At 35.9% G+C, this 72,089-nt stretch overlaps 3 pseudogenes across 2 annotated transcripts; all 3 read right to left on the reverse strand.

The window, feature by feature from the left end:
* Positions 1–3,018: 3,018 nt before the first annotated feature.
* Positions 3,019–3,740, reverse strand: LOC149218920 (NDR1/HIN1-like protein 1 pseudogene; annotated as a pseudogene).
* Positions 3,741–33,639: 29,899 nt separating this feature from the next.
* Positions 33,640–34,272, reverse strand: LOC149218921 (NDR1/HIN1-like protein 1 pseudogene; annotated as a pseudogene). Its single transcript, XR_016248666.1, has one exon. The product of XR_016248666.1 is annotated as an NDR1/HIN1-like protein 1 pseudogene (transcript).
* A 13,063-nt stretch (positions 34,273–47,335) lies between these two features.
* On the reverse strand, positions 47,336–48,450 carry LOC149218922 (NDR1/HIN1-like protein 12 pseudogene; annotated as a pseudogene). Its single transcript, XR_016248667.1, has one exon. The product of XR_016248667.1 is annotated as an NDR1/HIN1-like protein 12 pseudogene (transcript).
* Between the last annotated feature and the right edge of the window lie 23,639 nt (positions 48,451–72,089).

The following is a 72,089-nucleotide window of genomic DNA, read 5'->3' on the forward strand; positions in this document are numbered from 1 at the left end:
TGATCAATGGTAGAGGAGGTTATGTATTATGCATGCATTTCGAAAATAGTGTATAATCAGGATAATCTCTGTGAATAAGTGTTATATTATTCAAATTTCTACAGACCAAAGATTGCATACTTGGATGGGGATCACTGATTTTTGTGATGGGTCTTCTTAGTTGGACACCATAGGCAACTTAGTCATGGACATCAGGTCGGAGATATGGAGCATGGCAGTCTATGTAGGGACATTATGCAGGAGCACTTGTAGAGGTGTCACTTATGGGCATCCAATGAGGAGTGCCAAGGCATGGATGTTGTGCAAGTAGATTTGCTGGTGTGACATGGAGATGTTTATTTATGAGCCAATGAAGAGGTTGTGCACTCTTGTACAACAAGGCCATGGACTTAGATGGAGTTGTGAGCAGACTATGGAGCATTCCTACTACATGGAGAGCTGAGGCATCTTGCAGAGACCTTTGGGCCAAGACTTGTATGCTTGCTAGAGTGCTGGCTGGAGATGACTCATGGAGCTCATGATGACATGAGGTTGTGACTTGATGAGTTACAACGATGATGATGCCTTGGTGGCAACACTGGGCATGGGTTGAGCCGAGACTTAACCACTTTGACACATGGGAGCTGATTGATCTATGATCATGGGTAGCACATGGGAGACGAGACAGGTGTATACTTGTTAATATGACAGACTTGAGGGATGGCACATTGCAGATATGATGGATGTTGCTTCATGGACCTGGAGGTGAAACATCGAGCGTTGGAGTTTGATGATATGATCTCTTCACTTTGAGGAGATGGATGTTTTGCAGATGGATGATGATGTTGGACAGAAAACATCATGGACAGTGTGTTGCAGATGAGATGGAGATTACTTCATGGACCTGAGCATGACTTATACTTATATGGAGATGGATTCTTGATCGAGTTAAGGATGTGATGGGATGTTATGAGAAACGACTAATGGTGGTATGAGGATGTGCATTCTCATGGTTTGAGTGGACAGTTGGACTGATCACCCAACTAGTTCAAACATGAGGGGATCCAGTGTACAGAGATATGTTAGCATTTTTTGGAGTATCATGGTAGCAATTCACACGAGGATGACATATGATGAGGTCGACACGATATGTTGCAGGAAGCATGTAGCTTGAGAAGGAGAGGCCAGCCTTCCATGATGGGGAGCAGCATGTGGAGATTGTGACAGGGTGGTTGATGGTCATGGATTGAGATGATTTCCGATATATGACATACCGATGGGGTGTATACCTTGTTATGGTGATCTTGGTGACAGGTGGTTGCCGGGATGAAATATTTTCGAGGACGACAATGACTTCAAGTGGGGGAGAATGTATGGACCTGCGGTCCGGGCGACTCCACCGTGCGAAGTGCGTGCGAGGAGCTCATGTGAAATTTGAAATGAAATGAACCTTGGACGAGTTTATAAGGCATTGGGTGAGCGATGAGGGGTCGGTCCCATGATTTGGGCGGGTCGACCCACCTCATGGGCGAGCGTTCGCATTATGAACGAGTCGGCTGGGCGTTGGGCATGGGTCGGCCGGGTGACATAACTCGCCACCCACCTGTATATATTGAAGGGCGTTTGGAGGCAAATGAGCATTGTTCGATCAACACGAGTTCGAACAAGGAGTTCTGCGGTGCATGGATGAGCCCGCACGACGGGCGGAAGTCGGGTGGAAAACTCGTTCAGAAAAGTTGGTTGAAAAACTCCGGTGAGAAACTTGGGTGAAAAACTCATGCAGAAAACTCGGGCGAAAAAATCGTGCATAAAAACTCGTGTAGAAAACTCCGGCAAAAAACTCGTGCAGGAAACTCGTGCAGAAAACTCGGGCGAAAACTCGTGCAAGAAACTCGTGCAGAAAACTCTGGCGAGGTCGTCGGGCAGAACTCGGGCAAGGTCGTTCAGGAAAGACTCGGGCGAGGTCATTCAGGCAGGACTCGAGCGAGGTTATTCAAGCAGAACTCGGGCGAGGTTGTCAGGTAGGAAACTCGGGCGAGGTCATTTGGGCGAACTGGGTGAGGTCGTTCGGGCAAGTCGGGTGAGGTCGTCGAGCAACACGGGTGAAGTCATTCGGGCAAGCCGGGTGAAGTCGTGTGGTGACTCCGGTGAGGTCGTTCGGGCGAACCGGGTGAAGTCGTGTGGTGACCTGGGTGAAGTCATGTGGCGACTCAGGTGAAGTTGTTCGGGTGAACGAGTTTGGGTGGACGTGCGGACAGGCGGCCAGGTGAGGGCGCACCATGCACGACGAATCAATGGAAACGGTGAAGTGTTGAGGTTGTGAACGAAGGTGTGACTCGTGTGGAGACGCTTGTGTGTGGCGACTTGGTTACAACAAGGCGCGCCTAAGTTGGGAAAACAACATGATTGTGCGATGAGGCGAGCGAAGGGTTGGTGAGCCGTGTGGCGACCATACAGATGCGTTGACGAGCTCGGCAACCGAGTTTGCCGAAGTTGGAAATTTGGCCAAGTGTAAATTTGGGGTTTCCCAAGATTTAACTTGTACTTATAAAATAGGATTATATATTGATTCAGGCAGACTCATATTGTAGGGAGTTGCCCCTCCCTTTATACTGTTATGCATTTCTATTGTATAATGCTGTTTATGTGAATGTTATGGGCTTTTATTGTATAAAGGATAAAGATAATACTTGGTAATGAAAAATAAACTAAGTATGGAATGTTAGGCGTAGTCTACAATCGTAAGCATTGGTGAAAAGAAAATGGTTGGTAGTGCTGCACCTCGCTATAGTGCGGTTGGAAGAGTACCGCCAGTGTAGGGGCGTGACACAGAGCCTCACACAAACAACAGGGCAAACGACATGTCTTAGAGGAAAACTTATACATACAAAATCTCTCCCATCGCAATGTGGGACTAAAATACTTGGATTTATGAATTTATTTACCGATTTTCGGGGCTCAGTATCAGGACAACATTCCGGCGCACCAGATCCAGAGCCTCACACAAACAATAGGGCAGTCGAATGGGGAAGGAATTATTCAAATAAAACCAGAAGTAGATTGATTGAATACCAGGGAATTAAATTACCATGGAACTTTGATAGATTACAAAATCTCCTAACTGAAACCTAGACCTCCACATGGCATGTGGTGATGGGTTGCAGAGGAACTTGGCCTCCAATGCCATTATTTCTCAGGCACATGATGTCTTCGCAATTGACATACAAATGATAATGCCCGGATCTCCAGCTGCCCACCTTCTAGCGGACCCTTCTATTCATTCTCAGACTCAAGCTCAATGAACCTTTAAGGCTCTCGTAATTCAGCAGCTCAAAGATGACGGGAACCAAGGGAATGGAATTCCCATATAAAATGGGAGCCAAGACGCTGATATCCTTGGGGTCTTGGTAGAAAGGGGGCAACAGGAACTCGGCCGTGATCTGCTGATCCAGATACGAGGCGTAGGTGCTCAGGCTGTCGTAGATGACACTGATCCTATCATTCGGGTTGCGCGACACCATGGTGAACTGCAGGCTGGAAGTGAGCAATCTATCGCTCACATTCAGCACGCTAACCGTAGCAATCTGCAGGTAGAACCGTGGCTTGTGCGGATGCAGCACTAAGAAGATGATGAGGATCACAAACGACACGATGAAGAGCAATGCTAACAGAGACTGCAGGAATATCCTAAAAGGCATCTCTTCCCACCAGTGGCTATGGCAGCCACAATCCTTGTGAGTCACACATCCCTTGGCTGACATGGCTGGATTTTTCTGCTCGGTCCCTAATGCAAAATTCTGACCACAAATCACTGAAAAAGCCCCAATTAGCACTGTAATGATCAGAGTGTTACCACTTCTGATGCTTTGCGTCAATCCGGAAATAAGAATATTGAGTTTGAGGAAACACAGGAAAGACATGCTCTTAAAGGACGGATTGAACACAGGGTACGAGAAGATTCAGTGCGCTTACAAAAAAAATCCTAGGCAGGTCTACTCGAACCGACTAGGAAGGTGCATTGTTGCCAGAAAAGTATACATCAAAATTATTCTTTCATACTATGTATTTAATTATCCACTTGCGAATTCAATGTTAGGGTTTTGGGATTGAATGGACATTCAACAATATCATTCTTTTCTAATTTGACTATGTTAATGTCATGAACTAGAGTTTCGAGGGTTTCTCCTTGTCACATAAACATCTTCTATTTTTGGCTTTCTAGCCTGACTATAAACAATTTGAGAGTTTAGAAATGGCTCGAGTTATCTGAACCAACGCCATTCGTACTGAGATGCTTGTAGAATATGAAGAATGCGGAGATATTTTTCGTAATGTTGGCTAGTTCAGGTTTCTGCAACTCTTCCAAGGGTATAGTCTAGGTGTGGCTGAAACATTCACCTCTTCATTCAATGGCAAGAAGGCCAAAGTGGGAGACATAGAAATTGCTGTAGATGATGATTTTATAGCGGAAGCAACTAACCTCCGCATAATTCAGTGATATGTCCTGGAGGAGGTTGCTGGTAAAGAAGGATTACACTTATGACATAAAAGGTATGCCCATTACCTATCTCAAACCAAAGTGGCAAAATATGGTTTTATTTTTGCGCCATTATATGATCTACAAGGGATGTTGCAGTCTCGTCTTCCTTTATCGCATAAGGCTGCTGAGGGTGTTTTTAGGTTATAAGTTAAAATTTCCTTTCTTTCTACATAGGAGTTTGGCCAAAATGTCCTTTAGTTATTGGAAGTAACGCCAAAATGATAAGCACTCTCTCATTCACCATAGTTTTATCGCTATCCTAGTTAAACATCAACTGGTTAAATTCAGAGACAATTGGGGATATTTTCTTACCTAAAACCATTTCGATAGAAACATGCCTTTTTGGGAGGTTAACTCTCAAATGTTCTCAGAGCCTAACTCTATCCCTGAAAACCCTCCACACTCACCTTTGTGTGATGCCATGCACTATGATGACCAAGAGTTTTGTCAAGAGACTAGTCCTTTTCTCTCAGAAGAAGATAAGGCCTTGAAGCTCGAAATTGTTTGTATTTGTTGAAGCAAAAAAATTGCACAAAATATTCCTGTTGGTTAGGACGGGGAAGTGGGGGGGTGGGGATAAAACAAAAAATTAGATGCAAGGGTAAATCCAATTTATTTGAAATTAACCCCCAGTGTGAAATTTCATCCTTGGAACCTGCATGTCAACACACAGAGGGTCAGCAAAAATGAAATTTTGACTCTCATATTAAAGACAAACTAACAACCAGAAATATTTCTAGGCTACAACAGAAGAAACAAAGGGTTTCTCTTGATGAGAATTGTCTCAATCTTGAGACCAATATAGAGTGAGAGTCTAAAAAGACTAGGCCATAATCTCCAAGGAATTGTAGCATCCCTGATAATGTGAATGTCATACCAGAATTGGAATCATAATGATGTTGATAAAATTGCTTCAGAAGCCTTGTTAGATCTCTACTAGCGCCAAATTTTTTTATCCACAGTGCCATAACTCAACCGCTAGATTGGTTGGCTTACCAAGGAAACGAGCAACTCAGAGCCTCTTGTAGACTTAACAAAATACTCAGGCAATCCAATTCTACTAGTTCGCTCAATAAGTCATAAGTCTCTGATACTCATATTATAGTCAAATATTAAAAGCTTAAATCATGCTAAATAAAGGTCTTATTGTTAATACCTCTCAGTTGTAGGAAAAGATATGGTATGCTTATATTTTGGTTTCCAATTTTCAAAACTATAACGACATTAAAAAATATCAGATTATGTAACAACCCTCTTTCCATTGTTTATATCATTAATACTTGTGCAGAGATTGTTCAGGCTTGAACAAGCATTGTATTTCTTCTCTATATTTTGACTAATGCAATACAAATAGGAAGATATTTTGAGCAGTTTCTTTCCCCTTAGATAAATCTCTGAGCATATGTGATTGAATCCTATCTCATTTTTATGTTGTGATTTCTCGATCGATTAATTGTTTCCGTTGATAAGTAGAGTAGATTCAAGTATTTTGTTTTAGCATATTACATAAGTAGTTTGATCTACAAGGAATTTTTATAAAACGCTTTATCCCTAGCTTTTCATAAAATTAAAACCCCTTCAGGACTTAGTTGAAAATACTAATGTTTTTAGGAGGGGAGAGCCACAAAAACAAGCTTTCAATACTATTAAACATGCTATTGCAGAGACACCTACCTTCATCAGTACTGTTTTTTCTAAAGAGTTTCTTTTGTATACTTTTGCTTTAGATTCAACTTATGTTGTTGTGCTTACACAAAAAACTAATTTAAACATAGAAATCCCTGTTGCTTTTATCAACTCCACTTTCAAGGGAGCATAATTAAATTATGCACCAGTGGAAAAACAAGCATTTGTAGTATATAATGTGGTTAAACATTTTCATTTCTATCTGCTTAAATCTAAAATAAAAGTGATAGTCCCATACTCAGCAGTTAGAAACCTATTTATCCAAAAGGAACTTGACAAGAAAAGGGCTCATTGAAATTACACCAGAACAAATGATCAAAGGTCACAGTATTTTCAAGCTAGCCGTTGAGTCCGTTTCTCCTCCTGGTGATCACTCCACTTTTCTTGATGATTCCTCTCTAAACAATGAAGTATCTTATAAAAAATTAAATCTCGTGTCAAGCTTATGATTCTAATTGACTCAGTTAATTTAAGTCGAGGGCCTAAATTGAGTAATGTAGAGTGGTTCCTAAATTTTAGGAGCCTAGGTTGAGTTTAATTTGAGTTGTAACATTTTAATTTAGTTAAAATTAGTTAAAGTCAGTTAAACTAGTTCCAACCGTTGGAGGAAATAGTAGGATATATAGCAATGGGGTGCAACTTCAATGTTCAACCAATTAACTGATAAATCAACCATAATTAACTCATGTATGCATGAAATTTGAGTTACCCAGTTGAGATTGGAGTTCAAGGGTAGTGTAATATTAGTTGTATAATTTACTGAGTTGTACAGGTGGTGCGTGTAGTCAGAGAAGGGCCTATAGGGATCACACAATTCATGATGGGGATTTACCTAATTAATAGGGGGGCTAATTCCTTGAGAAAAAACGCAAGGAAATAGGAGCTTGGAAGGCATAAAAATTGGCTAAGTATTGGCCATAGTCATCTTGCGAGGCAGTGAGAAATATTATACTTGTGCAGAGATTGTCCAGGCTTGAACAAGCATTGTATTTATTCTCTATATTTTGACTAATGCAATACAAATAGGAAGACATTTTGAGCAGTTTCTTTCCCCCTAGATAAATCTCTGAGCATATGTGATTGAATCCTATCTCATTTTTATGTTGTGATTTCTTGATTGATTAATTGTTTCCGCTGATGAGTAGAGTAGATTCAAGTATTTTGTTTTAGCATATTACATAAGTAGTTTGATCTACGAGGAATTTTTATAAAACACTTTATCCCTAGCTTTTCATAAATTTAAAACCCCTTCAGGACTTAGTTGAAAATACTAATGTTTTCAGGTGGGGGGAGCCACAAAATCAAGCTTTCAACACTATTAAACATGCTATTGTAGAGACACCTACCTTCATCAGTACTGTTTTCTCTAAAGAGTTTCTTTTGTATACTTTTGCTTTAGATTCACTTATGTTGTTGTGCTTACACCAAAAACTGATTTAAACATAGAAATCCTTGTTGCTTTTATCAACTCCACTTTCAAGGGAGCATAATTAAATTATGCACCAATGGAAAAACAAGCATTTGTAGTATATAATGTGGTTAAACATTTTCATTTCTATCTGCTTAAATCTAAAATAAAAGTGATAGTCCCATACTTAGCAGTTAGAAACCTATTTATCCAAAAGGAACTTGACGAGAAAAGGGCTCATTGGATGACAACCTTGCAAGAATTTGACCTTGAAATTACACCAGCACAAATGATCAAAGGTCACGGTATTTACAAGTTAGCCATTGAGTCTGTTTCTCCTCCTGGTGATCACTCCACTTTTCTTGATGATTCTTCTCTTAACATTGAAGTATCTTATAAAAAATTAAATCTCGTGTCAAGCTTATGATTCTAATTCATGGTATTCAAACATTATATTTTATTTGAAAAATGGTATAACTCTCTCATCTCAATTCAACTCAGAGAAGGGAATTAATATTAAAATCAACTTCTTATCAACTCATAAATAATGTCATTTTCAGAAAGCATTATGATGGGGTGCTACTTCATTGTCTAGAGCAGGGAGATGCCATAAAAATACTCCATGAACTCCATTTTGGCCTTGCTAGCAGTCACTTTCGATATGTTACCACTGCTCACAAGGTGTTAAGGGAAATATATTATTAACCAAATTTATTTAGAGATGCCCATACCCTTGTAAGGAAATGTGAAACATGCCAAAAAGTCTTGGTAGGCTAAAGAAACTTACTTTTCCCTTATAGCCTGTTTTTGTTGAAGCTCCATTTCAACAATGGGGCTTGGACATAATTGGACCTATAAATCCTACCTCAACCAAACAACATAAATATATTATAACTAAAAATTATTTTACAAAATGGGTTGAGGAAACACCTTTGCGTGTAGTAACACAAATCAAGTTGTTAATTTCTTTGAATTTCACATCATCACATGTTTTGGTGTTCCTGAATCTCTTGTCTTTGATAATGTGTTATGATTTTCATCTCATGAATTGGGTGCATATGCTATAGAAAAAGGAATAAATATTGAAGGTCAAAGCATGGAGCTGGGTTACACTTTTTGGCGAAATGAGGGCACATTTTGCTGAAAAACAGATGCTTGATCAAGCAATTTTTAAGCGCTCGATTGAGTTGTTGAGGCACTTAAAAATAATTTTGTCAAGCGTTTAAAAAAATTCTCGATCGATCCTTTTTCTAACCCGAGTTAACGGCGCGATCGAGAGTTAATACCATTAATAAAAGTTGGTAAGGGCGCTGGCAAGTTAGCCTTTTAATGGCTCGATCGAGTTGTTGGTTAACCACATATGCTGCTCGAACGAGGGTTACTTTAACACTCGACCAAGCATTTTTATTTTAAATTTAAGCGATGATTGAGTGTTTAAAGCACTTGATTGAGTTCTTGAAGTTTTAAAAATTACAGTTTCGACACCTTTTCTGCAGATTTATCTGCAACCTCATTTTGTACCCTATCAGACTTAGGGCAGAATTTGTCCTTAAGTGGCGAGCTTGATCACGTTGGATTCGTGAAAGAATCCTCTATCTAATGGCATATGAATTTGACACTTTTGAATTCATATGATATTTTTCATCTAATTTCTTTTAAACATAACACTTGATTTTTTTTTGGGAAGTGTTAAAGGGGCTGAATAAAAAATCAATAACATAAAATATACACAATAAATTAAAAAAAAATACCACTATCTTTGTTTACGAGTCGTCTTAAAAAAGGTTCTCTTGATTTTTCAATTTATTTAAAAAGTTGAAAAAAAAATCTTATGTGAACACATGAGTCTCCAAAATGTAATTGAAATATTACTTTGCCAACTTTGAAAAATAATTAAAAAAATATTTTTTCATAAAAAAAATAAATTTTTTAATATGAAAAATTAGTTCTCTCTGTGTAGATCATGCTCATATATATATATATATATATATATATATATATATATATATATATATATATATATATATATATATATATTTTAAATTACGCATTTTAGACTAAGTTATGCTACATGAAAACACACATACCTCTTAAGTTTTGCGAAAATTTGTAAGGACATATATTGCATTTAATGGAAAATTAAGAGATTATATGACACTAATTCTTTTTTGCACAAAATATCATTAGGACAATAACATAATTATCCACATGTTATCTTTTTACTGCGAATCAAAATCCATAATTATTATATGAATTTTGAGGGGTGCAATTTGATAAAAGAGGACAAACTTGAAATTTCATCACCACATTTGGCCCAAAAGCGTAACCAATCTTCATGCTTTCAGCCTTAAAAATCTAGTAAATTATTATCCACAGAGAAATGACCTCGTTGAACCTTAAAATAAAAATTTACTAAAAATGCTTAAAAGAACAGTCTCAGAAGATAAACAAAATTGGCATATTCATTATTCAATGCATTATCGTTGGATAAGGTCACACCAAAAGATGCCATTGGAAAGTCACCATTTTTTCTCGTATATGGTAGAGAAGCTATCATGCCTCCTCACATATTTCTTCCTTCTCTGCAACTGTCTCAAATTGTTTAAGAAATAAAGTCATCAACCATGGAAAACAAAATTTATGACATCAGAATTGGAAGAATAGAGACAAAAAGCTTAAACCAAGTTTGATTGACATCACCAGATTGTCAAATGTACTTTGATGATAAGTATTCTTCTAATAGGAATTTTGAAGTTAGTGATTTGGTTCTAAAATGGGATAAGGCTCACGAGGACAAGGGAGAGCAGACCCAGTTGTAGAAGTTATGGTTGGGACCTCTCATTATTACAGAAAAGATTGGACCCAACACATTTCAAATGCAAAATTTGGAAGGTCAACTTGAGTCACTCTTAGTAAATGGCCAACTTTTAAAGAGAAATTTTGCATTATCTTTGATTGGAGATTTTTATACATATTTCTTTTATTTTTTAGTTTGATTTCCTTTTTCTTTTTTCTTTTTTAGTGTGTTAATTTATGTTTCATTCCATAGTAAGTATGTTTGGGAACATATTTAACATCTTTTCTTTATCAATTAAATTATTGGTTCATGTGTTAATTACGGAAATGTTTCTTTCAGTTAGATCTTAATATGCATGTCTTTTGTTCAAAGGTATCCTTTGCTTCGCTTTAAAAAAAATACAGGAATCCTTTCAGTTCACTTCTGTTAAGAGGAATTCATAGTAAACATGTTATATTTTAACAACATTATCTATATAAAGTTGGAGACTCAAACTGCTCATACCATCCCACCTCATAAGGAGCATATTTTCCTCCACATTCGTTAAGTTTCTAATAATATTTTTCAAAGTGTGATTCAAAAATATAAAATTATTAATTGGAAAATAGGATGTCTCATTACGAGAGAACCTACCATGATCATAAGTCCTTGTAGAGGTGACATTACCATTGTTAGTCACCAACCCAGGGTAATGGCCTTTAGTCACATGGTTGAAAGATAAGAGGTCTCATCATGAGCCGACTTGTTAACCCTTGTTAGTTCCTGTGAATGGCGTTGCTACTATTTGGTTACCAAGCCAGGGTAGTGGATTTTGATTAATAATAATAATAATTTTGTTTACTACTTTTAACTTTTAATTTGTTTCTAATGGATGGGAGACTGGCACATCTTGGGGCAAAAGGTAACCCTACCAAGGCTATGAACACCTGTTGGTAGTAGTTGCTCTACTTGTGGTATTGAAGTATTATTATTACGCCAATTTTCTTAATCATTGTTCATCATTTCAATCGGTTACATTTCTGGGTCCTTCTAAATACCTAGTAAATTATTTTAAAATCTATAAAATGTTTTTTTTTTATTATGAAAGTATTAATGGACATTTATGTTGACTTGCATAAAAAACTAGGAGAAAATAAAGTTTCAATACATAATATATGACTTTGATTCTACTGTAAATATTTCAGGAGAAGATAATTGGTTTGACCTAGTAAGCCGCCAATTGTTGGTAGGCCAACCACCTTCCCTCTCATTTCCCACCAATTGATATGGGCCCCTCTTTATTTTCACTTTTTGGTTTTCGTTTTGATTTGATTTGCCTACATAATGTACAATTTATTTTATTTTTTCTAAAGAGTTGTATGATATACCTTTGATTACTTCTCAAAGTTCTATATTTTTCTATTCTTGGTGATTGATGCGTTCACTTTCACTGGACTCTCACAAAGAGAAAAGAACTTTGGTTTTGGTCTCATAAAAAGAATAGTTACCAAAGGCCTATGACTTTATTTTGCATTTTAATATTTGAAAAATAAGGCCATTACAATATTTGCATTCTATAGCAACCTCAACCTATATTAGGGATTTTATATTTTAAAGTCTGTTTAAATGTTAATCCATTGACATCAAATGCATGAAATTATATTTATGGTTAGTCTTTATATTTATGGTTTATAAACTCGACTATCGAATGCTGAAAACCTTGCGCTTGATGCATATATTGACCTTGGCTTATATATTTTTAACATTATGTTGTTGACCATTAAACATGGTTTAATATCAAATGAAAAACCTATGCTTTTGATTATGGTATGGATATATTTATTTTCGAAGTTTCTTGATCCGCCTCTTTAATGATTTCAAGGTTATGGTGATTTTGGGTTATTGTTTGTGGTAATCTGTGTCAAGGACTGAACATCTTGATTCATTCCACCTATGTTAATCTAATGATTATCCACACCCTATACCTATCATCATGATATTCTTTCGTACTATGTATTTGATTATCCACTTGCGAATTCAATGTTAGGGTTTTGGGATTGAATGGACATTCCACAATATCATTCTTTTCTAATTTGACTATGTTAATGTCATGAACCAGGGTTTCGAGGGTTTGTCCTTGTCACATAACCATCTTCTATTTTTGGCTTTCTAGCCCGACTATAAACAATTTGAGAGTTTAGAAATGGCTCGAGTTATCTGAACCAACACCATTCGTATTGAGATGCTTGTAGTATACGAAGAATGCGGAGATATTTTTCGTAACGTTGGCTGGTTCAGGTTTGTGCAACTCTTCCAAGGGTATAGTCTAGGTGTGGCTGAAGCATTCACCTCTTCATTCAATGGCAAGAAGGCCAAAGTGGGAGACATAGAAATTGTTGTAGATGATGATTTTATAGCCGAAGAAACTAACCTCCGCATAATTCAGTGATATTTCCTGGAGGAGGTTGCTGGTAAAGAAGGATTACACTTATGACATAAAAGGTATGCCCATTACCCATCTCAAACCAAAGTGTCAAAATATGGTTTTATTTTTGGGCCATTATATGATCTACGAGGGACGTTGTAGTCTCGTCTTCCTTTATCGCATAAGGCTATTGAGGGTGTTTTTAGGTTATAAGTTAAAATTTCCTTTCTTTCTACATAGGAGTTTGGCCAAAATGTCCTTTAGTTACTAGAAGTAACGCCAAAATGATAAGCGCTCTCTCATTCACCATAGTTTTATCACTATCCTAGTTAAACATCAACTGGCTAAATTCAGAGACAATTGAGGATCTTTTCTTACCTGAAACCATTTCGATAGAAACATGCCTTTTTGGGAGGTTAACTCTCAAATGTTCTCAGAGCCTAACTCTATCCCTGAAAACCCTCCACACTCACCTTTGTGTGATGCCATGCACTATGACAACCAAGAGTTTTGTCAAGAGACTAGTCCTTTTCTCTCAGAAGAAGATAAGGCCTTGAAGCTTGAAACCGTTTGTATTCGCTGAAGCAAAAAAATTGCACAAAATATTCCTTTTGGTTAGGACGGGGAAGGGGGGGAGGGGGTAAAACAAAAAATTAGATGCAAGGGTAAATCCAATTTATTTGAAATTAACCCCTAGTGTGAAATTTCCTCCTTGGAACCTGCATGTCAACACATCGAGGGTCAACAAAAATCAAATTTTGACTCTCATATTAAAGAAAAACTAACAACCAGAAATATTTCTAGGCTACAACGGAAGAAACAAAGGGTTTCTCTTGATTAGAATTGTCTCGATCTTGAGACCAATATAGAGTGAGAGTCTAAAAAGACTAGGCCATAATATCCAAGGAATTGTAGCATCCCTGATAACGTGAATGTCATACCAGAATTGGAATCATAATGATGTTGATAAAATATCTTCGGAAGCCTTGTTAGATCTCTACTAGCACCAAAAATTTTTATCCACTGTGCCACGACTCAACCGTTAGATTGATCGGCTTACCAAGGAAACGAGCAACTCAAAGCCTCTTGTAGACTTAACAAAATACTCAGGCAATGCAATTCTACTAGTTCTCTCAATTAGTCATAAGTCTCTGATACTCATATTATAGTCAAATATTCAAAGCTTAAATCATGCTAAATAAAGGTCTTATTGTTATTACCTCTCAGCTGTTGGAAAAGATATGGTATGCTTATATTTTGGTTTCCAATTTTAAAAACTATAATGACATTACAAAATATCAGATTATGTTACAACCCTCTTTCCATTGTTTATATCATTAATAATTGATTTTTCTTTAATTTGTCACAAGTAATTGTGTTGGCTAGATTTCTGCTTTCATCCTTCATGGAGTGAGTACCTTTAAATTACCTCCAACTCTTGAGGTTGTTAGTTAAGGATTTCCTATTAGTTATTATGCTAATTCTCCGTTATCTCTTGAGATCGCTGAGAGGCCTAAACAAATAATTATGATTATTTTTGTAAAAAAATGGTTTTTATATTCTCTGTTTGTTATGTACACATTAGATAGGATAATAGTTATATAAACCCCTCATTTTGTGATTGTGGGAGAGAGATCTCTAGTATGAGCGAGGAGTTTTTGGAACAAAGAAATGTTGTTCAATTGTGACCGCAGATGAAAATTAATGCAAATAGATAGACTTGGTTTGATTCAATCTACTTCTTGAATTATTACCTTCCATAAACATGTTATTATCAGCTATTAAATAGTTTGATTTACCAAGTTTAAGTGCTGTTTTGTTGGATGATTTGATTCTCTAATGAGAAATTGGTTTAATTGCATTTATTTGTCAGTTACAACATTAGTTTAAATTTGTGATGACTTTAAACTCATCAATTCCTCTTCTTTAGTAAATTGTGTTCTGAGAAGGAACAATGAATTTATGACGTTGGTTTACTTGAATTATTTTTGGATTATTAAGTTAATTGAAATGTAAGTGTTTATTTATAAATTTGTCACAATGTTGTTATAATAGATGGTAATTTTACTTTTTTATTTTTAGTGTATTTGATGATTGATTTTTTTGTATTCATTGATCAACTATGAGAATATAATAACTTTAAAATATATTGTTTACTGTTGTTCCTCTTTTTCTTAGTCTTGGCTAAGCGAAAATTACAAGTATTAGATTAGGTAATATTTTCATTTTTTCTTAATGTAAAAAATATGAAAAGTGAACAAAGTTGAATATGCTTTTATTTTGCGGGATAAGTTAATTGTATTTTTATAGTCTCTTGTTTTGTTGTCATTTACATTAAGGAATAATTATCAATCATTTAGGAATAGAATTTAACTTCCATCCTTAATACATTTTGCATTTTGTTTAAGTTATTCTCATTCTTCCCTTGAACTAGTTGCATTACGTTTTAGCTTGATTGATCTACTATACCATAATATTGTACATGTTGTATCATACTTCGACCTGTAACAATAGTGACTTAATCATTTTCTTTAATTCTAATTTATAAACCAAATATATAAATTAAGCTTCTATAATATGCTCTAGTGTATTAACAGTGAATTGTTAAGCCTCTCATTACCATACTCATATGATATTTAGGTTGTTTCATTTCATTTGTTTAAATCTAACTTAATCGTAGCTTAGTTGAAATATAACTTAAAATATATGTAATTTAGACTAGTGTAATACAATTATAGTTTAGGTTAGGATTACTTTTTTGCATTCAATCCTTCTTAGGAAGAAAGGATCCCGAGCTAATGGAGTTGTTGATTTTGTCGAGGATATCTATACTAAATGGCTTGGGCTATTAAAGAGCCTCGGGTCTGGGCTACTCCTCCTTTGTTGACTTAGGTGTGCCAACGCTTGTGTCAACATGTCCTTAAGGAAAAACACGAGGATTGCAATGATATTATAGCTTGTATTAACAAGTCTTAATAAGTCCAACGCCACCAACGCTCTTGTCTTATTATCTTAGATGCTCGCTTGACCCACATAGAGGGTCATCTTTAATATGGAATCAAACCCCCAACTCTAGGAGACATAACGCCCAATATTCGACCCCGGTCACTACATCACCAACGCTCTTGTCTTGTTAGCTTAGATGCTCGCTTGACCCACATAGAAGGTCATCTTTAATATGACATCAAACCCGCAGCTCCAGCAGGCATAATGCCCAAGATTCGACCCTAGTCATTTCCTCAGATAATTGATGCTTCTCTTAGCCTCTTGGCTAATGTTTTTTACTTCTAGTAGAATAGTTTCTTCATGCATTTGCGTAGCTAGCAGTAACTGGTAGAAATTTTGTATATCCAGCCAAAAACAACTTGAAATACAAACCAATTTCTTTTAGGATGGTGTTGACTAATAAAAAATAGACAATTATTAACACTACTAAAGACATGGATGCTATTTTAAAACAATAAAAAATTTAATTTAAAAAAACTATATTATTAATTTATATTTATTCCTTTTTAAATTACAAAATAAATTTCTAAAAAATTAATTGTAAATATCTATCCTATATGAAATTGTAAATATAATTTTAACACAAGCTATTTATACAATAAAATAAAATAGATTAAATATTTATATAAAACAAATTTAACCTGGAATATATATAATGTATCATACAACAATATTATACTTTTTACATATATGAAGTCATGACAAATCTATTTATATAATAAAATCAACTAAATTAAATATTTATATAAAACAAATTTAGCATGAAATTATTTATATATATACTCAATAAAGATTATAAAAAAGTGTTGTCCTTTTTTCGTATATAAAGTCAAAATTTCAGTGTTAAAAATAAAATGTTAAATTACATCCTATAATAAAAGTATGGGAAGTTCAAATTTATTTTGTTTGATGATCATCGTTTGTATCTATATTCTCCTTATTAGTCCCTGCCCGCAGGACCGCAGGGACTATAGCAATCGGTTTCACCGATAAGCATTAGTCTGACACTCAAACCAATGCTTGTTTTCCCATTTTAAGCAAAGTTCGTTTATATTAATGAAATACTTTTTATTTTTTAAAACGGAACGAAATCAAATATTTATTTTTAACCAATCAAAGGATTCAAAAGATTCATCGTCTTATTTGGCCTCAAACCGAGGCATACAGACTCAAAAGTTAGGAAAAAGTTGGGAGAGGTACAAGTAATTAAAACAACTTGACACCTGCATGAAGTAATGCTATGTTTCCCTTAGCATTAATTTGCAACATTTAATGTTATCTTCTTTGAGTGCGGATTACGGTTGATACACTATGGTTTAAATATTATTCTTGGTGATTTGTGTTGAGCTATCTAATGCCGTCAGCTGCCAGGCGTTCACCCTTCCAGTTGCTAAGTGGTCTCTCCCACGACCGTTGATCTGAGAGGCGTGATCCAGCGGTCCACCATGGAACTATGGCTAACCACCCGGTGACCTACGTTCCTCGTTTGGTCATTCTGCTCGGAGATGCCCCCCGAATATCGCTCTGCAAAACCCTAACTCCGTTGGGGTTGCATTCTGGCAATTGGACTTTGTTTCTTCGGTTCTACTTGGCAGGAAATACGTCTCTCCGACTATGTCTAGCGGTGAACCTGACCAACGCATCGAGCCCAACTGCTATTGCAGCGATATGTTCCCCATTATTACCAGATTACTGCCTTCCAGACACAGGTGAGATTTATTGTTTACAGTGAGTTAATTGAAACTGCTCAGGTTAAATTTCCATGGGCCTCATACATCTAATTTGTTTACTTAACTAATTTTTGGCTTCTTACATCTGCCTGCAGGCATTGTGATTGTTGCGACATCAAATGCCTCTGTACTTGGATTCTGGTTTTCTCATCTTTGGTGCTGGATCGAAAAAAAAGAGCGAGGTCCTAGCCAGTGAAGAGCGAAGCCCTAGCCAGTTAAGTGTGAAGCCCTATCCAGCCTGCGATTCCCACAGCTTCCGCTATGTGCGAACTCCGTCAAAGTTTGTCAATCTTGAAACCCTTAACGACAGGGTTGGCCCTGGCGATCGCTTCACGACCAGCGGTGTTTCTCGGCATATCCGCCTTCTTATGGTGGCTTGGACTTCATTTCTGCATATAGTATTCAGTTTAACTCTGGGTAATGCATGATGTTAGCCTTGCCATTTGTTTTACCTCTCAAAACTCTTCTTGAAAAATTTGGACTGGGTTTATTCTGTTTGCTGATCTGACTTTATTTTTATCACAGGTGGCAAGCTGCAAATAAATCTTTTTGCCAAAAATATTCTTAATTCCTTTGTCTGGCCACTTTTCTCAGCCAAACCATCGGTTACTGATGGAAAGCGAGAAGTTCATGGATTGGTAGTGTGAGTTAGGCAGGTGAATATATTTATGTTTTGGCACTATTTTTTTTAATAGAGTTTTCCATAACGTGAATTGTAGATTTATAGTACCTGGAAAACTCATTTTCACCTGGTGCTAATTTCAAATCGAAAGTCAAGTATTTGGGGCTAGCAATAAAGATTTTATTTTCTTGGTAATGTATTAGGTTTAGTACATTGGCATATGTATCTTTCTAACATCACAAACGCTGCAGAACTTCCTATGGGGTCAGAAAGCATTTTGACGATGCAGAAGGCACCGAAGCCAGTAGCATCAAACTGACATATTGTAAAAGGTAATGAACTGACAAAACTGCTATATGTATTCCATTTCAAGCAACCGAGAATATCATCATTGAGTTACCATTTGTTTTGATCAAATTCAGTCTGATCCCTTATAGGGTTTTAATAGGAAACTTCTTGTACCCTGCTGGGTACTTAAAAGTCACCAGTTAGGTTGCTATTCTAAGTAAACAAGTTGAATTCACTTAATAACATAAAAACATGTATCAATTAGCAATTTAGCCCTTGTTTTTCCTGTGGATGCATGTTAAACATGGTTTACGTACATGATCCTAACAATGTCTAAGTTGCAGGAATTGCAGTAATGGTGATGCGGCCAAGCCACACACCCATGAATTTTCTGAGGACACAAAAACTAATGGCACAGAGCCTATAGAATTAGTGGATGTTGAATTCTTCCCATCCAATCAAGCTAATAAAGAGAATAATTCTCTGCAACCTCGACCAAAGTCTTTTACAAAAAAGTTCAAAGAAGATAAACCTGAACAAAAAAGAGGAGCAACTGGCCATGGCAATGGCAGACAAAGACGAAGGCAAGCTCCTAAAGCTGCTTCTGAAAAGGGCAGGGTAAATCAATGTCCAAGGACCCCAAAACGGTAAATCTCAAACCCCAAAACGGTAAATCTCAAACTTCTTCCTGGGAAAATGTCAACTTAACAATTTCTTTTAGGGTAAGCTTATTTTGTTAAACTTATGTTTCGGCTCTCCTGTGGCATGCTAGTGTATTCTATGACTTTAAATGTTAGAAATTAAAATGAACCAAAGCATTAAAATAAATATGGACTAAGAATCTTCTCTCCAAATATGAGCTTCCACAAAACTATAACCGTGCAGATCATTTTCTTTCACAAGTTGATTGTACATTTGGTCAAGGGATATATGGTTTTATATAGGCAAACTACTTTAGTCCCCTGAACTAAAAAAAAAAACTATAATGTTAGGCCCTCAAAGGTTTCGTTTTTATTGAAAATTGAATCTCTTTGGACTTCTAACGTCTCTTTATCTTCCTGAAATTGAACTAAATTTGCAGTAATGGTGATGCGGCCAAGCCACACACCCATGAATTTTCTGAGGACACAAAAACTAATGGCACGGAGCCTATAGAATCAGTGGATGCTTAATTCTTCCCATCCAATCAAGCTAATAAAGAGAATAATTCTCTGCAACCTCGACCAAAGTCTTTTACAAAAAAGTTCAAAGAAGATAAACCTGAACAAAAAAGAGGAGCAACTGGCCATGGCAATGGCACATGGCAATGGCAGACAAAGACGAAGGCAAGCTCCTAAAGCTGCTTCTGAAAAGGGCAGGGTAAATCAATGTCCAAGGACCCCAAAATGGTAAATCTCAAACCCCAAAACGGTAAATCTCAAACTTCTTCCTGGGAAAATGTCAACTTAACAATTTCTTTTAGGGTAAGCTTATTTTGTTAAACTTATGTTTCGGCTCTCCTGTGGCATGCTAGTGTATTCTATGACTTTAAATGTTAGAAATTAAAATGAACCAAAGCATTAAAATAAATATAGACTAAGAATCTTCTCTCCAAATATGAGCTTCTACAAAACTATAACCATGCAGATCATTTTCTTTCACAAGTTGATTGTACATTTGGTCAAGGGATATATGGTTTTATATAAGCAAACTACTTTAGTCCCCTGAAATAAAAAAAAAACTATAATGTTAGGCCCTCAAAGGTTTCGTTTTTATTAAAAATTGAATCTCTTTAGGCTTCTGACGTCTCTTTATCTTCCTGAAATTGAACTAAATTTGCAGTAATGGTGATGCGGCCAAGCCACACACCCATGAATTTTATGAGGACACAAAAACTAATGGCACGGAGCCTATAGAATCAGTGGATGCTTAATTCTTCCCATCCAATCAAGCTAATAAAGAGAATAATTCTCTGCAACCTCGACCAAATTCTTTTACAAAAAAGTTCAAAGAAGATAAACCTGAACAAAAAAGAGGAGCAACTGGCCATGGCAATGGCACATGGCAATGGCAGACAAAGACGAAGGCAAGCTCCTAAAGTTGCTTCTGAAAAGGGCAGAGTAAGTCCAAGGACCCCAAAATGGTAAATCTCAAACCCCAAAATGGTAAATCTCAAACTTCTTCCTGGGAAAATGTCAACTTAACAATTTCTTTTAGGGCGAGCTTATTTTGTTAAACTTATGTTTCGGCTCTCCTGTGGCATGCTAGAGTATTCTATGACTTTAAATGTTAGAAATTAAAATGAACCAAAGCATTAAAATAAATATAGACTAAGAATCTTCTCTCCAAATATGAGCTTCTACAAAACTATAAGCGTGCAGATCATTTTCTTTCACAAGTTGATTGTACATTTGGTCAAGGGATATATGGTTTTATATAGGCAAACTACTTTAGTCCCCTGAACTAAAAAAAAAACTATAATGTTAGGCCCTCAAAGGTTTCGTTTTTATTGAAAATTGAATCTCTTTGGGCTTCTGACGTCTCTTTATCTTCCTGAAATTGAACGATCCCAACGTTTGTTGTTAAACTTAGGTTTCTTTAAAGGTCAGAAAACTGAAATGAACCAAAACATTAAAATAAATATAGGCTAAGATTTTTCTCTTTAAATGTGAGCCTCAACAAAACTATAAATGTGCAGATCATTTTCTTCTTTGTGTCTATTTCTTGAGTATGATTTTCTTCTTTGTGTCCATTTCTTGAATACTTCGTTTCTATGTAAAAGGCAATAAACCTTACATGAAAGTCCCTTAAGATTTGGTACAGAAATTCCCTGCCAACTACAACTTCCTTTTTTTGTAGCTTATATGTGTGCATCTGCTAAAATATTTTTATGAAGAGGCTGCTTCAATTAAGGTTGCCAGCTCTGTGCTGTATATTTTATACAGCAAAGTTCTCTTTCTGTTGACACAATTGGCAAATCTGCAAGAGTGGAATCCATCACCAACATTTTATAGTAATACAAATGTCATTTAAGGTGAAATCTAGCATCATTCTTGGTAGTACTGGTTCTGTAGCTCAGCCGGTAGAAGGGCAATATAGAATTGAAAAGCACAAGTTTTTTATGAATCCATATCTATTGCAAGGGTCCCAATATGATAGACAGAGAGGTTAATAAAGGACATCAAAATGCTCTTGTGGTTATTGGCTACTTGAGGAGTTAGTAGCACGTTACACTTATCAGGGGTTATTAAACTGTGATTTCAATCTCTGGCTAGGGTTAGGGGTAGGTAGTCAATTATTTTTCATGACTAACAGCATATTTTTGTATATAATCAGCATTTTGGATTTGTGATAACCCGATATATCACTGATCAGTTGATTAGATTTTTTATTCATTACAGATTAGTATCGTGTTTGCAAAGGCTCTTGTTGGTCAGATTTTAAGGCTTAACTTTTGATTAGGTAGTAGAATTGGTAGGCTTAACTCAGTGCATTGGTGTGGGTTTATAAACATGGGATTAATTACGATATCCCTTTGGAGTCTATTTTAGTATTGAAGAATTTCCTTCACTGTTGAAAGGCAGGAAAAGATTGGCCAATTTTGTAATCAATCCCTGAAAGGTCGGCGTGTTTAAAAATGAGGCAGCCAAAGGTAACTAGGCAATGCTGTAGTGGGGACAATTAGGAAGGAGGAGATAAGTGAATTTACCATTATGCTTTAGGAATCGGTTAGGCAACTAACTATGAAGCAAAGATTATAGTGATGCAAGGACCATCTGTAGGCTGAATGCTAGAAAGCTGTCAAGTTCGAGCGATTTTATTAATGGCTGGAAACTGTATTAAAATTGAAAGCTCCAAGATTTTCTTGAGGAAGTAGGGAGCTTGTATCACTATTCACATAATTAAAACGGGATGATTTCAGAAGGGGCAAGATAGGTTGGCAGGTAAAATGGCAAGTGTGGGGATTAAATTAGGGCCAATTTATCCAAAATAATGACCTTTTAGTATGGGATAAACTACCAGGACTAGAGTATTAAGGTGTATTTAAAAATTATTTGTGGAATGACATGTGATTATGGGCTACATATATATAATGACTATGTTCATGAGGATCATTACCTTATATATTCTCATTATAATTGAATTGAGACGTTGATGGAATGCAAATAGCTACAAGGTCTCTTTGGAAGCTTAAATTTTACTCTTTATAAAGGAATCACAATGTCACGAAAGTCATTATAGTTTTATTTGTAGAAATGAGCAAATTACAAGTATCAATCTGTCTCTTAGCTTGCCAGTGCTCAGAGAGCAGTTGCAAAAATGACCATCTGTATATTAGAAACCATGATACCTGCATAAGTAAGTAGTTCAGTCATCTGCATTAGAGTCTTATACATGGAGGCACAATAAAATAGAATATAGCTAGTATTACGTAGTGTGCTTTATAAGAAAGGGCTTTAATTATACCTGTTCTCTGAACATGTCTTTCATACACTCATTACTTGTCCTGTCTAGCCAATTGACTTGTCCTGTCTACCAATTGTTTATTAGAATAGCTTGGACCCAATCTAACACTAAGATTTCATTTGAGATCTGCCCTTGATGTCAGATACATCACCTAATTTCCCATTTACTTTTGCCGTCACATACATCATTTCATATGCCATCTGCTTCCGATGTCAGATAGATCGCTTAATTGCACCGATTGCTCACTTAACGTAAGTTTTTTGTTTTATGGCGATCATTAAATACTGGCCTCCTCCAATAAATGCTCCTCATATTGGATTATATCCCCTCCGATTTGATCTTCAAGTATTTCAGCTCCATTCCAAATCAATCCGTATATGTACTTACTTCTGCACGTGTCAGGAATTTATCCCGCATTCAACTCTTGCGATCTTGCATGGCTTTCCTTATTTGGTTGTACAGTAAAATATTCTCAAAACCCAGTTCCATTCACACTTAAAACCAGCTTGCAAACACATTGAACTCTTTTATAAATTGGCAAAAGCAATGCCTAATTTCTCGCTTACAAAAGAAAACCACCTTCTGCACCTAGATATTGACATACATCTCTCTGCTTCACATTACATGGAATCCATTAGCATAAGCCAACTTACTCAACTGGCGGCATTGTTTCTCTTAGCACTTGTTCTCATGACTCTTCTGATTATCGACATCGTAAAAGTAGAAACACAAAGAAAAAAGAAACCAAGAAAACAATAACATCTCGAACGAGGAGCATATGATTCTACAACAAGTACTTGGCATGATTATGGAGTATGTTTGAGTTACAGCTCACATCTTTGTGGAGAGATAGTCAAAATTCTGAATCTCACGCCTATTTTTGCATTATTTTACGCGTTGTCTTAATTCCCCGCTTCCTTGTCTGTTACAGGTCTACGACGGATGCTTCAAATATGCATTTGGATCTACCATGGTGCTGAAACTCTCATTTTTTATGCTTTTATCATCTCTGTTGGGATGCCGATGATTACAAAACTAGCATATCAAGCTGACAAAGGAGAGGCACTGCAGACTGCCCTGATTGGAAATAACAACGCTCCTTGAATCTAAAGAATCTAAACTCAGGACTGATAAATGTATCATTGATGCCAGTATTCCAGTTTCGTTTTTCCTATATATATGAAAACTTTCTGAAAAGAGTATCAGTCTGCTTCATAGGCATAATGTCTTAATTGTTAGCATTCGTGCTTGTCTTGTATTCTTCACATGTTACAGTCTCTCATAAGAAATGCTTATTTTCAAGGTTTTGCATCCCATCAGATGGTGTTCTCGTCATTTCAAATTATACAAGTATTTTAATGTGCCGAAACCAGTGAGAATGATCTTCTTTTTGTCTTACGTGTACTCAGCCGGAATTGATATTGAATCACTAGTTTTAACTTGATGCAGGGACTTGCTGCCTCGCAGCTTCCCTTGTTTTTATTGTTATTTATAAGAATCTCATTTGCAACCGGTCAGCCAAAGAATGGTGATGAACTTGGTATGTGTCTAAAGGTTTAATCAGAATTTATAACCAGCAAATTTAATATTTAAACGTTAATTTTTTTTTTATAAATATTTTTACTTTATAAAATTTAAAACTCTATAATGATGATGGTTAATGTTTATTAAGGTCAAATTTTGGTCTATCGACCTAAAGAAACGAATTATTTAGTCTGATTTAAGATTTTATTCCTATATTCAAAAAGTTTGGAGAGAAGCTTCTAGAGCTCACTATAATTTTGACATCGTAAAAGGCTAGGAAGGTCAGTGTTGCAACAAAGATTATGAAACTGAGATCTAATGTGGTTGTACTCGGGGTACTCTAAGAGGAAGTGATTTTCATCCTCGATGTTCATATTGTTATAGAGATGGCAGATCCTTTCCATCCATGGTGTTTTGGGAATTGCCCAACGACCTGTTTCACTATGGAGCTCATGAGAATTTGTTCTAATCTTGGCTATATTAATTTTCTTCTTTGAGCTAGTTAAAACAGAGATACTTTTGATCTTCTAGGGTGGAGTTGATGACCTCCTTATAATATCTTAATTTTCTTTTAGCTGTTAAATCTTTCTCACAACATATTTTTTCTTTGAACTTAGAAGTAACATTATTTTTATTGTTAATAATGTTTTGTAATGCAACATTCTCTATATGGAACGCCAAATTCCATATATCTCTACCCATTAATAACTTTTCTTTCTCACACCACGTTCTTTTTTTGAACTTAGAAGTAACAATATTTTTAATGTTATTAATGTTTTGTAATGCAACATTCTCTATATGGAACGTCAAATTCCATATATCTCTACACATTAATAACTTTTCTTTCTCACACCACATTTTTTCTTTGAACTTAGAAGTAATCACATTTTTTCTTTGAACTTAGAAGTAACAATATTTTTAATGTTATTAATGTTTTGTAATGCAACATTATCTATACGAAACGTCAAATCCCATATATCTCTACCCATTAATAACTTTTAATTATAACTGTCTTTGGATTATTATAAAGTTGAATCAACTACATTACCTCTAACCATTAATAACCTTTAATTATAACTGTCCTTGGTTTATAATAAAGTTCAACAACCACATTAATAGCAATTTAAATCATGATCAGTGAAACAACATTCACATAATAGCAATTTAAATCATGATTAGTAAAATAACATTTGTAAAATAATATAATTTGCTATGCTATTGATCTATAAATAATGATCAGTAAAATAACATTCATATCATGAACACGGCACAAACTAGCTTTATTTGTTATGCTATCAATTTATATTTACTTACCTATAGATCCATAAACATGCAAAATAAACAATATAAACAAATAGCGATAAACATATGCTACCCCACATATTTATATATCAATTATGAATCCATAGCATAACTTGCCCACAATAATAAATGCTATTATTAAAAATGCCATCCCTAACATAAGGGCATGTCTTAGAGGAAAAATTATACAGAAAAAGGGCTCTCCCATCATAATGTGGGACTAAAATACTCAGGTTTATGAATTTATTTTCCGATTTGAGGGGCTTAGTGTTAGGAAAACATTCCTGTGCACCAAACCCATAGTGTATGGACCTGCGATCCAGGCGACTCCACCGTGCGAAGTGCGTGCGAGGAGCTCGTGCGAAATGTGAAACGAAATGAACCTTGGATGAGTTTATAAGGCATTGGGTGAGCGATGAGGGGGCGGTCCCATGAGTTGGGCGAGCCGACCCACCTCATGGGCGAGAGTTCGCATTATGAACGAGTCGGCTGGGCGTTGGGCATGGGTTGGTCGGGTGACATAACCCGCCACCTGCCCATATATATTGAAGGGCGTTTGGAGGCAAACGAGCATCATTCGATCAACACGAGTTCGAACAAGGAGTTTTGCGGTGCGTGGATGAGCCTGCATGATGGACGGAACTCGGGTGGAAAACTCGTTCAGAAAAGTCGGGTGAAAAACTTGGGTGAGAAACTCAGGTGAAAAACTCGTGCAGAAAACTCGGGCAAAAAACTCGTGCAGAAAAACTCATGCAGGAAACTAGTGCAGAAAACTCGGGCGAAAAACTCGTGCAAGAAACTTGTGTAGAAAACTCGGGCGAGGTCGTCGGGCAGAACTCGGGCGAGGTCATTCAAGCAGGACTCGGGCGAGGTCGTTCAGGAAGGACTCGAGCGAGGTCGTTCAGGCAGGACTCAGGCGAGGTCGTCAGGCAGGAAACTCAGGTGAGGTCGTTCGGGCGAGTCGGGTGAGGTCGTTGGGCAACACGAGTGAAGTCGTTCGGGCAAGCCGGGTGAAGTCATGTGGCGACCCAAGTGAGGTCGTTCGGGCGAACCGGGTGAAGTCGTGTGGCAACCCGGGTGAAGTCATGTGGCGACTCGGGTGAAGTTGTTCGGGTGAACGAGTTTGGGTGGATGTGCGGACGGGCGGCCGAGTGAGGGCGCGCCGTGCACGACGAAACAATGGCAACGGTGAAGTGTTGAGGTTGTGAACGAAGGTGTGACTCGTGCGGAGGCGCCCATGTGTGGCGACTTGGTTACGACAAGGCGCGCCTAAGTTGGGAAAACAACACAATTGGCGACGAGGCAAACGAAGGGTTGGTGAGTCATGCGGTGACCGTGTGGAGGTGCCGACGAGTTGAGCAACCAAGTTTGCCAAAGTTGGAAATTTGGCTAAGTGTAAATTTGAGGTTTCCCAAGATTTAACTTGTACTTATAAAAGAAGATTATATATTGATTCATGCAGACTCATATTGTAGGGAGTTTCCCCTCCCTTTATACTGTTGTGCATTTCTATTGTATAATGTTGTTTATGTGAATGTTATGGGATTTTACTGTATAAAGGATAAAGATAATACTTGGTAATGAAAAATAAACTAAGTATGGAATGTTAGGCATAGTCTACAATCGTAAGTATTAGTGAAAAGAAAATGGTTGGTAGTGCCGCACCTCGCTATAGTGCGGTTGGAAGAGTACCGCCAGTGTAGGGGCGTGATAGGTGGTATCAGAGCTGATTCTGGTGAAGTGCAGATGAAGGAAGATGATTCTACAAAGGCCGAAGACTTGAAAGGGAGTTCAAGTTTTACAGGTGACAGGTGGAATCAAGAGCTGGTTCAGTTTTGCAGGGGGAACCTGGTGAATGGTGAAGAGTCAAGAATGATGTCTATCTTGTAGGAAATGGGTTTTGCAACCTTCAAGGAATTTGAAGGAAGTCTACTTGAAGAATCAAGGAAGGTTGAAAAAAGATTTGCAAAATGGGGCAAAGGCTTGTTCAAAGCAAAGGATGCTCTTCGTGCTTTAGTCAAGGAAGGGATTTCTGACGGGAATAGGGACGAAGCCTATCGACTTGCAAAGGAAGTGGACTTTTTTGATGCAGAAATCAAGGAATTGGAGATGAGGCAGGACTTGATTCGAGAGAAGTGGAAATGGCTAACTCTTGAGAAGAAGCATTCCATAGCTTTGGCTCATAAGGAGAAAGCTGCAGAATGCGATGATAAGAAAGAAGAAGCTGTGATGATTGAATGTTAGGGTCCCACCCTAACCCCCTTATTTATGTAATGGGATCACGTCATAGTCAAGAGTCAATAAAGCCCATATTAATAATTGTAAGTGGTTAATCCGCAATTAATGACGGAACCACAGTTAGTTGCAAATGGACCGTAGTATTAGATAGATGGTATTAATAAAACCCACGGTATTGGCCCGTGGTATTGCATGTATGAGTCATATATAAAGGATAGAGACTCCTTGCGAGGAGCATCGTGTCTTATTTTGTAGTCGAGCTCTGCTCTATTGGAGGTTGCCCCCTCAAAGAGGCAAGTGAACATTACTCTCTGAATAATAAAATCATTGCTATTCTGTGTTCTGGGTATCTTTTCTTCGCATATTCTGTATTTGGGTATCATTTTGCAGGTTAAGAGCATAACATTGAAGATGTTGCAGATGTGACAACGATGGAGGATGAACTTGAGATTGATCAAGTTGGACCAGGATCGTGCAATTTGCAGACATGGACGTGTTATCACCCCAAGAAACTCTCCTAGGTTATATCTTAGAGATGCTCAGGAACATTACAAACTCAACAAAAATGTCAGAAATAGGTGGATGAATGGAAGGAATGATGCATATTCAAGCCAGATAACCACTTCTACTATGCTTAACCCCAGACATGGGTGAACACCCCCAAACTACAAGTCTTTAGACCACCAATTACTCACAGTTTTAGGAATAAGTGAACGTGGAGAATACTGATCACACCAGCAGATGCATAAGACCATGTGATGGCCAACTGCAACCAGTAAAAGAGGTCTGCCAATCTATTTCCTAATGCACAGACAAGATGATAGCTCTTTGGCATTAAAACAACAGAAACTACTTGCTAGATTCTAACACAGAGGTGGGATGACAGCCCCTCTAATGCTAAACATCAAAAGCACAATAAAATGCATAACAGGCATAGCCTGGAACAAAGAAGAAGTGGAAAGTGAGCAATTAACAGCAAAAGAAGCTTGTTTTAGCTGAAAATGAAGACCAGATGCTACAGGTATCACAGTAGTTACAGTCTCCAGAAGTTGAACTTTACATCAAAACAATATCCATCAACCCTCATTACATATGTTTTCTCGGTATATATAGAGTTTGATTGCAAAAACACTCTGCTATGCTATACGAGGAGGGGTCATAATGGACCACCACCCACATTAACTGTTTGATATGGATCTCTACTACAATCTGCTGCTTTAATGAACAAATCGACCTTTCTGCTGCTCGGTCGTCCTTCTATGAGTAGATGGAGTGTAATGTGTATAAGGCTCCATGACTGATTAATGCCTTTAACTACTCTTTCTTGTACTTTTCTTCCTCGACCATGCTGCTTGTTGAACGCGGTTGTTGAGAATTTAATGCGCAGAGTACTGGATCATGGCCTCCCTCCTCCTTTGGGTACACTGGACAGGCTATGGACACGGACATCATGGTGGAAGTAGACTGAACAGAGGAACGAAGCTCAACCGTTGGATGACGTGGATCGACGGCGGGGATATATCGGAGGGAAAAATTGGGCAGAAGTGGGTCAAACAGGTGTGGGCCATCGGATCGTGATTCGAGCAGATCCGACGATGATCGGGAGGCGAAAGAGCACGGGGTTTAACGAGCGAGGGAGGGTGGTATTCCCCGCACCATCCACGGAAATGTGGTGGTTTCCATATAAACTCGCGCGATGCAATAGAACGGCGACGCGTGGCCTTTGCGACAGGCGGGAAACCGCTTTCCCCGCGCGTTAATGAGTGGGCAGGTCGCGCGAGTGGGGCCTGCGACTATCGTTGGATGGCAATGAAAGTGCATGAGGTTTAACGTGCGAGAAAAACAATGGATATCGTTAGATTTGGATGCGGTAGATCAGCGGCTACAATGGGGGACGAAAGCGCCAAGGTTATATGGTCAGATCATATGGTGGATAAAGCTTAGCGCTCGGGACTCAGAGGAAATACGGGATTAAACAGGGTTTCCAAAGGTAAAATGGAGGTGAAATAGAGTGTTTAAACGGAGAACAGAGAGGTTTCAGGAGAAAAACAAAAATGGCGGGGCTGGGAGAGTATGAGGAAATTGAAGGAGGAGAAGGTAGAAAACACTGCTGCAAGCTTTCTTTTTGGCATAAACCCACCACCAGACTTGAATTTGACCTCTAAACGCTGAAGTTTATAGCAGAGCTAACAGGACAGATGGGGTTACTCACATGGAGGAGCCTCATGATGATGATGTAAGTACTATTGATACTTGTGTTTCATTTGAACATTTGGTAAATGGACCGTATGCAGGGAAGAGCAACACCAGTTTGTCGATGCAAGGGGGCATCTTACCATGGATGTCTATGATGAGACCTTGTATGGAGAAGCAAGGATTGTTGACTGTTGCAAGACTTTTTGGGGTTGTTTGTGACCTTATGGTAGAAGGTAAAAAGGCCCGTGACAAGGGAGGAACATGATGATCATTATGAAGGATTGGGTCATGCTTTAGCCACATGGAGAACTGGCTAAGTGCCTAACATGACTCATGGACAGATTGAAGCGCACACATTTGGGTATGATGATGCTTGGGTGGACTTCTCATGGCCGAGACCAAGAGCAAGTCTTGGTGGAACCTTCAGTGGGGGAGCTATGATGGAAGAGACTCATGATGTGATGATGATATGATTGGGTGATTGAGTTCACTAGACTGAAGATTGCAGACTTGGATGGGGATGACCGATTGTTGTGATGGGTCTTCTTAGTTGGACAACATAGGCAACTTAGTCATTGACATCAGGTCGGAGATATGGAGCATGGCAGTCTATGCAGGGACATTATGCAGGAGCACTTGTAGAGGTGTCACTTATGGGCATCCAATGAGGAGTGCCAAGGCAGGGATGTTGTGCAAGTAGATTTGCTGGTGTGACATGGAGATGTTTATTTATGAGTTGATGGAGAGGTTGTGCACTCTTGTACAACAAGGCCATGGATTTGGATGGAGTTGTGAGTAGACTATGGAGCATTCCTACTACATGGAGAGCTGAGGCATCTTGCAGAGACCTCTGGGCTAAGACTTGTATGCTTGCTAGTGCTGGTTGGAGATGACTCATGGAGCTCATGATGACATGAGGTTGTGACTTGATGAGTTACAATGATGATGATGCCTTGGTGGCAACACTGGGCATGGGTTGAGCCGAGACTTAACCACTTTGACACATGGGAGCTAATTGATCTATGATCATGGGCAACACATGGGAGACGAGACAGGTGTATACTTGTTGCTGTGACAGACTTGAGGGATGGCACATTGCAGATATGATGGAGGTTGCTTCATGGACTTGGATGTGACACATCGAGAGTTGGAGTTTGATGAGATGATCTCTTCACTTTGAGGAGATGGATGTTTTGCAGATGGATGATGATGTTGGACAGAAAACATCATGGACAACGTGTTGCAGATGAGATGGAGATTACTTCATGGACCTGAGCATGACTTATACTTATATGGAGATGGATTCTTGATCGAGTTAAGGATGTGACAGGATGTTATGAGAAACGACTTATGGTGGCATGAGGATGTGCATTCTCATGGTTTGAGCAGACAATTGGACTGATCACCCGACTAGTTCAAACATGAGGGGATCCAGTGTATAGAGATGTGTTAGCATTTATTGGAGTATCATGGTAGCAGTTCACACGAGGACGACACATGATGAGGTCGACACGATATGTTGCAAGAAGCATGTAGCTTGAGATGGAGAGGCCAGCCTTCCATGATGGGGAGCAGCATTTGGAGATTGTGACAGGGTGGTTGATGGTCATGGATTGAGATGATTTCCGATATATGACATAACAATGGGGTGTATACCTTGGTATGGTGATCTTGGTGACAGGTGGTTGCCGGGATGAGATATTGTTGAGGACGACAATGACTTCAAGTGGGGGAGGATGTATGGACCTGCAGTCCGGGCGACTCCACCGCGCGAAGTGTGTGTGAGGAGCTCATGCAAAATGTGAAATGAAATGAACCTTGGACGAGTTTATAAGGTGTTGGGCGAGCGATGAGGGGGTGGTCCCATGAGTTGGGCGGGCCGACCCACCTCAAGGGCGAGCGTTCGCATTATGAACGAGTCAGCTAGGCGTTGGGCGTGGGTTGGCCGGGTGACATAACTCGTCACCTGCCCGTATATATTGAAGGGCGTTTGGAGGCAAATGAGCATCATTCGATCAACACGAGTTCGAACAAGGAGTTATACGATGCGTGGATGAGGCCGCACGACGGGCGGAACTCGGGTGGAAAACTCGTTCAGAAAACTCGGGTCAAAAACTCGGGTGAGAAACTTGGGTGAAAAACTCGTGCAGAAAACTCGGGCAAAAAACTCATGCAGAAAACTCATGCAGGAAACTCGTGCAGAAAACTCGGGCGAAAAACTCATGCAGGAAACTTAGGCGAGGTCGTTGGGCAGAACTCGAGCAAGGTCGTTCAGGCAAGACTCAGGTGAGGTCGTTCAGGCAGGACTCGGGCGAGGTCGTTCAGGCAGGACTCGGGCGAGGTCGTTTAGGCAGAACTCGGGCGAGGTCGTCGGGTAGGAAACTCGGGCGAGGTCGTTCGGGCGAACTGGTTGAGGTCGTTCGGGCGAGCCAGGTGAGGTCATCGAGCAACATAGGTGAAGTCGTTCGGGCAAGCCGGGTGAAGTCGTGTGGCGACTCGGGTGAGGTCGTTTGGGCGAACCGGGTGAAGTCGTGTGGCGACCTGAGTGAAGTCGTGTGGCGACTTGGGTGAAGTTGTTTGGGTGAACGAGTTTGGGTGGACGTGCGGCCGGGCGAGGGTGCACCGTGCACGACAAAACGATGGAAATGGTGAAGTGTTGAGGTTGTGAACGGAGGTGTGACTCGTGTGGAGGCGCCTGTGTGTGGCAACTTGGTTACGACAAGGCATGCCTAAGTTGGGAATACAACACGATTGTGCGATGAGGCGAATGAAGGGTTGGTGAGTTGTGCAGCGATCGTGCGGAGGTGCCGACGAGTTGGGCAACCGAGTTTGCAGAAGTTGGAAATTTGGCTAAGTGTAAATTTGGGGTTTCCCAAGATTTAACTTGTACTTATAAAAAAAGATTATATATTGATTCAGGCAGACTCATATTGTAGGGAGTTGCCCCTCCCTTTATATTGTTGTGCATTTCTATTGTATAATGTTGTTTATGTGAATGTTATGGGCTTTTATTGTATAAAGGATAAAGATAATACTTGGTAATGAAAAATAAACTAAGTATGGAATGTTAAGCGTAGTCGACAATCGTAAGTATTGGTGAAAAGAAAACGGTTGGTAGTGCCGCACCTCGCTATAGTGTGGTTGGAAGAGTACCGCCAGTGTAGGGGCATGACACAGAGCCTCACACAAACAACAGGGAAAACGACATGTCTTAGAGGAAAACTTATACATAGAAAATCTCTCCCATCGCAATGTGGGACTAGAATACTCGGATTTATGAATTTATTTACCGATTTTAGGGGCTCAGTATCAGGACAACATTCCCGCGCACCAGATCTAGAGCCTCACACAAACAACAAGTTAGGCGAATGGGGAAGGAATTATTCAAATAAAACCAGAAGCAGACTGACTGAATACCAGGCAATTAAATTACCATGGAACTCTCATAGATTACAAAATCTCCTAACTGAAACCTAGACCTCCACATGGCATGTGGTGATGGGTTGTAGAGGAACTTGGCCTCCAATAACTTTATTGCTCAGCCGCACGATGGCTTTGAAATTGACATACAAATGATAATGCCCAGATCTCCAGCTGCCCACCTTCCAGCGGACCCTTCCGTTCATTCTCAAACTCAATCTTAACGAACCTTTCAGGCTCTCGTAATTCAGCAGCTCAAAGACGAGGGGAGCCAAGGGAACGGAATTCCCATATAAAATGGGAGCCAAGACGCTGATATCCTTGGGGTACTGGTAGAAAGGGGGCAACGAGAACTTGGCCGTGATCTGCTGATCCAGATACAAGGCGTAGGTGCTCAAGCTATCGTAGATGACACCAATCCTGTCATTCGGGTTGCGTGACACCACGGTGAACTGCAGGCTGGAAGTGAGCAATATGTCGCTCACATTCAGCACGCTGACCGTAGCGTTCTGCAGGTAGAACCCTGGCTTGTGCGGATGCAACGCTAAGAAGATGATGAGGATCACAAATGGCACGATGAAGAGCAACATCAATAGAGACTGCAGGAATCTCCTGAAAGGCATCTCTTCCCACCAGTGGCCATGGCAGCCGCAATCCTTGTGAGTCACACATCCCTTGGCTGACATCGCTAGATTTTTCTGCTCGGTCCCCAATGCAAAATTTTGACCAAAAATCACTGGAAAAGCCCCAATTAGGACTGTAATGCTCAGAGCGTTACCACTTCTAATGCTTGGCGTCAATATAGAAATAAGAATATTGAGTTTGAGGAAACACAGGAAAGACAGGCTCTTAAAGGACGGATTGAACACAGGGTACGAGAAGCTTCAGTGCGCTTACAAAGAAAATCCTAGGTAGGTCTACTCGAACCGACTAGGAAGGTGCATTGCTTTCAGAAAAGTATACATCAAAATTATTCTTTCATACTATGTATTTGATTATCCACTTGCGAATTCAATGTTAGGGTTTTGGGATCGAATGGACATTCGACAATATCATTCTTTTCTAATTTGACTATGCTAATGTCATGAACCAGGGTTTCGAGGGTTTCTCCTTGTCACATAACCATATTCTATTTTTGGCTTTCTAACTCGAATATAAACAATTTGAGAGTTTAGAAATGGCTCGAGTTATCTGAACCAACGCCATTCGTACTGAGATTCTTGCAGTATATGAAGAATGCAGAGATATTTTTCGTAATGTTGGCTGGTTCAGGTTTCTGCAACTCTTCCAAGGTTATAGTCTAGGTGTGGCTAAAACATTCACCTCTTCATTCAATGGCAAGAAGGTCAAAGTGGGAGACATAGAAATTGTTGTAGATGATGATTTTATAGCGGAAGCAACTAACCTCCGCATAATTCAGTGATATTTCCTGGAGGAGGTTGCTGGTAAAGAAGGATTACACTTATGACATAAAAGGTATGCCCATTACCTATCTCAAACCAAAGTGGAAAAATATGGTTTTATTTTTGCGCCATTATATGATCTACGAGGGATGTTGCAGTCTCGTCTTCCTTTATCGCATAAGGTTGCTAAGGGTGTTTTAAGGTTATAAGTTAAAATTTCCTTTCTTTCTACATAGGAGTTTGGCCAAAATGTCCTTTAGTTATTGGAAGTAACGCAAAAATGATAAGTGCTCCCTCATTCACCATAGTTTTATCGCTATCCTAGTTAAACATCAACTCGTTAAATTCAGAGACAATTGGGGATATCTTACCTAAATCCATTTCGATAGAAACATGCCTTTTTGGGAGGTTAACTCTCAAATTTTCTTAGAGCCTAACTCTATCCGTGAAAACCCTCCACACTCACCTTTGTGTGATGCCATGCACTATGACGACCAAGAGTTTTGTCAAGAGACTAGTCCTTTTCTCTCAGAAGAAGATAAGGCCTTGAAGCTCGAAACTGTTTGTATTCGCTGAAGCAAAAAAATTGCACAAAATATTCCTGTTGGTTAGGACGGGGAAGGGGGGGTGGGGGTAAAACAAAAAATCAGATGCAAGGGTAAATCCAATTTATTTGAAATTAACCCCCAGTGTGAAATTTCATCCTTGGAACCTGCATGTCAACACACCGAGGGTCAGCAAAAATGAAATTTTGACTCTCATATTAAAGACAAACTAACAACTTGAAATATTTCTAGGCTACAACGGAAGAAACAAAGGGTTTCTCTTGATGAGAATTGTCTCGATCTTGAGACCAATATAGAGTGAGAGTCTAAAAAGACTAGGCCATAATCTCCAAGGAATTGTAGCATCCCTCATAATGTGAATGTCATACCAGAATTGGAATCATAATGATGTTGATAAAATTCTTCAGAAGCCTTGCTAGATCTCTACTAGCGCCAAATTTTTTTATCCACTGTGCCATAACTCAACCGCTAGATTGATCGGCTTACCAAGGAAACGAGCAACTCAGAGCCTCTTGTAGACTTAACAAAATACTCAGGCAATGCAATTCTACTAGTTTGCTCAATAAGTCATAAGTCTCTGATACTCATATTATAGTCAAATATTCAAAGCTTAAATCATGCTAAATAAAGGTCTTATTGTTAATACCTCTCAGCTGTTGGAAAAGATATGGTATGCTTATATTTTGGTTCCCAATTTTCGAAACTATAACGGCATTACAAAATATCAGATTATGTAACAACCCTCTTTCCATTGTTTATATCATTAATACTTGTGCACAGATTGTTCAGGCTTGAACAAGCATTATATTTCTTCTCTATATTTTGACTAATGTAATACAAATAGGAAGACATTTTGAGCAGTTTCTTTCCCCTTAGATAAATCTCTGAGCATATGTGATTAAATCTTGTCTCATTTTTATGTTGTGATTTCTCGATTGATTAATTGTTTCCGTTGATAAGTAGAGTAGATTCAAGTATTTTGTTTTAGCATATTACATAAGTAGTTTGATCTACAAGGAATTTTTATAAAATGCTTTATCCCTAGCTTTTCATAAATTTAAAACACCTTCAAGACTTAGTTGAAAATACTAATGTTTTTAGGTGGGGAGAGCCACAAAAACAAGCTTTCAACACTATTAAACATGTTATTGCAGAGACACCTACCTTCATCAGTACTGTTTTCTCTAAAGAGTTTCTTTTGTATACTTTTGCTTTAGATTCAACCTATGTTGTTTTGCTTACACAAAAAAACTGATTTAAACATAGAAATCCCTGTTGCTTTTATCAACTCCACTTTCAAGGGAGCATAATTAAATTATGCACCAGTGGAAAAACAAGCATTTGTAGTATATAATGTGGTTAAACATTTTCATTTCTATCTGCTTAAATCTAAAATAAAAGTGATATTCCCATACTCAGCAGTTAGAAACCTATTTATCCAAAAGGAACTTGACAAGAAAAGGGCTCATTGGATGAAAACCTTGCAAGAATTTGACATTGAAATTACACCAGAACAAATGATCAAAGGTCACGGTATTTGCAAGTTAGCCGTTGAGTCTGTTTCTTCTCCTGTTGATCACTCCACTTTTCCTGATGATCCCTCTCTTAACAATGAAGTATCTTATAAAAAATTAAATCTCATGTCAAGCTTATGATTCTAATTCATGGTATTCAAACATTAGATTTTATTTGAAAAATGGTTTAACTCTCTCTCATCTCAATTCAACTCAGAGAAGGGAATTAATATTAAAATCAACTTCTTATCAACTCATAAATAATTTAATTTTGAGAGAGCATTATGATGGGGTGCTACTTCATTGTCTAGAGCAGGGAGATGCCACAAAAATACTCCATGAACTCCATTTTGGCCTTGCTAGCGGTCACTTTCGCTATGTTACCACTGCTCACAAGGTGTTAAGGGAAATATATTATTAACCAACTTTATTTAGAGATGCCCATAGCCTTGTAAGGAAATGTGAAACATGCCAAAAAGTCTTGGTAGGCTAAAGAAACTTACTTTTCCCTTATAACCTGTTTTTGTTGAAGCTCCATTTCAACAATGGGGCTTGGACATAATTGGACGTGTAAATCCTTCCTCAACCAAACAAAATAAATATATTATAACTACAAATTATTTTAGAAGATGGATTGAGGAAACACCTTTGCGTATAGTAACACAAATCAAGTTGTTAATTTCTTTGAATTTCACATCATCACATGTTTTGGTGTTCCTAAATCTCTTGTCTTTGATAATGCATTATAATTTTCATCTCATGAATTGGGTGCATATGCTATAGAAAAAGGAATAAATATTGAAGGTCAAAGCATGGAGTTGGGTTACGCTTTTTGACGAAATGAGGGCACATTTTGCTGAAAAACAGATGCTTGATCAAGCATTTTTAAGTGCTTGATCAAGCAATTTTTAAGTGCTCGATTGAGTTGTTGAGGCGCTTAAAAATAATTTTATCAAGCGTTTAAAAAAATTCTCGATCGATCCTTTTTCTAACCTGACTTAATGGCGCGATCAAGAGTTAATACCATTAATAAAAGTTGGTAAGGGCGCTGGCAAGTTAGCCTTTTAATGGCTCGATCGAGTTGTTGGTTAACCACATATGCTGCTCGACCAAGGGTTACTTTAACACTCGATCGAGCATTTTTATTTTAAATTTCAGCAATGATCGAGTGTTTAAAGAACTTGATCGAGTTCTTGAAGTTTTAAAAATTACAGTTTCGACACCTCTTCTACAGATTTATCTGCAACCTCATTTTGTACCCTATCAGACTTAGGGCAGAATTTGTCCTTAAGTGGCGAGGTTGATCACGTTGGATTCGTGAAAGAATCCTCTATCTAATGGCGTATGAATTTGACACTTTTGAATTCATATGATATTTTTCATCTAATTTCTTTTAAAAATAACACTTGATTTTTTTTTTGGGCAATGTTAAAGGGGTTGAATAAAAAATCAATAACATAAAATATACACAATAAATTAAAAAAAAATACCACTATCTTTGTTTACAAGTCGTCTTCAAAATGGTTCTCTTGATTTTTCAATTTATTTAAAAAGTTGAAAAAAAATCTTATGTGAACACATGCGTCTCCAAAACGTAATTGAAATATTACTTTGCCAACTTTGAAAAATAATAAAAAAAATATTTTTTCATAAAAAAAATAATTTTTTAATATGAAAATTAGTTCTCTCTGTGTAGATCATGCTCATCTATATATATATATATATATATATATATATATATATATATATATATATATATATATATATATATATATATATTTTAAATTATGCATTATATATATATATATATATATATATATATATATATATTTTAAATTATGCATTTTAGACTAAGTTATGCTACATGAAAACACACATACCTCTTAAGTTTTGCGAAAATTTGTAAGGACATATATTGCATTTAATGGAAAATTAAGAGATTATATGACACTAATTCTTTTTTGCAAAAAATATCATTAGGACAATAACATAATTATCCACATGTTATCTTTTTACTCCGAATCAAAATCCATAATTATTATATGAATTTTGAGGGGTGCAATTCGATAAAAGAAGACAAACTTGAAATTTCATCGCCACATTTGGCCCAAAAGCGTAACCAATCTTCATGCTTTCAGCCTTAAAAATCTAGTAAATTATTATCCACAGAGAAATGACCTTGTTGAACCTTAAAATAAAAATTTACTAAAAATTCTTAAAAGAACAGTCTCAGAAGATAAACAGAATTGGCATATTCATTATTCAATGCATTATCGTTGGATAAGGTCACACCAAAAGATGCCATTGGAAAGTCACCATTTTTTCTTGTATATGGTAGAGAAGCTATCATGCCTCCTCACATCTTTCTCTTCCTTCTCTGCAACTGTCTCAAATTGTTTAAGAAATTAAGTCATCAACCATGGAAAACAAAATTTATGACATCAAAATTGGAAGAATAGAGACAAAAAGCTTAAACCAAGTTTGATTGACATCACCAGATTGTCAAACGTTGCTTTGATGATAAGTATTCTTCTAATAGGAATTTTGAAGTTAGTGATTTGGTTCTAAAATGGGATAGGGCTCACAAGGACAAGGGAGAGCAGACCAAGTTCCAGAAGTTATGGTTGGGACCTTTCATTATTATAGAAAATATTGGACCCAACACATTTCAAATGCAAAATTTGGAAGGTCAACTTGAGTCACTCTCAGTAAATGGCCAACTTTTAAAGAGAAATTTTGCATTATCTTTGATTGGAGATTTTTGTACATATTTCCTTTATTTTTTAGTTTGATTTCCTTTTTCTTTTTATTTTAGTGTGTTAATTTATGTTTCATTCCACAGTAAGTCTGATTGCGAACATATTTAACATCTTTTCTTTATCAATAAATTATTGATTAATGTGTTAATTACTTAAATGTTTCTTTCAGTTTGATCTTAATATGCATTTCTTCTGTTCAAAGGTATCCTTTGCTTTGCTTTAAAAAAAAATACAGGAATCCTTTCAGTTCACTTCTGTTAAGAGGAATTCATAGTAAACATGTTATATTTTAACAACATCATCTATATAAAGTTGGAGACTCAAACTGCTCATACCATCCCACCTCATAAGGAGCATATTTTCCTCCGCATTCGTTAAGTTTCTAATAATATTTTTCAGAGTGTGATTCAAAAATATAAAATTATTATTTGGAAAATAGGATGTCTCATTACGAGAGAACCTATCATGATCATAAGTCCTTGTAGAGGTGACATTACCATTGTTAGTTACCAACCCAGGGTAATGGCCGTTAGTCACATGGTTGAAAGATAAGAGGTCTCATCATGAGCCTACTTCTTAACCCCTATTAGTTCCTGTGAATGGAATTGCCAGTATTTGGTTACCAAGCCAGGGTATTGGATTTTGATTAATAATAATAATAATTTTATTTACTATTTTTAACTTTGAATTTGTTTCTAATGGATGGGATACTGGCACATCTTGGAGTAAAAGGTAACCCTGCCAAGGCTATGAACACCTGTTGGTAGCAGTTGCTCTACTTGTGGTATTGAAGTATTATTATTACGCCAATTTTCTTCATCATTGTTCATCATTTCAATCGGTTATATTTCTGGGTCCTTCTAAATACCTAGTAAATTATTTTAAAATCTATAAAATGTTTTTTTTTTTTTTTTTTGTTATGAAAGTATTAATGGACATTTATGTTGACTTGCATAAAAAACTAGGAGAAAATAAAGTTTCAGTACATAATATGTGACTTTGATTCTACTGTAAATATTCCAGGAGAAGATAATTGGTTCGACCTAGTAAGCCGCCAATTGTTGGTAGGCCAACCACCTTCCCTCTCATTTCCCACCAAATGATATGGGCCCCTCTTGATTTTCACTTTTTGGTTTTCGTTTTGATTTACTTCGGCTACATAATGTACAATTTATTTTATTTTTTCTAAAGAGTTGTATGATATACCTTTGATTACTTCTCAAAGTTATATATTTTTCTATGCTTGGTGATTGATGCGTTCACTTTCACTGGACTATCACAAAGAGAAAAGAACTTTGGTTTTGGTCTCACAAAAAGAATAGTTACCAAAGGCCTATGACTTTATTTTGCATTTTAATATTTGAAAAATAAGGCCATTACAATATTTGCATTCTATAGCAACCTCAACCTATATTAGGGATTTTATATTTTAAAGTCTGTTTAAATGTTAATCCTTTGAGATCAAATGCATGAAATTATATTTATGGTTAGTCTTTATAACCTTGGTTAAACAATGTATGCATGGTTTATAAACTCGACTCTCAAATGCTGAAAACCTTGTGCTTGATGCATATATTGAACTTGGATTATATATTTTTAACATTATGTTGTTGACCATTAAACATGGTTTAATATCAAATGAAAAACCTATGCTTCTGATTATGGTATGGATATATTTATTTTCGAAGTTTATTGATCCGCCTCTTTAATGATTTCAAGGTTATGGTGATTTTGGGTTATTGTTTGTGGTAATCTGTGTCAAGGAATGAACATCTTGATTCATTCCACCTATGTTAATATAATGATTATCCACACCCTATACCTATCATCATGATATTCTTTCGTACTATGTATTTGATTATCCACTTGCGAATTCAATGTTAGGGTTTTGGGTTTGAATGGACATTCGACAATATCATTCTTTTCTAATTTGACTATGTTAATGTCATGAACCAGGGTTTCTCCTTGTCACATAACCATCTTCTATTTTTGGCTTTCTAGCCTGACTATAAACAATTTGAGAGTTTAGAAATGGCTCGAGTTATCTGAACCAACGCCATTCATATTGAGATGCTTGCAGTATACGAAGAATGTGGAGATATTTTTCGTAATGTTGGCTGGTTCAGGTTTCTACAACTCTTCCAAGGGTATAGTCTAGGTGTGGCTGAAGCATTCACCTCTTCATTCAATGGCAAGAAGGTCAAAGTGGGAGACATAGAAATTGCTGTAGATGATGATTTTATAGCCAAAGCAACTAACTCTGCATAATTCAGTGATATTTCCTGGAGGAGGTTGCTGGTAAAGAAGGATTACACTTATGACATAAAAGGTATGCCCATTACCTATCTCAAACCAAAGTGGCAAAATATGGTTTTATTTTTGGGCCATTATATGACCTACGAGGGATGTTGCAGTCTCGTCTTCCTTTATCGCATGAGGCTGCTGAGGGTGTTTTTAGGTTATAAGTTAAAATTTCCTTTCTTTCCACATAGGAGTTTGGCCAAAATGTCCTTTAGTTACTAGAAGTAACGCCAAAATGATAAGCGTTCTCTCATTCACCATAGTTTTATCGCTATCCTAGTTAAACATCAACTGGCTAAATTAAGAGAGAATTGGGGATCTTTTCTTACCTGAAACCATTTCGATAGAAACATGCCTTTTTGGGAGGTTAACTCTCAAATGTTCTTAGACCCTAACTCTATCCCTGAAAACCCTCCACACTCACCTTTGTGTGATGCCATGCACTATGACGACCAAGAGTGTTGTCAAGAGACTAGTCCTTTTCTCTCAGAAGAAGATAAGGCCTTGAAGCTCGAAACTGTTTGTATTAGCTAAAGCAAAAAAATTGCACAAAATATTCATGTTGGTTAGGACGGGGGGGGGGGGGGGGGGGGGGGGGTAGGGGTAAAACAAAAAATTAGATGCAAGGGTAAATCCAATTTATTTGAAATTAACCCCCAGTGTGAAATTTCCTCCTTGGAACCTGCATGTCAACACACCGAGGGTTAGCAAAAATGAAATTTTGACTCTCATATTAAAGACAAACTAGCAACCAGAAATATTTCTAGGCTACAACGGAAGAAGCAAAGGGTTTCTCTTCATGAGAATTGTCTCGATCTTGAGACCAATATAGAGTGAGAGTCCAAAAAGACTAGGCCATAATATCCAAGGAATTGTAGCATCCCTGATAATGTGAACGTCATACCAGAATTGGAATCATAATGATGTTGATAAAATTGCTTCGAAAGCCTTGTTAGATCTCTACTAGCGCCAAATTTTTTTATTGACTGTGCCACGGCTCAACTGCTAGATTGATCGACTTACCAAGGAAACGAGCAACTCAGAGCCTCTTGTAGACTTAACAAAATACTCAGGCAATGCAATTCTATTAGTTCGCTCAATAAGTCATAAGTCTTTGATACTCATATTATAGTCAAATATTCAAAGCTTAAATCATGCTAAATAAAGGTCTTATTGTTAATACCTCTCAGCTGTTGGAAAAGATATGGTATGCTTATATTTTGGTTTCCAATTTTCAAAACTATAAGGACATTACAAAATATCAGATTATGTAACAACCCTCTTTCCATTGTTTATATCATTAATAATTGATTTTTCTTTAATTTGTCACAAGTAATTGTGTTGGCTAGATTTCTGCTTTCGTCTTTCATGGAGTGAGTACCTTTGAGTTACCTCTTGAGGTTGTTAGTTAAGGATTTCTTATTAGTTATTCTGCTAATTCTTCGTTATCTCTTGAGATCGCTGAGAGGCCTAAACAAATAATTATGATTATTTTTGTAGGAAAATGGATTTTATATTCTCTGTTTGTTATGTACACATTAGATAGGATAATAGTTATATAAACCCCTCATTTTGTGACTGTGGGAGAGAGATCTCTAGTATGAGCGAGGAGTTTTTGGAACAAAGAAATGTTGTTCAATTGTGACCGCAGATGAAAATTAATGCAAATAGATAGACTTGGTTTGATTCAATCTGCTTCTTGAATTATTACCTTCCGTAAACATGTTACTATGAGCTATTAAATAGTTTGATTTACCAAGTTTAAGTGTTGTTTGTTGGATGATTTAATTCTCTAATGAGAAATTGGTTTAATTGCATTTCTTTGTCAGTTACAACATTAGTTTAAATTTGTGATGACTTTAAACTCATCAATTCTTCTTCTTTAGTAAATTGTGTTCTGAGAAGGAACAATGAATTTATGACATTGGTTTACTTGAATTATTTTTGGATTATTAAGTTAATTGAAATGTAAGTGTTTATTTATAAATTTGTCACAATGTTGTTATAATAGATGGTAATCTTACTTTTTTATCTTTAGTGTATTTGATGATTGATTTATTGTATTCATTGATCAACGATGAGAATATAGTAACTTTAAAAGATATTGTTTACTGTTGTTCCTCTTTTGCTTAGTCTTGGCTAAGCGAAAATTACAAGTATTAGATTAGGTAATAATTTCATTGTTTCTTAATGTAAAAAATCTGAAAAGTGAACAAAGTTGAATATGCTTTTATTTTGAGGGATAAGTTAACTGTATTTTTATAGTCTCTTGTTCTGTTGTCATTTACATTAAGGAATAATTATCAATCATTTAGGAATAGAATTTAACTTCCATCCTTAATACATTTTGCATTTTGTTTAAGTTATTGTCATTCTTCCCTTGAACTAGTTGCATTACGTTTTAGCTTGATTGATCTACTGTACCATAATATTGTACATGTTGTATCATACTTCGACCTGTAACAATAGTGACTTAATCATTTTCTTTAATTCTAATTTATAAACCAAATATATAAATTAAGCTTCTATAATATGCTCTAGTGTATTAACAGTGAAGTGTTAAGCCTCTCATTACCACACTCATATCATATTTAGGTTGTTTCATTTGATTTGTTTAAATCTAACTTAAATGTAGCTTAGTTGAAATATAACTTAAAATATAAATAATTTAGACTAGTGTAATACAATTATAGTTTAGATTAGGATTAGGATTAGGATTACTTTTTTGCATTCAATCCTTCTTAGGAAGAAAGGATCCTGAGCTAATGGAGTTGTTGATTGTGTCGAGTATACCTATACTAAATAGCTTGGGCTATTAAAGAGCCTCGGGTCTGGGCTACTCCTCCTTTGTTGACTTAGGTGTGCCAACGCTTGTGTCAACATGTCCTTAAGGAAAAACACGAGGATTGCAATGATATTATAGCTTGTCTTAACAAGTCTTAATAAGTCCAATGCCACCGACGCTCTTGTCTTATTAGCTTAGATGCTTGCTTGACCCACATAGAGGGTCGCCTTTAATATGGAATCAAACCCCCAACTCTAGGAGGCATAATGCCCAATATTCGACCCCAATCACTACACCACCAACGCTCTTGTCTTATTAGCTTAGATCCTCGCTTGACCCACATAGAGGGTCATCTTTAATATGACATCAAACCCACAGCTCCAGCAGGCATAACGCCGAAGATTCGACCCTAGTCACTTCCTTAGATAATTGATGCTTCTCTTAGCCTCTTGGCTAATGTTTTTTACTTCTAGTAGAACAGTTTCTTTATGCATTTGCGTAGCTAGCAGTAACTGGTAGAAATTTTGTATATCTAACCGAAAACAACTTGAAATGCAAATCAATTTCTTTTAGGATGGACTGTTATTAACACTACTAAAAAAAGATGCTATTTTAAAACAATAAAAAATTTAATTTAAAAAAACTATATTATTAATTTATATTTATTCCTTTTTAAATTAAAAAATAAATTTCTATCCCATATGAAATTGTAAATATAATTTTAACACAAACTATTTATACAATAAAATAAAATAGATTAAATATTTATATAAAACAAATTTAACATGAAATATATATAATGTATCATACAACAATATTATACCTTTTTACATATATAAAGTCATGACAAATCTATTTATATAATAAAATAAACTAAATTAAATATTTATATAAAACAAATTTAGCATGAAATTATAATTATATATATATTCAATAAAGATTATAAAGCAGTATTGTCCTTTTTACGTATATAAAGTTAAAATTTCAGTAGTAAAAATAAAATGTTAAATTACCTTCTATAATAAAAGTATGGGAATTTCAAATTTATTTTGTTTGATGATCATCGTTTGTATCTATATTCTCCTTATTCTTCTTGGTATTTATAAGAATCTCATTTGCAACCGGTCAGCCAAGAATAGTGACGAACTTGGTATGTGTCTAAATGTTTAATCAAAATTTATAACCAGAAAATTTAATATTTAAATGTTATTTATTTATTTATTTATATTTTTACTTTATAAAATTTAAAATTTTATAATGATGATGGTTAATGTTTATTAAGGTTAAATTTTGGTCTATCCACCTAAAGAAACGAATTATTTAGTTTGATTTAAGATTTTATTCCTATGCTCAAAGATTATGAAATTGAGATCTAATGTGGTTGTACTCTAGGTATTCTAAGAGGAAGTGATTTCATCTTCGATGTTCATATTGTCACAAAGATGGCATATCCTTTCCATCCATGGTGTTTTGGGAACTGCCCAACAACCCGTTTCACTATGGAGTTCATGAGAGTTTGTTCTAATCTTAGCTATATTAATTTTCTTCTTTGAGCTAGGTAATATCTTAATTTTCTTTTAGCTGCTAAATCTTTCTCACACCACATTTTTTCTTTGAACTTAGAAGTAACAATATTTTTAATGTTATTAATGTTTTGTAATGCAACATTCTCTATATGCAACGTCAAATTCCATATATCTCTACCCATTAATAACTTTTCTTTCTCACACCACATTTTTTTTTGAACTTAGAAGTAACAATATTTTTAATGTTTTGTAATGCAACATTCTCTATACGGAACGTCAAATTCAACTACATTACCTCTAACCATTAATAACATTTAATTATAACTGTCTTTGGATTATTATAAAGTTGAATCAACTACATTACCTCTATCCATTAATAACTATCCTTAATTTATAATAAAATTCAACAACCACATTAATAGCAATTTAAATCATGATTAGTGAAACAACATTCACATAATAGCAATTTAAATCATGAATAGTAAAATAATATTATTTGCTATGCTATTGATCTATAAATAATGATGAGTAAAATAACATTCATATCATGAACACGGCACAAACTAGCTTTATTTGTTATGCTATCAATTTATATTTTATATTTACTTACCTATAGATCCATAAACACGCAAAATAAACAATATAAACAAATATATAATCTAGCGATAAACATATACTACCCCACATATTTATATATCAATTATGAATCCATAGCATAACTTGCCCACAATAATAAACGCTATTTTTTATATACTACCCCACATATTTATATATCAATTATGAATCCATAGCATAACTTGCCCACAATAATAAACGCTATTATTAAAAATGCCATCCTTAACATAAGGGCATGTCTTAGAGGAAAACTTATACAAACAAAGGTCCCTCCATGGCATAACTTGCCCACAATAATAAACGCTATTATTAAAAATGCCATCCCTAACATAAGGGCATGTCTTAGAGGAAAACTTATACAAACAAAGGTCCCTCCCATCGCAATGTGGGACTAAAATACTCGGATTTATGAATTTATTTACCGATTTCAGGGGCTCAGTGTCAGTGTCAGAACATTCCCGCGCACCAGATCCAGAGCCTCACACAAACAACAGGGCAGTCGAATGGGGAAGGAATTATTCAAATAAAACCAGAAGCAGTGACTAAATACCAGGGAATTAAATTACCATGGAACTCTGATAGATTACAAAATCTCCTAACTGAAACCTAGACCTGCACATGGCATGGGGTGATGGGTTGCAGAGGAACTTGGCCTCCAATGCCGTTATTGCTCAGCCACACGATGGCTTCGCAATTGACATACAAATGATAATGCCCGGATCTCCAGCTGCCCACCTTCCAGCGGACCCTTCCGTTCATTCTCAGACTCAAGCTCAACGACCCTTTCAGGCGCTCGTAATTCAGCTGCTCAGAGACGACGGGAGCCAAGGGAACGGAATTCCCAGATAAAATGGGAGCCAAGACGCTGATATCCTTGGGGTCCTGGTAGAAAGGGGGCAACGGGAACTCGGCCGTGATCTGCTGATCCAGATACGAGGCGTAGGTGCTCAGGCTGTCGTAGATGACACCGATCCTGTCATTCGGGTTGCGCGACACCACGGTGAACTGCAGGCTGGAAGTGAGCAATCCGTCGCTCACATTCAGCACGCTGACCGTAGCGTTCTGCAGGTAGAACCGTGGCTTGTGCGGATGCAGCGCTAAGAAGATGACGAGGATCACGAACAGCACGATGAAGAGCAACGCCAACAGAGCCTGCAGGAATCTTCTGTAGGGCATCTCTTCCCACCAGTGGCCATGGCGGCCGCAATCGTTGCGAGTCACACATCCCTTGGCTGACATGGCTGGATTTTTCTGCTCGGTCCCCAATGCAAAATTCTGACCACAAATCACTGGAAAAGCCCCAAATGAGCACTGTAATGCTCAGAGCCTTACCACTTCTGACGCTTGGCGTCAATCCGGAGATAAGAATATTGAGTTTTGAGGAAACACAGGAAAGACAGGCTCTTAAAGGACGGATTGAACACAGGCTACGAGAAGCTTCAGTGCGCTTACAAAGAAAATCCTAGGCAGGTGTACTCGAACCGGTTAGGAACGTGCATTGCTGCCAGAAAAGTATACAGCAGAATTATTGCTCTGCCTTCAAGACTGGGCGTACAGAAGTGGAATTCTTTTTTCTCCAAGTACTGTACAAATTTTGGTCGTTTGACCCTTCAAATTTCAGTTTACATGCATTCATACTTGCAAATTCTGAAGAGGAGTTCGGAAAAATTTAAGGAGAAAAAAGGGATTCAGGAATACGAAAGAAATTGTGGAATTCTTTTATCCGGAAATATCGAAGATTGTTTGACGCTCCAAATTTCAGTTCATATGCATTCACTTTAGCAAATTTTAAAAAATAATTTAAGAAATCTTTTTATTTGGAAAAAAGGGTCGAAATTTTTTTTTTTTGACCCTTCAAATTCCACTTGATACGTATTCCAGTTTCTCAATTTTTAATGGCAAGTGTCCCTAAAAAATGTCATAAAATAATATTAAATCAGTCGAATAATCTTCATATGTAGGTTGGCTTTTTCCGAATAATCTTCTTATGTAAGTTGGTTTTTTTTTCATATTCGAATTTTATTGAGCTTGGAAGTTTATTTTACAATCTAGTATAAGGGGATGTGTAAATTTGTCTATCCGTCTATTGAGTTGACATGTGTTTTAAATAGAAAAATAATATGGTTATAATAAAACAAAAATGAATATACTGTAAAATAATTAGAACTAAAAAAATATGTACGTGAGATGTTTAAACTTTATACTTTTCAATAATATTTCAATAGGAAATTTAAATAAACTATTTAAGGCTAATTTACACTGATAAAATGTCTCTTTGCATATGTTATGTAAAATATTGTAATGTCAATTATGTATATATTATATATCATTTTTTTTTTTTATGTATATATATGATAAAAACATATTTCAATAGGAGATTTAAATAAACTATTTAAAACAAATTTAGGTTGATAAAATGTCTTTTGTATATGTTATGTAAAATATTTTAATGTCAATTATGTATATATTATATATCATTTAAAAAAATTATGTATACATGACACAAAATAAGTTTTTATGGTTAAAATATTTATTTGGTCATATATATACTCTGTATAGCATTCAAAAATGTAATTTAAACAATGAAAAATTAAATATTGTATTTTGCACTCTAAAGAAGTTTGCACGTGAAGAAAGTTGATCCCTTTCCACTCATGTTAGATCCAAATTTAAGATGGATCTACTCTGGTACAACCGAGTGTGAAGGCCATATGTAAGTGTTTTAAAATAAAAATAAAATATTCTCTATTGACTATAATAATTAGTTGTCTATATAACCTATAATTTCATGTAAAGTAATTAGGAGTAAAAAAAATATGTACATAAATTTAAATCTTATATTTTTCAAAAATATTTTAACACATTTAAAACTTCATATATCTTTCAGTGTAAGTTGTGGAGTAAGGATGATATTTTGTCTTTTTCTCAAAATTCAATTTCATCTTATAATACTCCTGTTCTAATCTCAAATCTCATGTTATGATATCTCTACTCGCAACGCTCCTATTGAATGTCATGTTATGACATTTATGTCTAGTAACACTATTATATTATTTAACTTAGACTAGTCTAAATAGTAAAAACGCTCCTATTGAATGTCATGTTATGACATTTATGTCCAGTAACACTATTATATTATTTAACTTAGACTAGTCTAAATAGTAAAAACCTCATATTATGACATCTTTATTTTATAACATTATTAAAACCTCATATTATGACATCTTTATTTTATAACATTATTATTTACTTTGATTCTTAAAATTCCATAATCTCATATATCACATAAGCTAAAATTGATGCAGTAATCCACATTAAAAAAATGTTCGCAAATTCCGGCACATCCCAACAACCACTAGTTTGAATTTTTACTGAATAATTCTAATCACATCCTAATTTCAATTTCAATTTCAATTTCACGAATACTTTCGTCCTTTAACATCGTCCGATCACGACACTTGCGGGAAGGGCAGCTATGGATGTACAAATAAAACTGTCACAAGGATTAACACTGAAACTCTAATGAAGTTTCCTAGGACTAATAAAATGATTGCACTTTCTCTTGTAGTTTGACCAAACGTGGAGGCATTATGGGTCCTTATTTTGATTTAGTTATCATATGATATTCTATGTGTGGAGACTTACCTTAATAAGGTTAATGTTTTTGTATTTTCGGATAGGTCCGAAGGGTAAATTGTTTATAAATAATTTATAATTATTATTATTGTAAATTAAAATGATTATTAAAGAAAATATATTATTGGGTAAAAGAGAAAAATGTTTTAGTTATATGAGGCATATTTTTTTTTATAGCTTTTTTTCCTAGGTTTATATATAATAAACCTATAATTAGGGGAATATATATATATTTATATTTGTTATTAGTCCCTGCCATCTGGCAATGGGCAGGGACTATAGTAATCGGATAGCTTTGAGTTAGCATTAGTTTGCAGTTTTAGTGTGGTGTTATTCGGCGTTTATTATAAAGTTTTCAAACGTGTTGTGCGGGGATGTGCCGAGATAACCAAAGTTTTATTTGGGGCTGAGGCTTTGCCATCTTATTTGGCCTCTTCCCGAGGCGGAAGAGGCTGGAGCATAGCCTAAATTGCGTTTTACGCCCTGTTCATTATCGCTGACCGTCAACGGTCTCATGTTAATGTTAGCATTAATTTGTTTGCAGGGTATGCTAAGGTTTGATGTTAACGGGTGTTGTGTAGCAGGTGCTGCAGGTGTCCGTGCATGGCGGGAGGTGTCATGAACCACCGCCTATGTTCTTGCCGCCTTTGTACCCAGCTTTGTTCTTGCTATGCTTCTACTGCTTCATCTGTCGCCTATGCTGCCATCTGCGTGAATGGCTCTGCACGGGGAGCCAGAGCCAGCTCCTTCCAAGCTCCAGCTCCTTCATTGGCATCTGCTAGTTCTTTTGTTGGCTGCTTGGCTTTCGCTGTTGCTGGTTCAAAATGTATTTCAGGCAGGGCTAATATAGAACCAGAACAAGCTAAGCTTACAGAACCAGAGCAGAGCAAGCTAACCTAACGAAATTCAGAACAAGTCAAGCTAACGAACATGGGTAAGATCGATACATACCTGAGCACCTCCTAGTTCTTTTGTTGGCTGCTTGGCTTTCGCTGTTGCTGGTTCAAAATGTGTTTCAGGCAGGGCTAATATAGAACCAGAACAAGCTAAGCACAGGTTGGGGCTCCACAGCCTGTACAGAAATGTCTAGATTTTCTGAAACAGCGGGCTCAGAAGAGACTAAACAACTTGCCATGGGTGGTGAGGGAAGTGAGGTGGTAAAGCAGCCCACGCATTGAAGACCAAGGTTGCTGTTCTTGGCCTCATCAAGAACAAAAAGATATTCAGTGCAATTTCTCACAAAATGAATTCTCTGTTTGGACTTGAAGAGACTAAACAACTTGCCATGGGTGGTGGGCATTACTCTGATTTACTTAAGAAAACAAATTGCCATACATATCATATATCAGAACTGGAATCACTACACATATATCTTGATACTTGATTTTGAGATGGAGCACTAATGTAGATACAGGAGGTTTCAAACAAGTTTTTTTATCATGGCCAATAGTCATATAAGATCCTTTAGTCAGGATTTTTCTTCAAACTCAAAAGCTAGCACTTGGGAAGAGTTGCAGTCAAGAGGCAAACAAGATGAACCCTCAAAGTCCACGGTCACTGCAACAGAGGCTCAATATGAATCATCTTGCAGCACTTGTTGTGAGACTCTACAAGGAAACTTGCTTTCTATGTTAGATGAAGCTTTGGAAACTACTCCTGTAGTAGTATGTGCACTAGTCAATTTTGTCATACAAGTCTGACAAAGGCACAATTGTACATAAATGCAAATGTGCAGGGCCGTAAGCATGGGTGCCCCCCCATTATTAGAAAAAAAAGCAAGAAAAACTAATGATATATGTACATACAAGAGGTTTCAAACAAGTTTTTTTTATCATGGCCGATTCAAATCATTAGTAAAAGAGTTTCAGACTTAAGCTTAGAAGGTCATAACACTGTCCAGGGTTATTACAAGATGTAGTTACATCAGATCCTCCTCTGTCAGAATCAAAGAGTCATATAAGATCCTTTAGCCAGGATTTTTCTTCAAACTCAAAAGCTAGAACTCGGGAAGAGTTCCAGCCATTTATCATGGCCAATTCAAATCATTAGTAAAAGAGATTCAGACTTAAGCTTAGAAGGTCATAACACTGTCCAGGGTTATTACAAGATGTAGTTACATCAGATCCTCCTCTGTCAGAATCAAAGAGTCATATAGGATTTTTCTTCAAACTCAAATAGGCAAGCAGAAGTTTTACCAACCTGTTGAAATATCAGACTCAACATTTTCATTAACATGGGCCTCAACTTGTGGTATAAAACATAAGCCCAAAGAGGTAAAATCAAGTGTGTGCCCAAACTGTTGCCTGTCTAAGAGGTAAAAGCTATAAGACTCACAGCAATGGTTGGGCCAGAACCCTACATAAGACAGTGAGTTGGTAATTGATGGAAAGTTGTTCTAATTCCAATGAGGAAATTGGAGTTTGAAAGAAGCCAGTAAATAGTGTCATTTAAGACATGGCAGACTTTCGGGGTGAAGGAGACATGCCATTAAATTGTTTAACCATTATTATAGGCAAGCAGAAGTTTTACCAACCTGTTGAAAGATCAGACTCAACATTTTCATTAACAACATAAGCCCAAAGAGGTAAAATCAAGTGTGTGCCCAAACTGTTGCCTGTCTAAGAGGTAAAAGCTATAAGACTCACAGCAATGGTTGGGCCGGAACCCTACAGAAGACAGTGAGTTGGTAATTGATGGAAAGTTGTTCTAATTCCAATGAGGAAATTGGAGTTTGAAAGAAGCCAGTAAATAGTGTCATTTAAGACATGGCAGACTTTCGTCTTTTTCCAAAAAGCTATAAGACTCACAGCAATGGTTGGGCGGGAACCCTACAGAAGACAGTGAGTTGGTAATTGATGGAAAGTTGTTCTAATTCCAATGAGGAAATTGGAGTTTGAAAGAAGCCAGTAAATAGTGTCATTTAAGACTTATGAAGATATTGCTTGTTTAAGCTTTGCTGCCTGTTGTAACAACTGCTTGAAAACCACTTAAATTCTTCCTGTCTAAGCGGGGGCTGAAGGAGACATGCCATTAAATTGTTTAACCATTATTATAGGCAAGCAGAAGTTTTACCAACCTGTTGAAAGATCAGACTCAACATTTTCATTAACATGGGCCTCAACTTGTGGTATAAAACATAAGCCCAAAGAGGTAAAATCAAGTGTGTGCCCAAACTGTTGCCTGCCTAAGAGGTAAAAGCTATAAGACTCACAGCAATGGTTGGGTCGGAACCCTACAGAAGACAGTGAGTTGGTAATTGATGGAAAGTTGTTCTAATTCCAATGAGGAAATTGGAGTTTGAAAGAAGCCAGTAAATAGTGTCATTTAAGACATGGCAGACTTTCGTCTTTTTCCAAAAAGCTATAAGACTCACAGCAATGGTTGGGCCGGAACCCTACAGAAGACAGTGAGTTGGTAATTGATGGAAAGTTGTTCTAATTCCAATGAGGAAATTGGAGTTTGAAAGAAGCCAGTAAATAGTGTCATTTAAGACTTATGAAGATACTGCTTGTTTAAGCTTTGCTGCCTGTTGTAACAACTGCTTGAAAACCACTTAAATTCTTCCTGTCTAAGCGGGGGGTGAAGGAGACATGCCATTAAATTGTTTAACCATTATTATAGGCAAGCAGAAGTTTTACCAACCTGTTGAAAGATCAGACTCAACATTTTCATTAACATGGGCCTCAACTTGTGGTATAAAACATAAGCCCAAAGAGGTAAAATCAAGTGTGTGCCCAAACTGTTGCCTGTGAAAGTGGTGCATATAAAGGTAGATCGGTGCCTTAAACAGGTGTAAATGACTAAACACACTTACTGTAATAGGCATCGATATAAAGTACATAAGCTTAGCTGATTACATAGGTTAAGCTTAGTTACTAAGTCATTCAAGCAAATGGTTTGTTTACATATGCCTTATGGTTTCAGCCACAGGAATCAAAACGAACAGATGCAAGTGTAACAAGGGTACTTTTCAGAAAACATATAGAAATATTTCTTCTTCTTCAATAAATGTCAAGGCTCAAGTACCAGTTTCGGTAACGTATATAGGGGGGTTGCTATATCGGTGTTTTGTATAGTTTATTATGTCCTTTAGTCCCGCTGGATAAGACCTGTAAGTAGAGACTCCTTCCTGCAAACATATGAACATAGTATCAATATGTTCTTTTATCAGGGTATCCTCATATCACACAATAAATTGAATTGAATTGAATTTCTATCATCGTTGAAATAATTCAATAAACTTTTATGAAGATAGGCTCACCACAGATCCAATGTAGACTCTGTCAACTTTTTCTGAAACTCAGACAACAGTCAATGATAAATGTCAAAATAGTAAACAAGAAAGAGTGTAAGAGAGCTACCTGCATAAGTAAGTAGTCCAGTCATCTGCATTAGAGTCGTATTACGTAGTGTGACACTCATTACTTGTCCTCTTTAGCCAATTATTTATTAGAATAGCTTGGCCCCAACCTACCACCAAGATTTCATTTGAGATCTGCCCCTGATGTCAGATACATCACCTAATTTTGCATTTACTTCTGCCGTCACATACATCATTTCATATGCCATTTGCCCCCATGTCAAATCGATCACTTAATTGCACCGATTGCTCACTTAACGTAAGCTTTCTGCTTTATGCCGACCATTAAATACTGGCCTGCTCCAATAAATGCTCCTCATATTGGATTATATCCCCTCCAATCTGATTTTCAAGTATTTCAGCTCCATTCCAAATCAATCCGCATATGTACTTACTTCTGCACATGTTTCTGCACCTAGATATTGACATACATCTCCCTGCTTCACATAACATGGAATCCATTAGCATAAGCCAACTTACTTAACTCGCGGCATTGTTTCTCTTAGCACTTGTTCTCATGGCTCTTCTGATTATTGACATCGTAAAAGTCGAAACACAAAGAAAAAAGAAACTGAAAAAACAATAACATCTCGAACGAAGACCTATTTTTGCATTATTTTACGCATTGTCTTAATTTCCCGCTTCCTTCTCTGTTACAGGTCTACGACGGATGCCTCCAATATGCATTTGGATCTGCCATGGTGGTGCAACTCGCATTTTTTATGCTTCTATCGTTTCTGCTGGGATGCCGGTCTAATGTCCTAATTGTTAGCATTCGTGCTTGTCTTGTATTCTTCACATGTTACCGTCTGTCATAAGAAATGCTTATTTTCAAGGTTAAATGTAAGCTTCAAGGCAGTTTTCATGTTACTAGTGTCTTGAATTGATAATATGCTAGCATTAAGCATCGATTACGCTTTATGTAAACACAAATTCTTTGCCCCAATATAGTCATCAGTTCTCTGGTGTACCATTGATGCCTACCTACCTGAAGCGCTTGTCTTGTATTCTTCACATGTTGCCATCTGTCATAAGAAATGCTTATTTTCAAGGTTAAATGTAAGCTTCAAGGCAGTTTTCATGTTACTAGTGTCTTGAATTGATAATATGCTAGCATTAAGCATCGATTACGCTTTATGTAAACACAAATTCTTTGCCCCAATATAGTCATCAGTTCTCTGGTGTACCATTTATGCCTACCTACCTGAAGCATGGACTACAGGGGTACTTCTTAAATTTCCCATGGTCTTGTGCATTCCTTTCATCAGTGTGATCATGCAATAATGGGCATTTGGAGAAGCTGCATCCTTCTTTTACTAAGAAACAGATAAGTGATGGGTGCTTGAAGCTGGCTTATTGAAGTTGCATTTTATGACAGAATTCCTAATAAATATATTAACAGTCGCATAATACAAATCTCTAGTACTAATTGTGTAAGAGTTAGTACTAGTTTCTAGTTCGAGGTCAGGTAATCAACAAAAGCGTCCTGTTGATCGATCTGCCATGCACCATAACAAAACTGCCTTTCCTCCACCGGTGGGGGATTTGAATGGCAACGGCTGTCTAAGTTCACTGGACTTGTTCCTATCTCTTGAAATCTCTTGGCCTAGGTTTTCTTACTAAGCACGGCAGGGACTTGTTGCTTGCAACTCCCCTTGTTTTTTTTTGTTCTTGGTTTATCGCAACAACTACTTTTTATGGGTCATGTTGGTCTATGCACCTTTAATGTGACTAGCCCATATTATATGTTGAGAGAGATTTGGTATAAAACCAATATGATTCAAGATTCTATTTGCTACACTTATATTATGGGAAATTTAGGTGCAACAATCTCAAGTTATCTCAACACTTCTTTATTACATTGCTAATTTCTCCAAAGTTTCAATGATGCTTCCTTTAGGTAGCCAAAGATTACTCATTAATTCAATTTTCTTTTTAGCAATGTCATAGCATCATAATGTATTGAACTCCATTATCGGTTAATCTTACACATATATCATTGAAGACTCTAACCGATGAACCTCCTAGTAGGGACATCTTTCAAATGTGCCAATTGTTACTACCACAAATGTAAGATATAATGTGGAACTAATTTTAATAAAAATGGTAGTCAAGATCCACACTTACAAGTTCTTATCTAGGAATTAAGTATGCTCTTACTTTACTTCCAGATAAGAATTAAAATATACTTATTAAAAAATCCATAGGTAGTAGTTGGGTGGTAGCAAGGAGGAATTAAGTTCATTCCCTTTTAGATTCAATCCTTATCATGGACATGTGGCCTTTTGTGGCTTGGTTGGAAGGTAGGTGCCCCTTAGGATAAAATTATTGCTCTGCCTTCAAAACTGGGCGTACAGAAGGAGAAAAGTGTGCAACTACATAGAGGAAAGGTACGTATTTGGTTATTCCAGGAACAAAAACCGCCCGTTTCTTTGTGGAATTCTTTTTTCTGCAGGTACTGTAGAAATTTTGGTCGTTTGACCCTTCAAATTTCAGTTTATATGCATTCATACTTGCAAATTCTGAAGAGGAATTCGGAAAAATTTAAGGAGAAAAAAGGGATTCAGGAATACGAAAGAAATTGAGGAATTCTTTTATCCCGAAATAGCAAAGAACTTTTGATTGTTTGACGCTTCAAATTTCAATTCATACGCATTCACTTTCGCAAATTTTAAAAAATAATTTAAGAAATCTTTTTATTCGGGAAAAATGTCGATTTTTTTTTTTTTTTTTTTTAACCCTTCAAATTGCACTTCATACGTATTCCAGTTTCTCAATTTTTAATGGCGAGTATCCCTCAAAAATGTCATAAAATAATATTAAATCAGTTGAATAATCTTCCTACCCAAGTGGGAGGGTAGGTTGTCTTTCTCTTTACATTAGAATTTTATTGTGCTTAAAAGTTTATTCTACAATCCAGTACGAGGGGACGTGTAAATTTGTTTATCTATTCCTCGTGAGTTGAGTTGACATGTGTTCTAAATAAAAAAATATTATGGTTATATTAAAACAAAAATGAATATACTGTAAAATAATTAGAACTAAAAAAAATGTGCGTGAGATGTTTAAACTTTATACTTCTAAAAATTATTTCAATAGGAAATTTAAATAAACTATTTAAGACTAATTTAAGCTGATAAAATATCTCGTTGTATATGTTATGTAAAATATTTTAATGTCAATTAAGTATATATTATATATCATTTAAAACAAATTATGTATATATGATGAAAAATATTTCAATAGGAGATTTAAATAAACTATTTAAGACTAATTTAGGTTGATAAAATGTCTTTTGTATATGTTAGGTACAATTTTTTAATGTCAATTATGTATATATTATATATTATATAAAAAAATTATGTATGTATGATAAAAAATAAATTTTTTATGGTTAAAATATTTATTTGGTCATATATATATATATATATTTTATATAGCATTCAAAAATGCAATTTAAATAATATAAAATTAAATATTGTATTTTGCACTCTAAAGAAGTTTGCACGTGAAAAAATTTGATCCCTTTCGGATCATGTTAGATCCAGACTTAAGATGGATCTATGAGTGTGAAGGCGATATGTAAGTGTCTTAAAATAAAAATAAAATATTTTCTAAATAAAAAATCAATATCAACTCTCATCTTATAATACTCCCGTTCTAATCTCATCTTATGACATTTTTGTCCAGTGACACTATTATTTACCTTGACTCCTTTGAATAGTAAGAATTTCATGTTATGACATCTCTGTCTTATAACATTATTATTTACTTCGATCCCTCAAGTTCCCTAATCTCATATATCACATAATATACAATAATCCACATTAAAAAATGTCCGCAAATTCAGGCACATACCAACAACCACTAGTTTGAATTTTCACTGAATAAATTTTAGACACATACCAACCACCACTAATTTGAATTTTGACTGAATAAATTTATGCACATTCCAATTTCAATTTCACGAATTCTTCGTCCTTTAACATCGTCCGATCACGACACTTGCGGGTAGGGCAGCTATGGATGCACAAATAAAACTTGTGTGAAGGATTAACACGGAAACTCTAATGAAGTTTCCTAGGACTAATAAAATGATTGCACTCTCTCATAGTTTGACAAAGCGTGGAGAAATTGTGGATCTTTATTTTGATTTCGTTATCATATGATATGTGTGTGGAGACTCACCTCTATAATGTTAATGCTTTTGTATTTTCGGATAGATCCGAATTTTATGGGTAAATGGTTTATAAATAATTTATAATTATTATTAGTGTAAATTAAAATGATTATTAAAGAAAATATATTAGTGGGTAAAAAAAAATGTTTTAGTTATATGAGGCTTATTTATTTTTTATGTTTTTTTTTAGGTTTACATATAATTAGGGATGTATATATTTTTATTTGTTATTTTTTTCTTGGTTTATTGCAACAATTATTTCTTATGGGTTATATTGGTCAATGTATCTATAATGCGATTAGCCCATATTATATGTTGAAAGAGATTTGGTACGAAACTAATATGATTCAAGATTTTACGTGTTACACTAATGTTATGGGAAATTTAGGTGTAACAATCTTCTCAAGTTATCTCAACACTTCTTTATTACATTGCTAATTTCTCCAAAGTTTCAATGATGCTTCATTTAGGTAGCCAAAGATTACTCATTAATTCAATTTTCTTTTTAGCAATGTCATAGCATCATAATGTATTGAACTCCATTATCGGTTAAGCTTACACTTATATCTTTGAAGACTCTAACCAATGAACCTCCTAGTGGGGACATCTTTCAAATGTGCCAATCGTTACTACCACAAATGTAAGGTATAATGTCAAGCTTCTCCATGCAAAGTAATGGGAACTAATTTTAATAAAGATGGTAGTCAAGATCCACACTTGCAAGTCCTTGTCTAGGAATTAAGTATGCTCTTACTTTAATTCCAAATAGGAATTAAAACATACTTATTAAGAAATCCATAGGTAGTAGTTGGGTGGTAGCAAGGAGGAATTAAGTTCGTTCCCTTTTAGATTCAATCCTTATCATGGACATGTGGCCTTTTGTGGCTTGGTTGGAAGGTAGGTGCCCCTAAGGATAAGGATGTCACATGTCATTTTTTGGGATGCGTTGGCCTTACATTGAATCGTGAGTTTCCTGTTAGGTGTGGCTTGCACACTATTTTACCTAGCCAAGAGTTTGAACTGGGTCTTGCCCAAATAATCCTAACCAATCATTGATTTCCCTAGATCTAAGAAGAAAATATCAATTGAAAAAATATTAAGGTGGGTGTATAAAGAAGGTTCCCTTTTTCATTGCAATAGGATATGCACTCATTGTTATTTTTAGGAAAGTGTGTGAACTTTAGCAAAGTATAAACATTTTCATTTAAATGGCCCCGGTCCCCATCAAGCTACTCCATAAGACTGCACATCTAATTTTTTCTTAATTAAAAATGACATCCATGCATTAAACACACACACTATTATTAGAAGCACATGTGCATATCTATTATAGAAAATACTAAAAGAAACACAATCCCTTTTTCTTCATTTTCTCACCAACCTATTGCGATTTTTCCTCCACCAATATGAGTGTGCTTCATTCATCTAGGCCTAAAATTGGTGAGGGAAAAGCAAGGTCAAATATTGGCATCATTGACACTCAATATTTCACCAAGAGAATGTCTCATTTCTAGGTGTATTTGATTTTAAATGTCATTGTTATAATTTTTACTTTGAGAAACTTACATATTTTGAAGAATTTTTTTTATCATTGTTTAATTGTAGATATTGCAAAATATTGATGAAAACCCAAGTATTAACTCCCCCCATGGTAAGACCATACAATGAAATTAATCAATGTATAAATGAAATTAAAAACCAAATTGGAGAACTTAGGAATGCAAGAGAGTGATCTGGTATTTCATTGGCCACTTGATACCATTGTCACTTTCATTATTCATCTCTATGGCCAACTATCTAATGTATCTAAATATAGTACTAGGATGAGAAAGTACTACTCAACTAGCATTCCCAAGGAAGAGATTAAAAAATTAAATATAAGCAAAGAGAGTATTGTTCAATTGTTCATTAACCCTATAATTAACCAACCACCTAATTTGAGAAAGAGACGTCTTTGTATAGACTAGTGCATATTCTCAACATGGAGATATAATTGGATGGATCAATGGTTTATGGTATTTGACAAAGTCCCCTACAATAGTAGGGGGGTTCCCTTGCATTTTCTTTGAAAACTATGAGCCATCTTCACTATGTGTCTACATGTTGATTATTCTGACAAGGGAGATGCAAGGGGTTGGTCTTGGCTTTATTAAGAATTGAGCAACTACCGAGTCATAACCCACTGAGAGAGATGCCTACTCTTTGTAAATTACCTACCCCCTTCTCACTCATCTACCTTGGGTTAGAGATAGCATGTAAACCACTATTACTATGACATTCCTAACACATACTATTGTTCAACATGTGTAACACACTCCTCCCACATCTACCCAAGCAACTGGCCAGCCAGGGTAAACATGCGACTAGAGGCCACTATGATATGATTCGACCTCCTAAGTCACGTTAAGGAAGTGGAACTGACAGAAACACACAATACATACATTAATTATCAGCGACAGGACCCTCAGGAACCAATCCAATACTTTAGACAACTTGCCTTGGGGCCCCACTGAGATTTTAGACAATTTAAGGCTCAGTCGCTCCCATGCTATAGGCATGAGTGTCACCAACAACCCAAATTCGCTCTCACAGACTTGTCTGCCCATGACTAGAGACCAAAACAGTCAGTGCTATGCCAACGAATTTGCGATTTTAGCCATTTTTTCATGCCCAGAGCCTTGGTCACTGCCCAGAATTGAACCATCTCTTCAGATCAATAAAATAACATGGAAATGCTTATTGAAGAGAATTTTCGGCGGAAATCACATCGAAATTCATTTTTCGACGTGTTTCGAACCAACAAGTGTGGTTCATCGTTAGGACAAGATGAATAACCAGATCGTGGCTACATGTTAAATAGGGAGAGCAGAACAAACAATGGCTAGAAAAAACAACTACTATTGACCAAGGAATGGGTTACAATGGACTGGGCAACAACTATAATTGACTTTGACCAAGAGATAGGGACAAGAAATTTAATGGTTAATAAATTAATTAATAAATTACTTAATAAATTAGTTAGTTGTTAGGTCTATTTAATTAAAACTAAAAATTAATATACTCTATATTATATAAACTATAGGAATTATTATAAATGATTATTAATTAGATAACTTAGTTAGTTATATAGTTGACTAATAAGTTTAATATTTAACTAAATATGGAGAATTTTCTTCTAACTAAAAGATAAATAAAAATAAATGAAATTATGTTAATTCTATTATCTGTAGCTATTTATAATAAATAGATAATTCAATTATGAAATTTATATGTTTTTTAATTTAATAATGGGATAAATAGGAACTAAAGCTAACGGATATTAATCAAACAATTACTTATTTTATACATTTATAATTTATTTTAGTTAAGTTTATGCATAAAATATTATTTATTAAAAAAAATATAATAATATAGTAAACCTAAATAAATAAATAAATTTTAATATAAGATTAATAACCTAATGCCAAAAGAATCTTATTTTCACTAAAATATAAGGTAATTAATTTGAAAATAATATTAATATAGGATAACCAAATGTGAATAAAATATTAATAAAATTATCAAATTATTGAATAACATAAATAAATAAATAAATAAAAATAAATATTATATATATATATATATAGATATATAAAATAGAAGAAGAAAAAAAGGGAAACAACAAACTAAAAGACGAGGGAAAAATCCAATGAAGAAATCAAAACAAGAGAGAAGCAAGGGGGTGACCTAGGAGGAAAGGGCAAGGATCCAACAACTGTTGATCTTCCATCCGTCATCCCTGTTGAGATTACTCAGCCTTCTTTCAATTTCTATGGCCTCCCTAAACTCCTAGTCATGAAAATGTGCAATTTTGGCAATTACCGGGCCTCCTCAAGACAAATATGGTGCTTAGTCTTCTTCGTGTGTTTAGCCAGGGTTGAAGACTGGGTCCTTCCATGTTTGATGTCAGCTAAGTGCTCATGAATCTTCTGATTAATAGAGCGCCCAGTTTGCCCAACATAGGGGGTCCCACATGAACATGGAATAACATAAACACCTTTCATGTTCTTGGGCTCAACCTGGTCTTTTGCGAATCTAAGGGAGCTACGAATGGTGTTAAGGGGTCTAAAAGATGAGGGAACATTATGCCTCTTAAGGATCCTAGCAATCTTGTCAGTGGTCCCTTGGATAAAAGGGAGATGAACACCTAAGATTTGATCTTTAGGGTCTTTCTTAATCTTGGGACCTTTGCTAGCTTTAAGGAAAGCTTTCAAACCTTGGTGTTTGTTATAACCATTATTAACGAAAACATTAAGGAGATGGGATTTCTCTTTATCCAGGTTCTTCGTATCAGAGATTCTCAGTGCACGAGTAGCTAAAGAAAACATGGAAAAGACAGTACTAAAGAAAATACTTGTTCGAGACATTGACTAGACCCCTACTAGCCATGACAGACATTTCATCAAACATGTTGCAAATATGTAATCTACAGGTGTAATCAATAGTTTTGAGCATAGGGGTCTCATACTTAGCTGAGAATCGCTAAGAACCATTGATGCCTCAACACATCAACTGCCATTCCATCTGTTAGGTTATAGATACATTGATCATACAATTACAATAAAAAACATGAGGAAAGCCAGACATGGCTGCTGTCATAAAACACATACATAACCAACATAACGGGGATATAAATAATCATGAAAGTACATCCATATAAACCACATACAATCCATCAAAATTCTCATAGAAATATAAGGAGAAATAACCTTTCATTAAATGATGCAAAATCCAAAGCCAGGATGGGACTTCCATGTTCCACCCGATCCATAGCATAACTTAAAGTGGTTCCTAAATTTTAGGAGCCTAGGTTGAGTTTATTTTGAGTTGTAATCATTTAATTCAGTTAAAGTGAGTTAAAGTCAGTTAAACTAGTTCCAACCGTTGGAGGAACTAGTAGGAGGTATAACAATGGGGTGCAACTTCAATGTTCAACCAGTTAACTGATAAATCAACCATAATTAACTCATGTATGCATGAAATTCGAGTTATCCAGTTGAGATTGGAGTTCAAGGGTAGTGTAATATCAGTTGTATAATTTATCGAGTTGTATTGGTGGTGCATGCAGCCAAAGAAGGGCCTATAGGGATCACACAATTCATGATGCAGATTTACCTAATTAATAGGGGGGTTAATTCCTTGAGAAACAACGCAAGGAAATAGGAGCTTGGAAGGCAGAAAAATTGGCTAAGTATTGGCCAGAGTCATCTTATGAGGCAGTGAGAAATATTATACTTGTTCAGAGATTGTTCAGGCTTGAACAAGCATTGTATTTCTTCTCTATATTATGACTAATGCAATATAGATAAGAATACATTTTGAGTAGTTTCTTTCCCCTTAGATAAATATCTGAACATATGTGATTGCATCTTGTCTCATGTTTATTTTGTGATTTCTCGATTGATTAATTGTTTCCATTGTTGAGTAGAGTAGATTCAAGTCTTTTGTTTTAGCATATTACATAAGTAGTTTGATCTACAAGGGATTTCTACAAAAACCTTTATCCCTAGCTTTTCATAAATTGTTTAACCCCTTCAGGACTTAGTTAAAAATACTAATGTTTGTAGGTGAGGAGAGCCATGAAAACAAGCTTTCAACACTATTAAACATGCTATTGTAGAGGCACCTACCTTCATTAGTAATGATTTATCTAAAGAGTGTCCTTTGTATACTTTTGCTTTAGATTCAACTTATGTTGTTTTGCTTACACAAAAAACTGATTTAAACATAGAAATCCCTATTGCTTTTATCAACTCCACTTTCAAGGGAGCATAATTAAATTATGCACCAGTGGAAAAACAAGCATTTGTAGTATATAAAGCGGTTAAAAATTTTCATTTCTATCTGCTTAAATCTAAAATAAAAGTGAGAGTCCCATACTCAGCAGTTAGAAACCTATTTATCCAAAAGGAACTTGGCAAGAAAAGGGCTCATTGGATGACAACCTTGCAAGAATTTGACCTTGAAATTACCCCTGCACAAATGATCAAAGGTCACATTATTTGCAAGTTAGCCGTTGACTCTGTTTCTCCTCTTGGTGATCACTCCACTTTTCCTGATGATTCCTCTCTTAACAATGAAGTATCTCTTATAAAAGATTAAATCCTGTGTTAGGATTATGATTCCAATTCATGGTATTCAGACATTAGATTTTATTTGAAAAATGGCATAACTCCCTCTCATCTCAATTCAACTTATAGAAGGGAATTAATATTAAAATCAACTTCTTATCAACCATAAATAATGTCATTTTCAGAAATCATTATGATGGGGTGCTACTTCATTCTCTAGAGTATGAAGATGCCACAAAAATACTCCATGAACTCCATTTTGGCCCTGCTGGCGGCCACTTTGGTCGTGTTACCACTGCTCACAAGGTGTTTAGGGAAATATATTATTGACCAAATTTATTTAGAGATGCCCGTACCCTTGTAATTAAATGTGAAACATGCCAAAAATTCTTGGTAGGCTAAAGATACTTTCTTATCCCTTATAGCCCGTTTTTGTTGAAGCTCCATTTCAGCAATGGGGCTTGGATATAATTGGATCTATAAATCCTTCCTCAACCAAACAACATAAATATATTATAACTACAAATTATTTTACAAGATGGGTTGAGGAAACACCTTTGCGTCTGGTAAACACAAATCAAGTTGTTAATTTCCTTGAATTTCACATCATCACATGTTTTGGTGTTCCTGAATCTCTGGTTTTTGATAATGCATTATAATTTTCATCTCATGAATTGGGTGCATATGCTATAGAAAAAAGGAATAAATGTTGAAGGTCAAAGCATGGAGCTGGGTTACACTTTCTGGCGAAATGAGGGCACATTTTGCTGAAAAAAAGATGATTGATCAAGAATTTTTAAGTGCTTGATCAAGCAATTTTTAAGCGCTTGATTGAGTTGTTGAGGCACTTAAAAATAATTTTATCAAGCGTTTAAACAAATTCTCGATCGATTCGTTTTCTAACCTGAGTTAATGGCGCGATCGAGAGTTAATACCATTAATAAAAGTTGGTAAGGGCGCTGGAAAGTTAGCCTTTTAATGCCTCGATCGAGTTGTTGGTTAACCACATATGCTGCTCGACCGAGGGTTACTTTAACACTCGATCGAGCATTTTTATTTTAAATTTAAGCGATGATCGAGTGTTTAAAGCACTTGGTCGAGTTCTTGAAGTTTTAAAAATCACAGTTTCGACACCTCTTCCGAAGATTTATCTGCAACTTCATTTTGTACCCTATCAGACTTAGGGCAAAATTTGTCCTTAAGTGGCGAGGTTGATCACGTTGGATTCGTGAAAGAATCCTCTATCTAATGGCGTACGAATTTGACACTTTTGAATTCATATGATATTTTTCATCTAATTTCTTTTAAACATAACACTTGAATTTTTTTTGGGCAGTGTCAAAGGGGCTGAATAAAAAATCAATAACATAAAATATACACAATGAATTTAAAAAAAATACCACTATCTTTGTTTACGAGTCATCTTCAAAAAGGTTCTCTTGATTTTTCAATTTATTTAAAAAGTTGAAAAAAAATCTTATGTGAACACATGCGTCTCCAAAATGTAATTGAGATATTACTTTGCCAACCTTGAAAAATAAAAAAAAAATAAAAAAATATTTTTTCATAAAAAAAATAAATTTTTAATATGAAAATTAGTTCTCTCTATGTAGATCATGCTCATATATATATATATATATATATATATATATATATATATATATATCTTTTAAATTACGCATTTTAGACTAAGTTATTCTACATGAAAACACACATACCTCTTAAGTTTTGCGAAAATTTGTAAGGACATATATTGCATTTAATGGAAAATTAAGAGATTATATGACACTAATTCTTTTTCGCAAAAAATATCATTAGGACAATAACATAATTATCCACATATTATCCTTTTACTCCGAATCAAAATCCATAATTATTATATGAATTTTGAGGGGTGCAATTAGATAAAAGAGGACAAACTTGAAATTTCATCACCACATTTGGCCCAAAAGCGTAACCAATCTTCATGCTTTTAGCCTTAAAAATCTAGTAAATTATTATCCACAGAGAAATGACCTCATTGAACCTTAAAATAAAAATTTACTAAAAATTCTTAAAAGAACAGTCTCAGAAGATAAATAAGATTGGCATATTCATTATTCAATGCATTATCAATGGATAAGGTCACACCAAAAGATGCCATTGGAAAGTCACCATTTTTTCTCGTATATGGTAGAGAAGCTATCATGTCTCCTCACATCTTTCTTCCTTCTCTGCAACTGTCTCAAATTGTTTAAGAAATTAAGTCATCAACCATGGAAAACAAAATTTATGACATCAAAATTGGAAGAATAGAGATAAAAAGCTTAAACCAAGTTTGATTGACATCACCAGATTGTCAAATGTTGCTTTGATGATAAGTATTCTTCTAATAGGAATTTTGAAGTTAGTGATTTGGTTCTAAAATGGGATAAGGGTTGCGAGGACAAGGGAGAGCAGACCAAGTTCCAGAAGTTATGGTTGGGACCTTTCATTACAGAAAAGATTGGACCCAACACATTTCAAATGCAAAATTTGGAAGGTCAACTTGAGTCACTCTCGGTAAATGACCAACTTTTAAAGAGATATTTTGCATTATCTTTGTTTGGATATTTTTGTACATATTTCTTTTATTTTTTAGTTTGATTTCCTTTTTCTTTTTTTTTAGTGTGTTAATTTATGTTTCATTCCACAGTAAGTCTGATTGGGAACATATTTAACATCTTTTCTTTATCAATTAAATTATTGATTCATGTGTTAATTACTGAAATGTTTCTTTCAGTTTGATCTTAATATGCATTTCTTCTGTTCAAAGGTATCCTTTGCTTTGCTTTAGATAAAATACAGGAATCCTTTCAGTTCACTTTTGTTAAGAGGAATTCATAGTAAACATGTTATATTTTAACAACATTATCTATATAAAGTTGGAGACTCAAACTGCTCATACCATCCCACCTCATAAGGAGCATATTTCCTCCACATTCGTTAAGTTTATAATAATATTTTTCAGAGTGTGATTCAAAAATATAAAATTATTAATTGGAAAATAGGATGTCTCATTATGAGAGAACCTACCATGATCATAGGTCCTTGTAGAGGTGACATTACCACTGTTAGTCACCAACCCAGGGTAATGGCCTTTAGTCACATGGTTGAAAGATAAGAGGTCTCATCATGAGCCGACTTGTTAACCTCTATTAGTTCCTGTGAATGGCATTGCCACTATTTGGTTACCAAGCCAGGGTAGTGGATTTCGATTAATAATAATAATAATTTTATTTACTACTTTTAACTTTGAATTTGTTTCTAATGGATGGGATACTGGCACATCTTGGGGTAAAAGGTAACCCTGCCAAGGCTATGAACACATGTTGGTAGTAGTTGCTCTACCTGTGGTATTGAAGTATTATTATTATGCCAATTTTCTTAATCATTGTTCATCATTTCAATCGGTTATATTTCTGGATCCTTCTAAATACCTAGTAAATTATTTTAAAATCTATAATTTTTTTTCTTTTTTTCAAGAAAGTATTAATGGACATTTATGTTGACTTGCATAAAAAACTGGGAGAAATTAAAGTTTCAATACATAATATGTGACTTTGATTCTAATGTAAATATTTGAGGAGAAGATAATTGGTTCGACCTAGTAAGACGCCAATTGTTGGAAGGCCAACCACCTTCCCTCTCATTTCCCACCAAATGATATGGGCCCCTCTTGATTTTCACTTTTGGTTTTCGTTTTGATTTGGCTTTGCTACATAATGTACAATTTATTTTATTTTTTCTAAAGAGTTGTATGATATACCTTTGATTACTTCTCAAAGTTCTATATTTTTCTATTCTTGGTGATTGATGCGTTCACTTTCACTGGACTCTCACAAAGAGAAAAGAACTTTGGTTTTGGTCTCATAAAAAGAATAGTTACCAAAGACCTATGACTTTATTTTGCATTTTAATATTTGAAAAATAAGGCCATTACAATATTTGCATTCTATAGCAACCTCAACCTATATTAGGGATTTTATATTTTAAATTCTGTTTAGATGTTAATCCATTGACATCAAATGCATGAAATTATATTTATGGTTAGTCTTTATAACCATGGTTAAACAATGCATGCATGGTTTATAAACTCGACTATCAAATGTTGAAAACCTTGCGCTTGATGCATATATTGACCTTGGCTTATATATTTTTAACATTATGTTATTGACCATTAAACATGGTTTAATATCAAATGAAAAACCTATGCTTGTGATTATGGTATGGATATATTTATTTTCGAAGTTTCTTGATCCGCCTCTTTAATGATTTCAAGGTTATGGTGATTTTGGGTTATTGTTTGTGGTAATCTGTGTCAAGGACTGAACATCTTGATTCATTCCACCTATGTTAATCTAATGATTATCCACACCCTATACCTATCATCATAATATTCTTTCGTACTATGTATTTGATTATCCACTTGCGAATTCAATGTTAGGGTTTTGGGATTGAATGGACATTTGACAATATCATTCTTTTCTAATTTGACTATGTTAATGTCATGAACCAGGGTTTCGAGGGTTTCTCCTTGTCACATAACCATCTTCTATTTTTGGTTTTCTAGCCCGACTATAAACAATATGAGAGTTTAGAAATGGCTCGAGTTATCTGAACCAACGCCATTCGTACTGAGATGCTTGCAATATACGAAGAATGCGGAGATATTTTTCGTAATGTTGGCTGGTTTAGGTTTTTTCAACTCTTCCAGGGGTATAGTCTAGGTGTGGCTGAAGCATTCACCTCTTCATTCAATGGCAAGAAGGCCAAAGTGGGAGACATAGAAATTGCTATAGATGATGATTTTATAGCGGAAGCAACTAACCTCTGCATAATTCAGTGATAATTCTTGGAGGAGGTTGCTGGTAAAGAAGGATTACACTTATGACATAAAAGGTATGCCCATTACCTATCTCAAACCAAAGTGGCAAAATATGGTTTTATTTTTGCGCCATTATATGACCTATGAGGGACGTTGCAGTCTCGTCTTCCTTTATCGCATAAGGCTGTTGAGGGTGTTTTTAGGTTATAAGTTAAAATTTCCTTTCTTTCTACATAGGAGTTTGGCAAAAATGTCATTTAGTTACTGGAAGTAACGCCAAAATGATAGGCGCTCTCTCGTTCACCATAGTTTAATCGCTATCCTAGTTAAACATCAATTGGCTAAATTCAGAGACAATTGGGGATATTTTCTTACCTGAAACCATTTCGATAGAAACATGCCTTTTTGGGAGGTTAACTCTGAAATGTTCTCAGAGCCTAACTCTATTCTTGAGAACCCTCCACACTCACCTTTGTGTGATGTCATGCACTATGACGACCAAGAGTTTTATCAAGAGACTAGTCCTTTTCTCTCAGAAGAAGATAAGGCCTTGAAGCTCGAAACTGTTTGTATTCGTTGAAGCAAAAAAATTGCACAAAATATTCCTGTTGGTTAGGACGGGGAAAGGGGGGGTGGGGGTAAAACAAAAAATCAGATGCAAGGGTAAATCTAATTTATTTGAAATTAACCCCCAGTGTGAAATTTCCTCCTTGGAACCTGCATGTCAACACACCAAGGGTCAGCAAAAATGAAATTTTGACTCTCATATTAAAGACAAACTAATAACCAAAAATATTTCTAGGCTACAACGGAAGAAACAAAGGGTTTCTCTTGATGAGAATTGTCTCGATCTTGAGACCAATATAGAGTGAGAGTCTAAAAAGACTAGGCCATAATCTCCAAGGAATTGTAGCATCCTTGATAATGTGAATGTCATCCCAGAATTGGAATCATGATGATGTTGATAAAATTGCTTTGGAAGCCTTGTTAGATCTCTACTAGTGCCAAAAATTTTTATCCACTGTGCCATGACTCAACCGCTAGATTGATCGGCTTACCAAGGAAATGAGCAACTCAGAGCCTCTTGTAGACTTAACAAAATACTCAGGCAATGCAATTCTACTAGTTCGCTCAATAATTCATAAGTCTCTTATACTCATATTATAGTCAAATATTCAAAGCTTAAATCATGCTAAATAAAGGTCTTATTGTTAATACCTCTCAGCTGTTGGAAAAGATATGGTATGCTTATATTTTGGTTTCCAATTTTCAAAACTATAACGACATTACAAAATATCAGATTATGTAACAACCCTCTTTCCATTGTTTATATCATAATACTTGTGCAGAGATTGTTCAGGCTTGAACAAGCATTGTATTTCTTCTCTATATTTTGACTAATGCAATACAAATAGGAAGACATTTTGAGCAGTTTCTTTCCCCTTAGATAAATCTCTGAGCATATGTGATTGAATCCTGTCTCATTTTTATGTTGTGATTTCTCGATCGATTAATTGTTTCCGTTGATAAGTAGAGTATATTCAAGTATTTTGTTTTAGCATATTACATAAGTAGTTTGATCTACAAGGAATTTTTATAAAACGCTTTATCCCTAGCTTTTCATAAATTTAAAACCCCTTCAGGACTTAGTTGAAAATACTAATGTTTTTAGGTGGGGAGAGCCACAAAAACAAGCTTTCAACACTATTAAACATGCTATTGCAGAGACACCTACCTTCATCAGTACTGTTTTCTCTAAAGAGTTTCTTTTGTATACCTTTGCTTTAGATTCAACTTATGTTGTTGTGCTTACACAAAAAACTGATTTAAACATAGAAATCCCTGTTGCTTTTATCAACTCCACTTTCAAGGGAGCATAATTAAATTATGCACCAAGCATTT

Source organism: Pinus tabuliformis, chromosome Q (genome assembly GCF_031772625.1).
Source record: "Pinus tabuliformis cultivar Carrire ecotype Pingquan chromosome Q, CPIR1, whole genome shotgun sequence".
Lineage (NCBI taxonomy): Eukaryota > Viridiplantae > Streptophyta > Pinopsida > Pinales > Pinaceae > Pinus > Pinus tabuliformis.